This window comes from Rhinoderma darwinii, chromosome 5 (genome assembly GCF_050947455.1).
Source record: "Rhinoderma darwinii isolate aRhiDar2 chromosome 5, aRhiDar2.hap1, whole genome shotgun sequence".
In the NCBI taxonomy this organism is placed as follows: Eukaryota; Metazoa; Chordata; class Amphibia; order Anura; family Rhinodermatidae; genus Rhinoderma; species Rhinoderma darwinii.
The window spans coordinates 202,032,386-202,093,333 of NC_134691.1; the positions used below are offsets into that span (position 1 = coordinate 202,032,386).

The following is a 60,948-nucleotide window of genomic DNA, read 5'->3' on the forward strand; positions in this document are numbered from 1 at the left end:
AGAGGAGCCTTAGGCCCCATGCACACGAACGTGCTTTTGCGACCGCAATTCCCACGAAAATCCACGGGAGAATTGCGGCCCCATTCACTCCTATGGGGCCATACCGTGCATGGCCCAGGAGCCCGGACCGCAGAAAGAATGGGCATGTCTTATTACGCCCGTGTTCTGCGGTCCAGGCTCATCTCATAGGAAATAATGGAAACAGCCATGAGCACGGCCCACGATTTGCGGGCGGCTTGCGGGTGACACTCCGCCCCCGGCCGACCCGAAAATCACGGCAGTGCACATGGCTACGGTCGTGTGCATGAGGCCTTAGGTAAGTACATAGGGGGAGAATTATTATGGTCTTTCACCTCATTTCTGGCGTTTCATGCACCTATTTTCTTGGAACAAATATTGTTGACCAAATCTATTAATGTGTGTGCCAGAAAAAACCTTGATGTGCGACACGTTCACCATGTTGGGTTACATACTTAGAATACGACTGTGGATTTGTTGAGTAGTAGAAATGTGCCAGATTTATGACTGGCGTGCACCAGTTTTGTGGCTCAGAACACTGGTCTAAAGTATACCAGCCAATCTTGGTGCAGATTCCAAGATGCTTGGGAGTCATGCTGCGCCTCACCATGGCCCGTCTCACAGATTCAGAAGCACTGCTCCAGAGAAAGAAAAAAACAACCCCGATATAGCATAAGCCGGAGCGCATGGATCAACATTTAACCACATATTTTAATAACGTTACATAATAATCTTTTTCACGCTGTGGTTTAGTGGTCATTAATAATCATTACGTTTTTCATATAACGGAAGTCAGTTTCCATACATTGACTTGTTGGCTTGTGTTTCTACATAGCAGCCAATCTGAGCAAGTAGAGTCACATTTTTACAACTCATTCAGATGGCCTTAAGGTGGCCGTATTTTAGCGTTCATAAATTCCTGCGCTGGTGGCGGGCCCATTGACTGGCATTGACGGGGTCTGAATGAGGCCTAAGGTATGAGTGGCAGACAAGTGGCCTCACCAAGACAGGAGGTGAATTTCAGACTACCACAGACCCCTAAGTAAATAGCCAGTAAGAATTACCCAAATATATTCACTTGCTTATAATTTTTAAGCTCACAATTGGACATCCGCTGTGGGAATATATTGCATTACTACATAAATAATAAATAGACTCTAATAGACATATCATTTTATATACTCTTTATCTTTCCCAGTTCACATAAGGGCAGATTCAGACGAACGTTGCGTTTTTGCACGCGCAAACAACGCGGCGTTTTGCGCGCGCAAAAACCATTTGACAGCTGCGTGTGTCATCCGTGTATGATGCGCGGCTGCGTGATTTTCGCGCAGCCGCCATCATAGAGATGAGGCTAGTCGACACCCGTCACTGTCCAAGGTGCTGAAAGAGCTAACTGATCGGCAGTAACTCTTTCAGCACCCTCGACAGTGAATGCCGATCACAATATACAGCAACCTGTTAAAAAAAAAGAAAAAGTTCGTACTTACCGAGAACTTCTCTCCCGGCCGTTGCCTTGGTGACGCGTCCTTGGTGACGCGCCTCTCGACATCTGGCCCCACCTCCCTGGATGACGCGGCAGTCCATGTGACCGCTGCAGCCTGTGCTTGGCCTGTGATTGGCTGGAGCTGTCACTTGGACTGAATTGTCATCCCGGGAGGTCAGACAGGAGGAAGAAGCCGGGAGTTATCGGTAAGTCAGAACTTCGTTTTTTTTTACAGGTTCATGTTTATTGGGATCGATAGTCACTGTCCATGGTGCTGTAACAGTTTAACTCTTTCAGCACCCTGGATAGTGACTATCTCCTGACGTCGCGTACCGGAAATTTTTTTGCCGGGTTCGGCCAAAACGAGTTCGGCCGAACCCGGTGAAGTTCGGTTCGGTTGTCCGGGTTCGCTCATCTAAAAAGACACTCCGTTTGGATGTTTGGAAACAGAAAAGCACGTGGTGCTTTTCTGTTTACATTCATCCTTTTGACAGCTGGTGCGCTGTTTCAGTCGGTTCGCATGGAAGTGCTTCCGTGCGACCTGCGTGGTTTTCACGCACCCATTGACTTCAATGGGTGCGTGATGCGCGAAATACGCGGAGATATTGAACATGTAGCGTTTTTTGCGCAGCTGACAAACGCTGCGCAAAAAACACGGACTGTCTGTACTGCCCCATAGACTTGTATTGGTCTGTGCGTGGCGCGTGAAAACCACGCGACCTGCACGGACCGAATACACGTTCGTGTGAATCCCCCCTTATGCTAAACCTTGTTATAGATTATATTCTGCCCAAGCGGTGCACATTGGCGCCAAGGCTTTCATTTTTCCAGAAACTATAGCGGCTATGTGGGTCTGTTATGATCTTTTCTGAGCTATGTGACAGATTCATCATATTCTTATATCAATTGACTTCTAATGGGTCCATCTGGTATCTTTTTTTTTTTTTTTTCTTCTACTAGATGCAGCTACATTATTCTATCAGAAAATAACTGAAGGCTGATGGAAAACAACGCAAGTGTGAACAGAGCCTTATTTTATTACTTATATCATTATAAGGTGATTGTAATGATGGGGGTAGGGAAACGGACAAGTGAGCCCTAATCTACCCACCACTGTGTCCCTGCCTACTTGCAACAACCTGCCCTAGGCGACGGGGTACAACTGGGCGGCGGTCCCTAAGCTCAGTAAGTGCACGAGACAAACAGACAAGGGTACACAAAGCTAAGGGAAATGGGGCAGTTGCCCACGGCAACACCGTGAGCAACAAGAGTGGTGAATGAGCCGAGTCAAACCAGGAGTGAACGAGGTACCAAACGCAGAGCAGGAGAGTAGTCAGTAAGCCAGGGTCAGTATGGAGCAGGATCAAATAGTTAGAAGATGTAGCTGGGCCAGGAAACCACACGAGAAGAATCACAAGCAAAGGAGGAACAGGAAAGGCAGGTATAAATAGACAGAGGGCGGGAGCTAGCTCCGTCTGGCCAGGCTGCGATAGGCTCTCCCACTCCTAAGCCTGCCATCCTGAGTGGTGGAAGATGGAGTCAGTCTCAGAGACATAGACTCAGGTGCAGACTGATTACCTATGGGCGTATACACAGAAGTTGTGCCTGGCAGATCCTTTACAGTACCCCCCCTTTTATGGGGGGCCACCGGACCCTTTCTAAGTGGACCTGGTTTATTGGGGAAACAAAGGTGGAACTTCCTGACCAATACCCCAGTGTGAACATCCTGGGCGGGTTCCCAAGTCCTCTCCTCAGGCCCGTATCCTCTCCAATGGACCAGGTACTGAAGGGAGCCTTGGACCATCTTGCTGTCCACAATCTTGGCCACCTCGAATTCCACCCCCTCAGGGGTGAGAACAGGAACAGGAGGTTTCCTCGAGGGAGCCAAGGACGGGGAGCAGCGTTTAAGGAGGGAGGCATGAAACACGTCGTGTATTCGAAAAGATGGGGGCAACTCCAGTCGGAAGGAGACAGGATTGAGGACTTCAATGACCTTATACGGCCCAATAAACCGGGGAGCAAACTTCTTGGACGGGACCTTAAGGCGCAACTTCCTAGACGATAACCACACCAGATCCCCAACCATAAACAAGGGGTTAGCAGAACGTCTTCTATCAGCCTGAGTTTTTTGTACGCTCTGGGACGCCTCTAGGTTCTTCTGAACCTGGGCCCAGACTGTGCACAGTTCCCGATGAACGACCTCTACCTCGGGATTGTTGGAACTACCAGGTGAAACGGAGGAGAACCGTGGATTAAACCCAAAATTACAGAAAAAGGGGGACAATTCGGCGAGGGGAATGAATGAGACCCAATCATATTAAACAGTCAGAGACAAAACACCTTAAATATTGTTCTAGAGATTGATTAGTCCTCTCCGTTTGGCCATTAGTTTCAGGATGGAAGGCAGAGGAGAAGGACAGATCAATCTCCAACTTTTTACAGAAGGCTCTCCAAAACAATGAAACAAATTGTACCCCTCTGTCCGAAACAATATTGACAGGGGCCCCATGGAGACGCAGGATGTGTTTGACAAACAATGTAGCTAACGTCTTGGCATTGGGTAGTTTCTTGAGGGGCACAAATTGGCACATCTTACTGAAGCGGTCTACTACAACCCACACCACCGACTTGCCTTGAAATGGAGGCAAATCGGTGATAAAATCCATGGAGATATGGGTCCAAGGTCTCTGGGGAATGGGCAAAGAACGTAGTAAGCCCGCTGGTCTGGACCAGGGAGTCTTGGACCTAGCACAAACCTCACAAGCGGCGACGTAAGCCTTAACGTCTTTAGGCAACCCAGGCCACCAATAGTTTCTGGCAATGAGGTGTTTGGTACCCAGGATGCCTGGATGACCAGATAGTGTGGAGTCATGATTCTCCCTAAGTACCCTTAGCCGGAATTGCAGGGGAACAAACAGCTTGTCCTCAGGAAGGTTCCCGGGAGCTGAACCTTGATCGGCCGCAATTTCAGAGACTAAACCAGAATCAATAGAAGAAATGATTATACCAGGAGGCAAAATACAAGCAGGATCTTCCTCCGAAGGAGGGCTGGCCATGAAGCTACGCGACAGAGCATCGGCCTTAATATTTTTAGACCCAGTCCTATAGGTAACCAAAAAGTTGAATCTGGTAAAAAATAGCGCCCATCGAGCTTGTCTCGGGTTTAGCCTCCGGGCAGATTCTAGGAAAACCAGATTCTTGTGGTCGGTAAGGACCGTTACCTGGTGCCTAGCCCCCTCCAGGAAGTGGCGCCACTCTTCAAATGCCCATTTAATGGCTAAGAGTTCGCAGTTGCCAATATCATAGTTACTCTCAGTGGGCGAAAACTTCCTGGAGAAGTAGGCATAGGGACGGAGATGGGTGAGGGACCTGTTACCCTGGGACAAGACAGCCCCCACTCCCACCTCGGATGCGTCAACTTCCACGATAAATGGCTCCATTTGGTTGGGCTGAACCAGCACCGGGGCCGAGATAAAGCACTTCTTAATGACCTCAAAAGCTTGGACACCCTCAGGAGGCCAGTGGAGGAGATCAGCACCTTTGCGAGTGAGGTCCGTAAGAGGCTTAGCGATGACCGAGAAGTTAGCAATAAATCTCCTGTAATAATTAGCGAACCCCAAGAAACACTGTAACGCCTTCAGGGAGGCAGGTTGGACCCATTCCGCCACAGCCTGGACCTTGACGGGGTCCATGCGGAATTCATGAGGAGTGAGGATTTGACCCAAAAATGGTATCTCCTGTACCCCAAACACACATTTTTCGGTTTTCGCAAACAGTTTGTTTTCCCGAAGGACCTGGAGCACCTTCCTGACATGCTCAATGTGGGAGGACAAGTCCTTGGAAAACACCAGTATGTCATCAAGGTACACTACAAGAAATACCCCCAGGTAATCTCTTAAAATCTCATTTATGAAATTCTGGAAGACCGCAGGAGCATTACACAACCCAAAGGGCATGACAAGGTATTCGAAATGACCTTCGGGCGTGTTAAACGCAGTCTTCCACTCATCCCCCTCTTTGATGCGGATAAGGTTATACGCCCCCCGTAGATCAAACTTAGAGAACCATTGGGCCCCCTGAACCTGATTAAAGAGATCAGGAATCAAAGGAAGGGGATACTGGTTCCTTACAGTGACCTTATTCAAGTTATGGTAGTCAATGCATGGCCTAAGACCACCATCCTTCTTCCCTACGAAGAAGAAGCCAGCACCTACCGGAGAAGTAGAGGGGCGAATGTAACCCTTGGCCAGGCATTCCTGGATATACTCTCTCATGGCTTCACGTTCGGGACAAGAAAGATTAAATATCCTACCCTTAGGGAGCTTAGCTCCTGGTACCAATTCGATAGCGCAATCGTATTCTCTATGAGGAGGTAACACTTCGGAGGCCTACTTAGAGAAAACATCAGCGAAGTCCTGAACAAACTCAAGTAGCGTGTTCACCTCCTCAGGGGGAGAAATAGAATTAACAGAAAAACATGACGTCAAGCATTCATTACCCCATTTGGTAAGATCCCCACTATTCCAGTCAAACGTGGGATTATGCAACTGCAACCAGGGAATGCCTAAAACCAAATCGGACGATAATCCCTGCATCAACAGTACAGAGCACTGCTCCAAATGCATGGAGCCAACAAGGAGTTCAAAAACAGGGGTATGCTGTGTAAAATAACCATTAGCAAGAGGAGTGGAGTCGATACCCACTACAGGGACAGGTTTAGGCAAATCAATCAAAGGCATAGCTAGAGACATAGCAAATTCCACAGACATGATATTAGCAGAAGACCCTGAATCCACGAAGGCACTGCCGGTAGCAGAGCTACCACTAAAAGAGACCTGAAAGGGAAGCAAGACTTTATTACGTTTCATATTTACGGGAAATACCTGTGCGCCCAAGTGACCTCCCCGATGATCACTTAGGCGCGGAAGTTTTCCGGCTGCTTATTCTTACGCCTAGGACAGGTGTTCATCCCCACAATAGAAGCAGAGACCATTCTTCCTGCGGAACTCTCTACGTTGTCGGGGGGACACGGAGGCCCCGAGTTGCATAGGTACCTCCGAGTCTTCCGTGGAAGAGCGAAGCAACGGGACCTCGGGAGGCATCATGGGGGAGTCAGAGAGGAAAACACAAAAACGTTCAAGTTGTCGTTCCCTTAGACGTCGGTCAAGTCGTACCGCTAAAGCCATAACCTGGTCAAGGGAGTCAGAAGAGGGATAGCTAACTAGCAGGTCTTTCAGGGCGTTCGACAGGCCCAACCTAAACTGGCACCTTAAGGCAGGGTCATTCCACCGAGAAGCTACGCACCACTTCCTAACGTCAGCACAATACTCCTCAACAGGTCTCTTACCCTGACGTAAGGTCACCAGCTGACTCTCGGTAAAGGCAGTCCTGTCAGTCTCGTCATAAATGAGTCAGAGAGCAGAAAAGAAGCGATCAATGGAGGAAAGTTCAGGGGCGTCAGGAGCCAAGGAGAAGGCCCACTCTTGGGGCCCTTTCTGGAGCCGGGACATAATTATACCCACCCGCTGGCTCTCAGAACCTGAGGAGTGAGGCTTTAAGCGAAAGTAGAGCCTACAACTCTCCAGAAAGGAGAGAAAAGTCCTCCGGTGCCCTGAGAACCGGTTAGGCAACTTGAGGTGGGGTTCAAGAGGTGAGGTGAGGGGCACTAACATGGTAGCGTCAGGCTGGTTGACCCTCTGAGCCAGGGCCTGGACCTGTAGGGAGAGACCCTGCATTTGCTGGGCCAGGTTCTCAAGGGGGTCCATAGTAGTGTCAGGGACCAGGGTAGACTAGGTATAGGGCTTGTGATTATGTAATGATGGGGGTAGGGAAACGGACAAGTGAGCCCTAATCTACCCACCACTCTGTCCCTGCCTACTTGCAACGACCCGCCCTAGGCGACGGGGTACAACTGGGCGGCGGTCCCTACGCTCAGTAAGTGCACGAGACAAACAGACAAGGGTACACAAAGCTAAGGGAAATGGGGCAGTTGCCCACGGCAACACCGTGAGCAACAAGAGTGGTGAACGAGCCGAGTCAAACCAGGAGTGAACGAGGTACCAAACGCAGAGCAGGAGAGTAGTCAGTAAGCCAGGGTCAGTATGGAGCAGGATCAAATAGTTAGAAGCTGTAGCTGGGCCAGGAAACCACACGAGAAGAATCACAAGCAAAGGAGGAACAGGAAAGGCAGGTATAAATAGACAGAGGGCGGGAGCTAGCTCCGTCTGGCCAGGCTGCGATAGGCTCTCCCACTCCTAAGCCTGCCATCCTGAGTGGTGGAAGATGGAGTCAGTCTCAGAGACATAGACTCAGGTGCAGACTGATTACCTATGGGCGTATACACAGAAGTTGTGCCTGGCAGATTCTTTACAGTGATACTTACAATGTATTAATTACTGTAAATATAGAAGTTGATCCCATTAAATTTTCCATTTTTCATTTTTGTTTTCTCCTCCCCGCCTTTCAAAAGCCATAACTTTTTTATTTTTCCGATGACATAGCCCTAGGAGGGCTTGTTTTTTTTGCCGGATGAGATGTGGTTTTTCATGCCACCATTTAATGTACCATATAATGTACCGGTACTTGAAAACTAAAAAAAAATTATTCGTGGGTGAAATGGGCAAACAACAGCAATTTCGCCAATGTTTTTTGGGTTTTGTTTTTGCCGCATTTATCGTGTGATAAAAATTACATGTTTACTTTATTCTATGAGTTGATACGATTACGGCGATGACAAATTTATATTGTTTTTTTTTTTTTGTTTTACCACTTTTAGGGCAGATTTACACGAATGTGTAATACGTCCTTGCAACGCGCGTGATTTTCAGGTGCCTCGCACGGACCTGTGTTAGTCTATGGGGCCGTGCAAACAGTCCGTGATTTTCACGCAGCGTATGTCCGCTGCATGAAACGCACGACATGTTCTATATTTCTGCGCTGTTCGCGCATCACACACCCATTGAAGTCAATGGGTGCGTGAAAATGAAGTGCACCGCACGGGAGCTCTTCCGTGGGACGCACGTGATTCGTGCAACAGCAGTAAAAAGTATGAATGAAAACAGAAAAGCACCACGTGCTTTTCTGTTTACAAACATACAAACAGAGTGTCATGATGATGGCGGCTGCGCGAAAATCACGCAGCCGCGCATCATATGGTGCTGACACACGGAGCTGTTAAGTGCCGTTTGCGCACGCAAAACGCCACGTTTTTTGCGCGCGCAAAACGCACACGCTCGTGTAAATCCGGCCTTACAAAGAAAAAAAAACTATTTCTTAAAAAAAAAAAAAAATAATAGTTTTGTGTCACCACATACTGAGAGCCAGAACGTTCTTATTTTTCCATCTATTGATATATAAAAGGCTTATATTTTGGGGAATGCGCTGTAGTTTTTATTGGTACCATTTTGGGGTGCATGCAACTTTTTCATCACTTTTTATTCCATTTTTCTTAAGGAGCTAAGGTGACCAAAAAACAGCAATTCTAGCGTTTTTTAAATAGTTTTTTTTTTTTTTTTATAGCGTTCACCGTGCGGGTTAAATAACATTATATTGTAAAAGTTCGGACTTTTACGGACGAGGCAATACCAGTTATGTTAATTTACTTTTTTTTTTTTTTAACATTACTTTAGGGGGAAAAAAATGAAAAAAGGGGGGCTTTTTGAACTTTTAACCCCTTACCGACATCCGCTGTATATATACGGCGCACGCTGGGTGGAGGAATATGGATCAGGTTCACGGGCTGAGACCGCTCCATACAGCGAGTGGCCGACACTTCCGGATAACGAGCGGGATCCCGTTCGAGAGCGATCCCGCTTGTTTAACCCGTTAAATGCCGCTTTTAATAGCGATTGCGGCATTTAAATTACTAAAAACGGGGGCGACCCCTTGTAACGTCCCTGTAACGTCCCAACGCCCCCCCGGTGGCTAGATCGGGGGGAGCCGTTGGATGGTACGACTGCCTGGGGGCCTGACGAAGTCTCCCAGGTCCGCCATCTTTGTACTCCTATGAAGCTCAGGGCTTCATAGGAGACTGTCAGAATCACGATATACTGCAATATATTAGTATTGCAGTATATCATGCAAGCAATCTAACAATCGCTGGTTAAAGTCCCCTAGGGGGACAAGTAAAAAAAAATGTAAAAATCTGTAAAATAACGGTTTTTTTAACAAATTTAAAAAAAAGAAAAAAATTAAAAGCTCAAAAAAAAAACCTTTTCCCATTTTCCCTCAAGCACAATGTAAAAAAAATTAAAAAGCTAACATAACTTGTATCGACGCGTCCGTAAAAGTCTGAACTATTACAATATATCATTATTTCCTCCGCACGGTGAACGCCGTAAAAAAAATAAATTAAAAACATCAGAATTTCTGTTTTTTGTCCCTTCTTCTCCCACAAAAAATTAAATAAAAAGTGATCAAAGTCCCACGTACCCCAAAATGGTACCAATATAAACTGCAGCTCGCCCCGCAAAAAATAAGCCTTCACATGGCTAAATCGACAGAAAAATAAAAACTTTATGGCTCTCAGAATGTGGCGACAAAACTCTAATTTTATTTTTAGCAATCAGTTTTTTCCTTGTAAAAGTAGTAAAACAAAGAAAACTATATAAATTTAGTATCGCTGTAATCGTATTGACCCGCAGAATAAAGTTAACATGCCGTTTTTACCGTACGGTGAACGCCATAAAAACAAAACCACCCAAAAGGTTGAGGAATCACTGTTTTTTTCCTATTCCACCCCACATATTTTTTTTCTCGTTTCCCACTACATTATATGGTACAAAAAATGGTGCTGTGAAAATCACAAAAAACAAGTCCCGCGAAAAAAAAGCCCTCATACGGCAATAGTGACGGAAAAATAAAAGAGTTATGGCTTTTGGAAGGTGGGGAGGAAAAAAACTAAAGTGAAAATCCGAAAAATGGCTGCGGAGGGAAGGGGTTAATATTTTTTTATTTGTACAAAACTCTAGGGGACTTGAATATGGATCACTTTCCCTATAGACTACAATACTAAGGTATTGAAGTATATCGTGATTTTGACAGACTTTTATTAAAGTGTAGCTAAATGTTCGACAAACTTCTGACATGTCATAGTGACATGTCAGAAGTTTGGATTGTTGGGGGTCCGAGCACTGAGACCCCCACCAATCGCTAGAACGAAGCAACTGAAGCGTTCGTGTGAGCGCTCAGCTGCTTAGTTTTCGTTCGGCTTTTACCGGAAAGCCAATGTATTGGAGTACGGGCTCATAGACTTTCTATTGAGTCTGTACACCGATACATTTATTTCAGGAAAAAGCCGAACAGACACGAAGCAGCTGAGTGCTCAAACCAGTGCTTTAGCTGCTTCGTTCTAGCGATTGGTAGGGGTCCCCATGCTCGGACCCCCACCAATCCAAACTTGTGACATGTCAGGGTATGTTCACACGGCAGCCTCCGTTACGGCTGAAATTACGGAGCTGTTTTCTCCTGAATTTCAGACGTAATGGCATGTGCAGGCGCTTTTCGCTGCGTCCATTACGGACGTAATTGGAGCTGTTTTTCCATGGTGTCAATGGAAAACGGCTCCATTTACCTCTCAAGAAGAGACAGGCACTTCTTTGACGCGGGCGTCTTTTTTACGCGCCGTCATTTGACAGCGGCGCGTAAAAAAAATGACCGTCGGCACAGAACATCATAAAGCCCATTCAAATGAATGGGCAGATGTTTGCCGACGCTTTGGTGCCGTATTTTCGACGTAATTCGAGGCCCCTGAGGTACCAGTACAGTTGAAACCCCCAAGAAGTGACTCCGTTTTAAAAACTACACCCCTTAAGGCATTCATCTAGAGGTGTAGTGAGCATTTTTACCGGAGACATACACCCTATAAACTGTAATGTGGGTTCTCACGGGTACAGCAATACCCTCAATGTGGCTGTTATCAGCTGCCTGGGCACACGGCAGGGCTCAGAAGGGAAAGATGAGGGGGATAAGATGTGCGGAGTGCATCAGGGTAAGTAAAACTGGGGTAGATTAAAAATCAAGGGATGTATGATACATTTTGAAGCACTCTTTCATACGGAGCCTTAGTTTTTCGGGACACGTGTCACATTGATATATTGTGTCCTTCTTTATCCCCCTCTTATAGCAGACTTTGTACCTCTTTTGACTTTTTCCTTTCTTGCCAGTTTGGGGAACTTCTCCTGGAAAGTGTTGCCCTGGTACGATGCGTGTGGCCCCGCTTCCAGAACTACTGGGTGCTCCCCCTACTTGGTCCCTAAAAATTAGTTTCTTGATAACCACCTCTTGAAATTCCAGGAAAGTTCCCGTCTGGCCTGCAGATCGACGTAGCACGTACACATTGTACAATGCCATCTGTATGATGTGCACGGCCAGCTTCTTATACCACACCACATGGCGCTGTAGGGCTTCAGGACTTGATCTGACAAGTCCACCCCTCCCATGTACCTATTGTAGTTCAGGATGCAGTCTGGTTCGGGGGTCTCTGTACTGGTACCTCGTACTGGTACATGGGTACTGGTGTTGGCATGTATTGTTGTCAATACATGGACATCTCTCTTGTCCTTGTACTTGACACACAATATGTTGCTGCTTGATTGTGCCCTGCTCTCACCCCTTCTGAGTGTTTGCCCAAGCAGAGTCTTAGGGAGGCCTCTCAGATTTCTTCTAGCAGTGCCGCATGCCGCAGTACTTCTGGAGGCGAGGTACTTGAAGAGTGGGACGCTGGTATAAAAATTATCCAGGTAGAGGTGGTGACCCTGGTCCAGCAGTGGGTGCACTAAATCCCAAACAATTTTTGCATTAACTCCCAGTAAGGGGGGGGGGCATTCTGGGGGCTGAGCACTGGTGTACTTCCCTTCATATATCCTAAATTTGTAGGTATACCCTGATGCACTCTCACACAGCTTATACATCTTCACACCATACCTTGCCCTCTTACCCGGCAGGTACTGGCGGAATTGAAGCCTCCCTTTAAAATGTACCAAGGACTCATCAATAGAAATACAATTCTCGGGGGTGTATGCTTGGGAAAACCGGGCACTGAAACGGTCTAATAGGGGTCTCCGTTTATACAAACGGTCAAAACTGGGGTCGTCTTGTAGTAGGCAATGCTCAATAGGAGCCTCATTTTTTATTTTTTTTTAGGCTCCAGTTCAGTTCTGAAGTTGCTTTGAGGGGCCTATATATTAGACACTCCCATCAAACACCCCATTTTAGAAACTAGACCCCTCAAAGTATTCACAACAGCATTTAGAAAGTTTATGAACTCTTTAGGTGTTTCACAGGAATTTAGAGCAAAGTAGAGGTGAAATTTACATATTTATTTTTGTCAGAAAATCCTTTTTATACCATTTTTTTCTATAACACAAAAGGTTTTACCAGAGAAACGCAACTTAATACTTATTGCCCAGATTCTGCAGTTTTGAGAAATATCCCACATGTGGCGTTAGTGCGGTAATGGACTGAAGCACCGGCCTCCGAACCAAAGGAGCACCTAGTTGATTTTGAGGCCTCTTTTTTTATTAGGCACCATGTCCGGTTTGAAGAGGTCTTGTGGTGCCAAAACAGTGGAAACCCCCTAAAAGTTACCCCATTTTGGAAACTAGACCCCTTGTGGAATTCATTGTAGTTTTCTTGGGGTGCATGCGGCTTTTTGATCAGTTTTTATTCTATTTTTAGGTGGCGTGGTGACTAAAAAACAGCAATTCTACTATTGTTTCTTTATTCTATTTTTTTCACAGCGTTTACTGTGCACTATAAATGACATATCCACTTTATTCTGCGTGGCGATACGATGACGGCGATACCAGATGTTTATAGTTTTTTATGTCTTATGGCGTTTGCACAATAAAATACGTTTTGTAAAAAATCATTAACTTTTTGTGTTACCTTATTCTAAGAGCCATAAAGTTTTTATTTTTCCATCAATAAAGCCGTGCGAGGACTTATTTTTTGCGTAACGAACTGTAGTTTCAATGATTACCATTTTTAGGTACATGCGACTTTTTGATCTCTTTTTATTCCATTTTATGGGAGGTGAAGTGACCAAACAATTGTGATTGTGGTACGGTTTATTATTATTTTCTTTTACGGCGTTCACCGTGCGGGATAAATAACGAAATAATTTTGTAGTTCAGGCCGTTACGGACGCGGCAATACCAATTATGTACAGTTTATTTGTTTATTTATCTATTTTTATTAATAATAAAGGACTGATAAGGGAAAAAGGGGGATTTTTACTTTTAAAACTTTTATTTTCTTATTTTTACACATCTTTTTTTTACACTTTATTACTTTGTACCACTAGGGGACTTGAGGGCAGGAGGCCCTGATCGCTATTCTAATACACTGCACTACATACGTAGTGCAGTGTATCAGAGCTGTCAGCTACTCACTGACAGCAAGCATAGTGGGTCCTGACTTTGTTAGGACCCACTAGGCTTCCGTCTATGGCATAGCCGGACGCCATTGTTTGGTGTCCGGTTGCCATAGTTACAATCGCCGGCCGCTATCATGTAGCAGGCCGGCGATGGTAGCTTAACCCCTAAAAAGCCGTGATCTCTATTGAACGCGGCTTTTAAGCAGTTATTCAGCGGGAACACAGCGATCGGTCAACGCCGCAGGAGCTGCGGCAGCTGCTGTACGAGACAGCTGCTGTCACAGCTCCTGTATGTGTCGGGATGACGGCCGAAATGGCCGTTACTCCCGAGACGTACTATTAGGTCTTGGAGCGCGAACGATACAGCTACCATGACCTAATCGTACGTCCAGGAGCGGGAAGGGGTTAAGGCCTTATTCACACGAACATGTCCATTTTGCGTGCGTAAAAACTGCCTTGCAGTTCCGCGTGACATCCGTGTACAGTGCACGTCTGCGGGTTTTTACGCGCGTATGTCATCCGTTCGTCACACGTTTTTTACGTCAGCAAAAAAAACTAAAAGGTGTTTTTCTTTTTCCCTCAACATTTCTTTAGCAACTGTCGGTGGACAATGACGTCAGGGGCGCTCTCTAGAAGCGGAATCCCCAGCACAGAACGATCTGACACCGGGGATTCCGTTCCTAGTGGGAGTTTAGGTGGCGCTATCTACAGGGGGGTTGCACTATTTACAGCGGGGATGTTGAGATGTCGGGGGCTCCCTCTAGGAGGGGAATCAGTGGCCAGAGCGCATGCTGGGGATTCCGCTACTGGAGAATCCCCTGGCGTCACTATCCATATACAGTGAAGGAAATAAGTATTTGATCCCTTGCTGATTGTGTAAGTTTGCCCACTGTCAAAGACATGAACAGTCTAGAATTTTTAGGCTAGGTTAATTGTACCAGTGAGAGATAGATTGTAGCGCCCATGGCCGCGGGCCGTCGGGTTCACTCACCTCCCGACGCCCGCAGCCATGGATCTGTGAGCGTTGGCCTCCGTCTCCCTCCTAGGAGATGCCAGCGCTCACTTCCGCTCCGTCCGGCCGGGTCCCGTAGGGTGCGCGCGCACGCTCGCGCCCGCTCTTAAAGGGCCAGCGCGCGCACATGAAATCAATGATTATTAACCCACGTGATTCCCTGCTCTATAAGAATGCCCCAGCCCTTCTGATCCTTGCCTGAGCGTTGTTAGTCTTTCCCTGTCTGTCTCGCAAATGGTCCCTTAGTGTCTCCCGTTCCTGCTGTTACCCGTGCCCTGTTACCGTTCCTGTATTCCGCATTGTTCCTGTGCCTACCCGTGTTCAAGTGCCATCTGCCACGTCAAGTGCCGTCTGCCACGTCAAGTGCCGTCTGCCACGTCAAGTGCCATCTGCCACGTCAAGTGCCATCTGCCACGTCAAGTGTTATCTGCCACGTCAAGTGCCATCTGCTCATCAGATACTGCTCGCCACGTCTGGCGCCACCTTCCGCACCTGTCTCCATCCGTGCTGAGGCCACAGTCACCGCCCGGACTATTTCAGGTACCTAAGCATTACTGTCGAACTGGCAGCCCGCGACCTTCCTTCTACCTTGGATGCCCTCATCCTGTTAGCCACCCGGGTTGATATGAGAATCCGCAAGCGCTCTCAAGAGGTTCGTCAGGAGAGCCGGGCCCACAGACCAGAACCCCCTGCCCAGATACCACAATTGTTCACTCCTAGTGCGCTACCTGAGGAACCCATGCAGGTAGACAGAGTCCGGTTATCTGAACAGGAGAAGCAGCGCAGACGCTCCTCTGGACTTTGCATGTATTGGGGCATTACTGTCTGCTATCTACTTTCACATAGACTGTGACCTGGTCAGCTGCCTCCCCGCTACGGCGGAGCGGCCTAGTGGGTCCACAAACCCTGTGTCCGTGACATAGATTATATATAAAAAAAAACAAAACAGAAAATAACATTGTCAAAATTATATATATTTATTTGCATTGTGCTCAGAGAAATAAGTATTTGATCCCTTTGGCAAACAAGACTTAATACTTGGTGGCAAAACCCTTGTTGGCAAGCACAGCAGTCAGACGTTTTTTTTTGTAGTTGATGATGAGGTTTGCACACATATTAGATGGAATTTTGGCCCACTCCTCTTTGCAGATCATCTGTAAATCATTAAGATTTCGAGGCTGTCGCTTGGCAACTCGGATCTTCAGGTCCCTCCATAAGTTTTCGATGGGATTAAGGTCTGGAGACTGGCTAGGCCACTCCATGACCTTAATGTGCTTCTTTTTGAGCCACTCATTTGTTGCCTTGGCTGTATGTTTCGGGTCATTGTCATGCTGGAAGACCCAGCCACGAGCCATTTTTAATGTCCTGGTGGAGGGAAGGAGGTTGTCACTCAGGATTTGACGGTACATGGCTCCATCCATTCTCCCATTGATGCGGTGAAGTAGTCCTGTGCCCTTAGCAGAGAAACACCCCCAAAACATAATGTTTCCACCTCCATGCTTGACAGTGGGGACGGTGTTCTTTGGGTCATAGGCAGCATTTCTCTTCCTCCAAACACGGCGAGTTGAGTTAATGCCAAAGAGCTCAATTTTAGTCTCATCTGACCACAGCACCTTCTCCCAATCACTCTCAGAATCATCCAGATGTTCATTTGCAAACTTCAGACGGGCCTGTACATGTGCCTTCTTGAGCAGGGGGACCTTGCGGGCACTGCAGGATTTTAATCCATTACGGCGTAATGTGTTACCAATGGTTTTCTTGGTGACTGTGGTCCCAGCTGCCTTGAGATCATTAACAAGTTCCCCCCGTGTAGTTTTCGGCTGAGCTCTCACCTTCCTCAGGATCAAGGATACCCCACGAGGTGAGATTTTGCATGGAGCCCCAGATCGATGTCGATTGACAGTCATTTTGTATGTCTTCCATTTTCTTACTATTGCACCAACAGTTGTCTCCTTCTCACCCAGCATCTTACTTATGGTTTTGTAGCCCATTCCAGCCTTGTGCAGGTCTATGATCTTGTCCCTGACATCCATAGAAAGCTCTTTGGTCTTGCCCATGTTGTAGAGGTTAGAGTCAGACTGATTAATTGAGTCTGTGGACAGGAGTCTTTTATACAGGTGACCATTTAAGACAGCTGTCTTTAATGCAGGCACCAAGTTGATTTTGAGCGTGTAACTGGTCTGGAGGAGGCTGAACTCTTAATGGTTGGTAGGGGATCAAATACTTATTTCTCTGTGCACAATGCAAATAAATATATATAATTTTGACATTGTGATTTTCTTTTTTTTTTTAAATATAATCTATCTCTCACTGGTAAAATTAACCTAGCCTAAAAATTCTAGACTGTTCATGTCTTTGACAGTGGTCAAACTTACAAAATCAGCAAGGGATCAAATACTTATTTCCTTCACTGTATGGACAGTGATGTCAGGGGCTACTCCTGGAGCGGAATCCCCGGCCACAGCGCTGCCGAAGCTTAGGCAGGGGATTCCACTTTTAGAGTCAGCCCCTGACGTCACTGTCCATTTATGGATAGAGACATCAGAGGCTCTGGGATTCCATTTAGGGGGGGGGGGGTTCTGCTATCTACAGGGGGAGTGGCACTATCTACAGGGGAATTGGCGCTATTTGCAGGGGGGTGACGCTATCTGCAGGGGGGGGGGTGTTGCGATCTGCAGGGTGTGGCACTATCTACAGGGGGTGTGGTGCTATCTACAGTGAGGTGCTACATACAGGGGGTCTGGCAGTATCTACATGGTCACTGTGGCATTATATGGGTACTACCTACAGGGGGCACTTTAGTGCTATCTACATGGGCACTGTGTGTGGCATTATCTACAGTGGGAACTGTGGCACTATGTAGGCACTGGCACTATCTACAGTGGTATTGCATCACTATCTACATGGGCACTGTGGTGTTTTTAGGTGGTTGGGACAAAAAAAAAAACTAAAAAATAAAAACTTATCTTTTTAACATCCATGAAAAACGGATGGCAAATACCAGTTGAAAATGGTCAAACAACCGGGAAATGGATTCACATATTGAGACACTGATGCAAAACAGTCACGAAAAACTGACAGTTGATCCGTTGTTAACTGCCCCTTTTTTCACGTCGTGCGAATATAGCCTTATAGCCCTCTTCACTTTCCGCTCACAGCGATCCAGGCTGACGGAGAGGGAAGACGACTAATTGTTACAGAGCTGTACAGTGCATACATATACATATATATATATATATACACATACATACACACACACACACACACATTTGTTTATTACACACATACATATAATATAGATAAATATATATATAAAAAAAAAATTAAAAAAAAGTGTTTTTTCAAATTTTTAATGATTTGTCTGCTCATAAGGCTGGATTCGCACGAGCATTTTCGGTCCGTAAAGGACGGAACGTATTTCGGCCGCAAGTCCCAGACCAAACACAATGCAGGGAGCCGGGCTCCTAGCATCATGGTTATGTACGACGCTAGGAGTCCCTGTCTCTCCGTGGAACTACTGTCCCGTACTGAAAACATGATTACAGTACGGGACAGTTGTCCCGCAGCGAGGCAGGGACTCCTAGCGTCGTACATAACTATAATGCTAGGAGCCTGGCTCCCAGCAGTGTGTTCGGTCCAGTACTTGCGGCCGAAATACACAACCGTTCAAAAGTTTAGGGTCACTTAGAAATTTCCTTATTTTTGCAAGAAAAGCACCGTTTTTTTTCAATGAAGATAACATTAAATTAATCAGAAATACACTTTATACATTGTTAATGTGCTAAATGACTATTCTAGCTGCAAACGTCTGGTTTTTAATGCAATATCTACATAGGTGTATAGAGGCCCATTTCCAGCAACCATCACTCCAGTGTTCTAATGGTACATTGTGTTTGCTAACTGTGTTAGAAGACTAATGGATGATTAGAAAACACTTGAAAACCCTTGTGCAATTATGTTAGCACCACTGTAAACAGTTTTGCTTTTTAGAGGAGCTATAAAACTGACCTTCCTTTGAGCTAGTTGAGAATCTGGAGCATTACATTTGTGGGTTCGATTAAACTCTCAAGATGGCTAGAAAAAGGGAGCTTTCATGTGAAACTCGACAGTCTATTCTTGTTCTTAGAAATGAAGGCTATTCCATGCGAGAAATTGCCAAGACACTGAAGATTTCCTACAACGGTGTGTACTACTCCCTTCAGAGGACAGCACAAACAGGCTCTAACCAGAGTACAAAGAGAAGTGGGAGGCCCCGCTGCACAACTGAGCAACAAGACAAGTACATTAGAGTCTCTAGTTTGAGAAATAGACGCCTCACAGGTCCTCAACTGGCAGCTTCATTAAATAGTACCCGCAAAACGCCAGTGTCAACGTCTACAGTGAAGAGGCGACTCCGGGATGCTGGCCTTCAGGGCAGAGTGGCAAAGAAAAAGCCATATCTGGACTGGCTAATAAAAGGAAAAGATTAATATGAGCAAAAGCACACAGACATTGGACAGAGGAAGATTGGAAAAAAGTGTTATGGACAGACGAATTGAAGTTTGAGGTGTTTGGATCACACAGAAGAACATTTGTGAGACGCAGAACAACTGAAAAGATGCTGGAAGAGTGCCTGACGCCATCTGTCAAGCATGGTGGAGGTAATGTGATGGTCTAGGGTTGCTTTGGTGCTGGTAAAGTGGGAGATTTGTACAAGGTAAAAGGGATTTTGAATAAGGTAGGCTATCACTCCATTTTTCAACGCCATGCCATACCCTGTGGAAAGCGCTTGATTGGAGCCAATTTCATCCTACAACAGGACAATGACCCAAAGCACACCTCCAAATTATGCAAGAACTATTTAGGGAAGAAGCAGGCAGCTGGTATTCTATCTGTAATGGAGTGGCCAGCGCAGTCACCATATCTCAACCCAATAGAGCTGTTGTGGGAGCAGCTTAACCGTATGGTACGCAAGAAGTGCCCATCAAGCCAATCCAACTTGTGGGAGGGGCTTCTGGAAGCATGGGGTGAAATTTCTCCCAATTACCTCAGCAAATTAACAGCTAGAATGCCAAAGGTCTGCAATGCTGTAATTGCTGCAAATGGAGCATTCTTTGACGAAAGCAAAGTTTGAAGGAGAAAATTATTATTTCAAATAAAAATCATTATTTCTAACCTTGTCAATGTCTTGACTATATTTTCTAGTCATTTTGCAACTCATTTGATAAATATAAGGGCGGATTCAGACGAACGTGTTTTGCGTCCGTGCCGGCCACGTGGTTTTCACAGACTGCAGCGGTCACGGCAACTATGGCAACGCCTGGGGAAAGTATTGGCTTTATTTATTTATTTTTTTCAATTATTTTCCGCAGTGGAGATTCTGCCCGAAAATCTGCACCGCAATGTCTTGCATTTTTTTCACGATGCATATCAGTCCTGTGTGAACATACAATAAGGAATGGTTCACATCCGGCAGATTTTGTTGAAGAAATTTATGCACCTGAACATCAATTCCATTCATCTGAATTTGGTTGTTTCTACAGCAAGCACATTGAAAATCAGTTCCATTCATTTGAATGGAATTTGAAGAAATTCATGTGCTTGCTGCAGAAACAACCCCATTCAGATGAATGGAATCGATGTTCAGGTGCACAAATTTCTGCAACAAAATCTGCTGTGTGTGACTGCACCCTTAGGGCCTGTTCACATCAGCGTTGGGCTTCCGTTCATGGGTTCCGTTCGACCTTTCTATCGGAGGAACTGATGAACGGAAAGCCAAACGGAAACCATAGCTTCTGTTTGCATTACCATTGATTTCAATGGTAATGGTTCCGTTGCAGTTGCAATGAATGGAAACCAACTGCAACGGAAGCATTACCATTGAAATCAATGATAATGCAGATGGAAGCTATGGTTGCCATTCATCGGTTCCTCCGACGGAAAGGTTGAATGAAACCCATGAACGGAAGCCCGACGCGGATGTGAACCCAGCCTTAGATTATGTTAACGCATCGCGAAGCCAGAAGTAGTTTAAAAAAAATAAATAAATGTGAAATAAAAAAAGGAAAAGTTTTTACTTCTTCATCCTGGATCCACTTATGGCTTTGGTTCAAAAACCAGCACCATGTGTGAACATAGCCCTAAAGGCTATGTAAACCTTTGAAAGATTTTTTTTTTTTTTAAGTGTGTTTGGTGCAACATTATAATTCGTTTTCATTAAAAATTATTTTAAATTTTTGAGATACAGCGGATCTTTATTCTGCATACAGAGCAACTGTATCTAAGGGCTTGTCCATATATAACGGAATTGTTGCAGAAAATTTCTGCAGCAATTCCGTTGAAATTAGCAGGCACTCCGCTGTGGATAAAACAAGTTTTTTTTACTGCACAAAATAGTGCGGATTTTGCTGCGTTTTTCACAATATTTGGAGATGGTGAGATCTCCTCTGAAAAACGCAGCAATTAAGACCACTTTCCGCAGCAGGAATGGACTTGTTGCGGTACGAAAAATATGCACCGCAGGTCAATTTCTGGTCAGAACTTTTATGCAGTGTGTGGATGAGATATGTTAAAATCTCACCCACTTTGTTTCTACTTTATTCTGCTGCGTATTTGCCGTCCGCAAATCCAGACGGAAAATATGCAGCAATTCCTCTACGTGTGGACAAGCCCTTATCCTGAATCCTGTACCGATCAGGTATGCGAGTTCATAACTTAGGCCTCATGCACACAACCGTAAGGGTTTTTACTTCCGCAAATACAGATCCGATGGCTACGGATAGACATCCGTAGCCGTCCGCAATTGCGGAAGCGCCCATAGACTTCTATGGGCAAGTCTGTGCCGCAATTGTGGACAAGATTGGGACATGTTCTATATTTTGCGGATTATTTCTACGGCTCGGACACACATCGGTAAATATACGGAAAGGTGTCCGTGGCCAATAGAAATGAATGGGTCCGCAATTTCATCTGTAATTATGGATGAAGACATTGGTTGTTTGCATGGGACCTTAGATGTGATAGATTGCAGGGGACTCGCTGACACTGAACCAGTCAGGTCCACGGGACTATACAGCTGCTCTGTATGCAAAATACAGAGCAGCTGTATCTCAAAAAGTATAAAGAACTTTTAATAAAAACTAATTATAAAGTTGCACAAAACACACACACACACACACACACATATATATATATATATATATATATATATATATATATATAATGTCATACGCACACACACATACAGTCGAGTCACATTATTATGGCCACCTCCTACTTTTAACGTCGGCAGCGAGTAGCCCATGAAGGAAGTGATGTGTTGTGGTCTGGCTTGGTGGGTATATAAGGTGTGCGATAGGCTGTCTAAACACATATCACTCATTGTTGCCATGGGTAAAAGGGGAGATTTATCAGAGTTGCAAAAAGAAATCATTACTGGCTTTCGGGCCAAGGGCGGCAGTGTTGGTCAAACAGCGCAGTTTGTGAAATGTTCACGTGCTGCTGTGGTGAAAGTGCATCATGAGTGGTCAAATGGCACCATTGGGAATAACAGACATAGAAACTGCGGAGCAACACGTGCCATTGATGCAATAGGTGAACGCCGGCTGCGAAGGTGCATGAGGGCCGAACGACGCGCTACAGTGGAGCAGCTGACCAAAAAATCAACCAGGAGGCTACCAGATGTTTGTCTAAAACACCAGATCATGGAACTGTTATGGTATAAATATACATATATATAATGTATTTGGGACCATAAGGAGTGAAATGTTATAAAGGAGAAACATGTGTTACAATAGAATGGGTATTTTAGAAAGGTTAAGAGAAGAAATAGTTTGCAGATGCTCTGCCGTCCCTTGAAAATTGCAAACAGATGCTGGTCAATCACTTGACCAACCCCCCTAAGCATAAAGGAAACACAAGGGAATACCTGGTGCTCCACCAATGAGCTTTATGGGAAAGGAAGATGTAAGGCTTGAACATACAGATGACTCATATGTTATGGAATGTTCTTTGTTCGTCTGATGCTATAAGTATGAGCACTGTAGTTCAATAAATTAGAAGGATTTTTACCTTGAGAAACGTCTCAGTGTATCTGTTGCTTCTCCGAGCTCGCACCCCCCCACCTGATTTTAACCTGCATGGAGATCAAGGCGTAAAGTGACCTCATTGCGATCACAGAAATTGGCGCCCAAACAAAGACTTGACCAGAAGGACGGCACCCCACCCAGGGGATCTCCCGGGACTAGAGTGGCGACCTCCCGGACGAAGGAACGTGCAGACCACAGCTGCAGCAAGGTAAGAAGACTTAATTCTTACAATCTCTGCTCTGCACCTTCATGTCTGGTAGGTCACCTTCCCGGTAGTACTCCTAAGGAATAGAGGGGCCACATGAGGGTATTTTTAGTGTAAAAATCTGGTCAAGTCTAAAATAAATCCTACCCTCAGGATAAAGTGCCTGATCTCCATGACAGTATTTGTATGAATGTTATAGAAACCCAGTTTTGTGTCACAAATGCATTTTAGAATAAGGAAATTGTTTTTGGAAAAAAATTCAGATAATCCAGCAAATTACCAGAAACATGTGTACATGCTTCAGGTGACTACGGGGATTATGATAGGCTAAATTTTAGCCCGGAAATCGAAAATTTTGTGCAATCCGATAATACGGCAAAATACCGAGAACGTGTGTACACGATTGGAGTACTTGCGGGGATTATCATGCGCTGATTTTCAGCTCAAAATTCCAGAATTTTCTGCAGTCCGATAAACCGGCATGTCAAATGAACAGCTTGATTTTACGTTTGCCTTGTTATTTGGATTAGGAATATTTGTCATATTACTCTTATGGTGCGGAGGGCACGTACTCGAGTGGTGTCTCAGACGAAGAAAGTAAGCTAGTTATAAAAGGACTGTAAAAGGAAGATTCTCTGGCCAGAGTAGAAAGTAAGAACGGAAACTAGAAACTGTCTAAAATAGATGAGAATAGAATTCATCTGTCAGTAGCTAAAATCTGTAACAAAATACGGGTGTGCCTAAGGCCACCACTTACAGTCACAAGATGGGAAACTTGGTTACCCTCTTTAAGAAGAAGTTTCGAGGGGATAAGTAACTGTCTCAAATAGGTGAGAAAGGAATTCACCTATCAGGAAAATTACCCCCTACATAACTTAGGGTCTGCCCATAGGCAACCACTTATAACTAGGCAACAATGGGGAACTTGGTGTTCCTATTACGAGATGAGCACCCACAAGGACTGACAACCAAACAGGTAGTGGCGGAAAGAGAGGGAAAGGATGTGACAAAAGGAACAAATCAGTTAATGAAGGCATGTGGAATGGGAAAAGCGGGAAGATTAGATCCGGAAAAATTGAATGAATGTTGTGACACAAAACGTGGATGGTTGAAAGATAAAAAGTTACAGGGGAAAGCAGAAGCATGGAGAAAAGTGTCAGAAGAAGTAGTACGAGGAGGTTTCAGGGAAACAGAATGTAAAGATAAGTTTTACTACACTTGTTATAATGAAGGTGGTAAACAAAGAAAGGAAAAAGCAAGTAGCCCACCGGGGTATGGGGTAGTCACGATGCAGGGACCAGGGGGATGGACGTGTAGAGTGTGTGGTCAGCAGAATCAAGCATGGAGGGATACTTGTTTTGCATGTGGGGCAGCAAGACCAGGAGGGCAAAATCCCCTAGGGATATATCCAGTGGTACCAAGAATGAGTAGCACAAACCCCTTTGCCCCCTCACCTCAACAAGTACCAGAACCATATAAACAAACAATAGGGTTGGCCCCTGTAGTGTTGGCAGGAATAACCCCAGTAACAGGAGGAGCCGAGGGCTCAACGGATGAAAGAGTAGAAACTAGAGCGTATAGAGAGAAAAGGGAAAAAGAGGAGGCAGAAGAGAAAGAGGAAAGGGAAAGACATCAGCGTAATATGGATCAGGCAGAAGCAGCAAGGAAGCTTCCCGAGTCAAAAGATACGACGCAAGCATTAGAAAACGTGGGAAAAAGGTTACAAGTGTTGACAGACCTGTTTGCGACTGAAGCTGACAAGAATTTTAATAAAGATAAGGAACATAAATATAAGCCATGGAACCCTAGGGATGCGTTGACTTTAGTTCAGAAAGCCCCCGACCCGGAGACAGAGCCTGTCCCTTTTTGGAGATATATAGAACAAATTCAGAAAATGTATTCAGCAACATGGGAAGACTTAGTGCAGCTCATACATACCAAAATGGGAATCTATAGCTCTACAGTCATGGACCACAGCAGCGCCCGGTAGCATATTATTCAGCTAGACTAGACCCTGTGGCCCGAGGTTCCCCATCATGTGTGAGAGCTATCATTGCTGTAAATTCAATGTTAAACAAGGCCTCAGATTTGGTCCGGGCATTTCCAGTCCAAGTTTTTGTACCACATGATATTACTGCTATTCTTACTCAAGTACAGCCGAAGCACTTGTCAACAGCAAGACATTTGAGATTAACCTGTGCACTTCTTCTTCCTGAGCAGGTTACTTTACACCGCTGTACTACATTGAACCCAGCTACCTTACTGCCTTTGGAGCAAGGGGGAGAAGACGTAGGTAAAGCATGGTCACAATTTTTGCCTGAAACTGATGAACATGATTGTATGGCCCTTATGGCCCAGGAAACAGTGGGGTTTGCACATGTAAAAGATACCCCACTCCAAAACCCAGACCTAATACTCTTTGTGGATGGTTCAAGGTATTTTGTAGAAGGATCTTTTCTTACAGGATATGCAGTAACCACCGAAGATGTAGTCCTAGAAGCAGCCTCCTTACCAGCGTCCCGCTCAGCACAAGAAGTGGAGCTTAAGGCCCTGGCAGCAGCATGCCAACATGCAGAAGGAAAGACAGCAAATATATACACTGACTCTCGATATGCTTTTGGCATTGCACATGACTATGGCCCTATATGGAAGGCTAGACAGTTTTTGACCTCTGCAGGTACACCTGTAAAGAATGCAGACTTTGTAAAATACTTGATGGAGACCCTGATGTTACCCACAGAAGTAGCAGTAGTAAAAATTAAAGCTCACACTAAGGTGAGTTCACCAGAGACAAAAGGAAATGCTTTGGCAGACCAAGCCGCAAAAGCAGCATCCTTAAAGCCAGTAGGTCCAGTAACAGTTATGATGTACCAACATCCTGAAGACTCCGTGGTCAACATCAGCCCCACAATACTACAAAATCTGCAAAACCAAATATCCAAAGAAGAAATAACTAGATGGCAGAATCAGGGAGCTACCCTGAGAGCGGATGGACTATGGCAACAACAAAATAAGCTGTGTCTGCCACAGACAATGTTCCCTATGATGGCACAGGTAACGCATGGACAGACACACCAGTCAAAAACAGCAATGATGGACTTGGTTAACAAAACCTGGTATGCTCCAGGGTTTAGCACTTTAGCGAGTAAGTTTGTGCAAGGGTGTATGGTATGTGCCACCAATAACGTGGGGAGAACAGTGAAAGTGTCACAAAAACACACCCCAAAGCCAATTTACCCATTCCAGAGACTACAGATAGACTATATTCAATTACCAAAAGTCGGTACCTATGAGTATGTGCTTGTTTGTATTGATCTCTTTTCAGGATGGCCAGAAGCATTTCCAGTAACCAAAGCTACAGCCGTAGCCACAGCAAAGAAACTGATCAACGAGGTGGTGTGCAGATATGGAGTTCCAGAGGTGATCGAGAGCGACAGAGGAACTCATTTTACGGGTGAAATCATGAACCATGTGTTGTCAGCTCTAGGCATAAGTCAAGCCCTACATACACCATACCATCCACAGAGCAGTGGGAAGGTTGAGAGACTAAATGGGACTCTCAAATTGAAAATCCAAAAAGCAATGGTAGAAACCGGGAAACCATGGACCGAGTGTCTACCATTAGCCTTGTTCTCAGTAAGATACACTCCAACAAAAAGAACAGGTCTCAGCCCATATGAGATCTTATTTGGATCGGCTCCCAGATTAGGATGTTATTTTCCACAGGTGCTCCAAATGCAGTATGGTAGACTAACAGATTATGTATCAACGCTGAACAAACAATTGACCAAGGTGCATGCACAAGTCTTTGCTTCCATTCCAGATCCTGATTCAGTTGAAGGGACGCATAAGTTAGAACCGGGAGATTGGGTGGTCGTTAAGAGACACGTGAGGAAAAGTCTAGACCCAAGATTTGACGGACCGTTTCAAGTCCTACTCACAACAAGCACCTCAGTGAAGCTCGAAGGAAAGGCAAGCTGGATTCATGCCAGTCATTGTAAAAAGGTTCTTCAGCCAGAAGAATGAAGATCTTTGCGGTTGTTGCGGCGGTTGTTGCGTGTGCTCTTATACAAAAAGGCAGAACTGCTACTCCTGTACAGGTAATCAGTACAGAATCACTGGAACGGTTCAGGACAGGGTGGGCGAATGCCACAGTGGATAGAAAGCAGGGTAACTACACCTGTAAGGCCAATGCCCCGTGTTATACTACAAATGTGACTACAACCGAAGGGACTTGGAAAAAAGGACCACATGGAGGGACTGTGTACCTTTACATAGACAAAACAGCCAACATTAGCATACAAGAAGAGACGCCGAGGCTGTTGCTTTGTTGTTATGAACCAGATTTACAGTATCTACAGAAATATACAACCAGTAAAAATAGAAACGAAATGATAAATAAGACGCAACAAGGAGAGGCTCAACTCTACGATTGTAATAAAAGAAACTGATGGGATGATATTATGTATGAATAATAGCGAAATAAGAAATAGAATATATTTTGTATTCTTGATAACAATTTTAAGAGATAGTTTTAAGCCACATATAACAGTACAAAGTCTGGAAAGAATCCCACACACTTGTAAGAGCGCTGTAACCCAACAGCAGAAAAAGAATGTACACTTCAATATTTCCTTCCCTGAATCCCCCAGCTGTCATAGACAAAAAAGAGAATGGTATGACACGCTATTAGGAGGGGTAGGAACGGGCTTAGGAGTATTGAATGGTATACAGTTAGAAACAGTTATGAACAAATTAAACTCAGTGGGAGATGACACATCTACTGCATTAAGGATAGGTGCGTCATGGTTACCTACTACCTTTGACTTACAGCAAAAAGGGTTAGCTATAGATGAACTGTTTCTAAATGTTTTTAATGAAAGTATGCTAACCGAATATAGAACATTACAGAATGTATCAACTTTTGTAAATTGGACAGTATGTACGCTTAAAACGATGTGGCAACAAGAACAGATGAATAATTTTAAGAATAAATTGTTTAGTAGTCATGTTAGGCAATGGACAGACATTCTGCCCATAGGAAAGAGAAATGATACGTGGTTATTGTTACAGCCTGAGTATACTGAGTGTACACCTAAATGGTGTGCAGGAAGACTAATAGCATTTAATGTGAAAAATCCTACTCTATTATGCAAATTTATTGTTATGCCAATGGTAATGATTGATCCGGTGACATTATTAGGACAATATTGGATGCCGGAAATGAAAGGAACACACATAGATTCTCAAAATAAGACAAGGAATATAGATTTGTGCCAGTTAACAGAGCAAGGATATGTATGTAATCAACAGTCAGGGATATATGAACCCTGTCTAATGCAGCACCAGGATAATGTATGCGCACTCACTATAATCCCAGAAGGTTTATATTGAAGTAGGTCCACAGCATGTATGTTTAATAACTAACAACAAGCAGACCCTTAGCCAGTTTAAACTCACAGGACCATTTTCAGGATGTCTATACAATGTGACGCATTTGACTTGGGGGAACCAAACTATAGTGTTCCTGCCTACTTTAGAAGAAATAATGTCCACTATATGGGTACCTGAACCTTTGCCCTATGGAAATTTTAGTTTATCTTTAGACGAATTGAAAAAGGTGTTACAACGATCAGGAGAAGTTGAAAAACTAATCCAAGCCCATAATGTAACTCTAAGTAGGGTGAAAATATTGGCTACAATAGCAGCTAGGGAAGTGATACATTTGTCATCAGCAATTAAAGATGCTAGTGCCCATCACTGGTATGACGTTTTTACAGGATTCTCACCTACAGCTACTAAAATATTACATGTGCTTTTCCAACCATTGATTTGTTTAATGATATTATTTGTATTGCTTACATGTTTTAATTGTTATGCATTTTGTAAAATAAGGGAAGCATTCAATCAGAGGCCTATACATTATGATGAAAGAATGTTGTGAGATTACCCCACCTACATACCTGTGTGAATCAAGTGAAGAAATGGATCGAAGCCTTGCTATCCGGAGATAGAAGAAGCATTGGAATTTAGGTGTTGGTAAAATCACAAAAGGAGGGATTGTTATGGTATAAATATACATATATATAATGTATTTGGGACCATAAGGAGTGAAATGTTATAAAGGAGAAACGTGTTACAATAGAATGGGTATTTTAGAAAGGTTAAGAGAAGAAATAGTTTGCAGATGCTCTGCCGTCCCTTGAAAATTGCAAACAGATGGTGGTCAATCACTTGACCACCCCCCTAAGCATAAAGGAAACATAAGGGAATACCTGGTGCTCCACCAATGAGCTTTATGGGAAAGGAAGATGTAAGGCTTGAACATACAGATGACTCATATGTTATGGAATGTTCTTTGTTCGTCTGATGCTATAAGTATGAGCACTGTAGTTCAATAAATTAGAAGGATTTTTACCTTGAGAAACGTCTCAGTGTATCTGTTGCTTCTCCGAGCTCGCACCCCCCCACCTGATTTGAACCTGCATGGTGATCAAGCGTAAAGTGACCTCATTGCGATCACAGAACCCTACTGCGTATAGGACTCCAGAGCTGATGAATGGTTACTGCTCCTATGCTAACAAAAGGTGCATCAGAAAAAAAAAAATGATCAAATTTGCACGGCGGTATCGGAATTGGACCACTGATGATTGGCAAAGGGTTGCCTTTTCAGAGGAGTCACGTTTTTGGATTCATCTAACGTATGGACGTTGGGGTGTCAGGCAAGACACAGAGAACAAACACCCTGCAACCATTGCTGGAAGAACAGAAGCTGGCGGCGGCAGCGTTATGATCTGGGGAATTTTTTCATGGCATTCTCTGTGCCCACTCATCCGTGTGGAAGGCACTCTGAACCGATTTTGGTATGAATCCATCGTTGCAGATCATGTCCACCCATACATGCTGTGTCTTCCCTGGGGCAGATGGAATCTTCCAGCAAGATGATGGGACATGTCACACGGCTAGATATGTCTGACTGGTTGGAGAAACACGACAAAGACTTCCAAGTACTTCCCTGCCCCCTCATTCACCAAATTTGAACCCAATTGAGCATCTGTGGGACCACCTTGATCGCTCTATGGATCCTTCCCCCGCACCCTCCAGCAAATGTGGGACAGTCGAGTCCAATTATTATGACCAGTAGCTAATATCCAGAGTAACTGCCGTGTTCAGCATGGACAGAAGCTAGACCGGCTCGGAGGGAGTCAACTGGTAGGTTATCTCCAGTATCTGTAGCCATGCAGACTGCCGTAATATATATATATATATATATATATATATATATATATATATATATATATTTATTTCAAAAGGTGTACATAGCCTTCAAGCCTTGATCACACAGTGCAGATGTTGCAGGCATTTTTTTTTTTTAAAGCCAAAACCAGAATGGGATCGAGGAGAGCAGACCAATAAGGCCGCCGTTTATATATTTCTTCAGTTTAGGTTCTGTTCCTGGTTTTGGCTTAAAAAATAAATAAAAAATGCAAAATCTGTACTGTGTGAATAAGGCCTAAAATAGATTTTTGGACTCGAGTGTTTTTTTTTTCCTTAGTTACTTTGGTTGAAAAAAAATATCCATTAAGTTCAACCTTTCTCAGACAAAATGTTAGAAGGGGTAATAGGAGAAAAAACACCTCATATTCGGTTACGCAACTTCTCCCGAGTGGGATAATACTCCTTATGTGGTTGTAAACTGCTGTTTGGGCACACGGGAGCAGTGTGTCCAAGATAAGGAGTGTCACTTGGCTTTTGGAGCACAGATTTTTTTTTTTGCTGGATTGTTTTTTGCAAAACCTCCGATGAACAAGTACAGTGGAAACCCCTGAAAAGTGACTTTATTTTGACTCCACAGGTGTTTCAAAGATTTTATTAGAATTATTTTTACATTTCACAAGGGGATTAGGAGAAAACAAAAAAAAAAACAAAAAAAAAAAACCACCACACAATTTGTTACTCAATTTCTTCCGAGTATGGCAATACCCCAATCATAAACTGCTGTTTGGGCGCACAAAAAGGGCTCAAAAGGGAAGGAAAGCTATTTGACTTTCGGAGTGTAGATTTTGGTGGATTTTTGTTTGAGCGCCTTCTCGCATTGCCCTGAAGTACCAGTACAGTGAAAACCCATGAGAAGTGAACCCATTTTAGAAGATACACCCCTCAATGCATTTGTGAAAGTTTAGTGAGCACAGGTGTTTTCCAGTAATAAATGCGCAGCGGATGGTGTCAAGTAAAAATTGCAATTTTCCCACCGATACCATTTTAGTACCCAATATGTTGTCACTTTAGGACACACCCCATAAATTGTTATGTGTATATGTAGACGTAAATGGCTGTTTGAACACGCTATAGGGCTCAGAAGGGAAGGAGCGCCATTTGGAGCTTAGAATTTGTTTGATAGCAGTTTTGATGAGGTTTTACTGATATTTCAACTTACAATGTGGGGGAATATGTCACTGGGTGAAATACATCAAGGCATAAAAAGGTGGTATAATACTGGGATGAATAAATTTGAGGTAAAGTGACCAAAAAACAGCAATTTTGGCACATTTTCTATTTACTCACTTTTATAGTGTTTACCGCGCGGTATAAATGACAGGTTAATTTTATTCAGCAGGTCAGCCGGACTACAGAGATACCAAATTTAAATAGTGTTTTTTTTAGGTTTGACAGCTTTTTCACAATACAATTACTTTAAAAAGAAAATAATTAATTGTTTTTGCAGGATAGGCTATACTTTTTTTTTTTGGCACCATTTTGAGGTCCGTGCAACTTTTTGATCACTTTTTATTCAAAAAAAACAGCCATTCTGGTATTTTTTTTACAGCCATCACCGTACAGGATAAATATTGTAATCGTTCTACAGTTTGGCCATCACGGACACTGCAATACAAAATTATGTCTAGTTTTTTTTCCCCCAACAACAAAAGACAAACTGGGGGAAAAATTAGATTTTTGAACTTAACTAATTTTTTTATTTTTGTACAACTTTTTGTTTTGTCCCACTAGTGGACTTATGTAGTGTAAAGTATTAAAACTCAGTTTTAGACTAACAGACTCCAGTACATGGCAGACCTCAACTCGATTTTTAAGCATATGGTTGCCATAGCAACCATCAGCCCCATCACATTGCAAGGGGGGGGGGGTCATCTCGATGGGCTACCAGCCACATTGACTGAGGCAGCTAAGGGGTTAAGCAGTCAGGATCGGAGCTAGCTTTGATCCCGAAGACGCCCATTAGTGTAAAGTGCTGGGTGGCATTTTCACGTGTTAGGTATTTACTTTCAGAAAAGTAATTATGGGGTATTACATAAACTTTTGATTTTATTATTCAGGTTTTACTTGTATACATCTCTCAGTGTGAAAAATGTTCAGAAACTCCTGCCAATAAAAGGATTAAATGAGCTGGACCGGTTTAAAAAAAAAAAAAAAAAAAGAAGACCTGCCACTTCTCCTGACAGGTTTTTTTTATTATATAATTGAAGTCCCCATGAAACAACAATTCTGCAGCATCTTTACTTAGAACTCTATGTTGTACCATTCCTCTTATCGCGGCTAGAAATTTTAGTAAACTAACAGTGTTACCAGTTGGGGGGGGGGGTGTCCTTAACCCCTTCCCGCCATTTCACGTACAGTTACGTCATGGGAGATGGTCTTTTCCCGCATCTCCACGTAACTGTACGTGATGGAGATGAAGCTGGCTCAGCAGCTGACCCAGCGACATCACCGCCGGGTGACAGCTGTATGTTACAGCTGGCACCCTGAGGTATCGGCCAGGACCGGAGCTAGCCTCCGATCCGACCGATTAACCCCTCACATGTTGCGTTCAATAGAGATCGCAGCATGTGAGGAGTTTATAGCCACCGGCGCCCCAGCAACGTGATCGCTGGGTTGCCGGTGGCTGCAAAGGCGATCGGAGGGCTAATACTTACCTCCCGGTCCGCCAGTAACGGAATCCGCCTATGCCCCGTCGTCGGCGGGGCCCAGGAGGCTTCCGGTACCATCGGCAAGATGGCGCCGGCTCAGCTTCCGGCTCAGAAGCTGAGTCGGCGTCATCAGCAGTGGGTGTCCGCTGTATGTTACAGCGGACAACCCGATCTATCGGCAAGAACCGGAGCTAGCTCTGATTCCTGCCACTAACCCCTTCAATGCAGCGATTCAATGCAATCGCTGCATCAAAGTGGTTTGTATGCAATCGGCAGCCTTGCCATGCGATGGCAAGGCTGGAGACTGCTACTATGGCAACAGGATGCCTAACAATGGCTTCCTATCTGCCAGTACGTTAGCCGATTAGGCCCCGCCTGGAGGCGGAGCCTGATCGGCTTGCTGTCAGTGAACAACTGACAGTTCTAATACATTGCACTACATAAGTAGTGCAATGTATTAGAACATCAAAAAAACAGTTGGACCTTCAAGTCCCCTAGTGGGAGTAAAGAAAAGTGTAAAGAAAAGTGTAAAAAAAGTAAAAATAAGAGTTGTAAAAAATACAATAAAAGTTTCAAATAATAACACAAAACACAATTGCCCTTTTTCCCTTATCAAGTCATTTATTGAAAAAATAATAGAGCCATACATATTTGGTATCGCTGCGACCGTAACGACCTTAACTATAAAAATATTATGTTATTTATTCCGCACAGTGAACGCCGTAAAAAAAATAACTAAAAAATACTGACATAATTGCTATTTTTTGGTCACTTTGTCTTCCAAAAATTGAAATAAAAAGTGATCAAAAAGTCGCATGTACCTAAAAATGGTACCTATAAAAACTATAACTCGTCTCGCTAAAAACAAGCCCTCATACAGCTCAGTCAACGAAAAATTTAAAACCGTTATAGCTCTCACAACTTGGTGACAGAAAAAAATCCATTCTCTTTACAAAAGTTATTTTATTGTGCAAAAAGTTGTAAAAACATAAAAAGTGCTATAAATTAGGTATCACCGGAATCGGACTGACCTGCAGAATAAAGGTAACATGTAATTTATAACGCATGGTGAACGCTGTATAAAAAGGAACTAAAAAAATATGCCAGAATTGCTGTTTTTTGGTCACCTTGCCTCCCAAAAAAAAGGATAACAAGTGATCAAAAAGTCGCATGTACCCCAAAATGGTACCAATAAAAACTACAGCTCGTCACACAAAAAAAAAACAGCCCTCATACCACTACGTCTATGAAAAAATAAAATTAGTCAAGGCACCAATAAGCCAGGAAATAAAAAGATGCAGTTGTGCCGGCCCGAGGGGAACGTTTCTTCTGTTTCAAGTGGCGAATTATCAAGGCCCCTAAAATTAGGGAACCAGGAAGGGGATGGCCCAAACATATCTGCTGGAAGTGAGGGCGCCCGTATTATACCAGGACTTCACTTTCCCAGCAAAATTCCCCAAACTTCAAAAGGTGCGGAGTGTGGACCAAAAGGGGAATAAGTAAAGACCATTTATTAGTGCGACACCGGCCTGTGCAAAAAGGATTGCTTCACAGCGTAACACACATATATGGATTTTATTGGGTTTTTTACCCCACTATACCACCTTACTATGCCCCTTATATACTCCGCCCGCCTTACATGTACCCCCACATTATAAACAGAAACACCAGTAATACTCAAACAAAACTACTACAAGCAAAATCCACGCTCCAAAAGCCAAATAGCGCTACCTCCCTTCTGAACCCTACAGTGTGCCCAAACAGCAGTTTACTTCCACATATATGGCATCGCCATACCCAGGAGAACCCTTTTAACAATTTTTGGGGTGTGTCTCTCCAGTGGCACAAGCTGGGCGCCACATATTGGCATATCTATTGAAAACCCATTTTCACTCGGCAACATCGCGTGCACACCAATTTCTGCCAATCACCTGTGGGGTTAATATGCTCACTACACCCCTAGGTGAATACCTTGAGGGGTGTAGTTTCCAAAATGGGGTCACTTCTGGGGGGGATCCACTGTTTTGGTCCCACGGGGACTTTACAAATGCGACATAGCGACCAGAAACCAATCCAGCAAAATCTGTACTCCAAAAGCCAAATGGCGCTCCTTCCCTTCTGAGCCCTACTCTGTGCCTAAACAGCAGTTTATGACCACATATGTGGTATCGCCGTACACAGGAGAAGTTGCTTTACAAGTGTTGGGGTGCTTTTTTTCATTTATTTATTTGTTGAGAATATGAAACATTTTCAGCTAAAACTACGTCTTAGTGAAGAAAAAGGATTTTTTTTATTTTCACTGCCCAATTCTAATAAAATCTATAAAACACCTGTGGGGTCAAAATGCTCACTACACCCCTAGATGAATTCCTCAAGGGGTGTAGTTTCATGAATCGAGTCACTTTTGGGGAGTTTCCACTGTACTGGTACCTTAGGAGCTTTGCAAAAGTGACATGGTGTCAAGAAATCAATCCAGCAAAATTTGTGCTCCAAAAGCCAAACGGCACTCCTTCTCTTCTGATCCTTGCCGTGTGCCCAAACAGCAGTTTATGACCACAAATGGGGTATTGCCGTACTCCAGAGAAGTTGCTTTACAAATGTTGGGGTTCTTTTATTCCTTTATTTGTTGAGAAAATGAAAAATGTTGAGCTAAAGCTACGTCTTATTGGAAAAAAAGGATTTTTTTTTATCTTCACTGCCCAATTCTAATAAAATCTATGAAACCCCTGTGGGTTCAAAATGCTCACTACACCCCTAGATGGATTCTTCAAGGGGTGTAGTTTCCTAAATGGAGTCACTTTTTTGGTGAATTCACTGTTTTGGTCTCTTAGTGGCTTTGCAAATGCGACGTGGTCTCCGCAAACCATTCCTGCTAAATTTGAGCTCCAAAAGACAAATGGCGCTCTTTCCCTTCTAAGCTCCGCCGTGTGTCCAAACAGCCGTTTATGACCACATGCAGGGTATTTTTTTACTCGGGAGAAATTGCTTTACAAAAGTAGTGGTGCATTTTATCCTTTTAGTCCTTGTGGAAATTAGAAAAAATTAGCTAAACTTACATTTTCTTTGAAAGAATGTAGATTTTCATTTTCACGGCTACTTCCAATAATTTCTGCAAAAAACCTGCGGTGTCAAAATGCTCACTATACCCCTAGTTTCCTCAAGGGGTATAGTTTCCAAAATGGGGTCACTTTTGGGGGATTTCCACTGTTTTGGTGCCGCAAGAGCCTTTCAGACCCGACATGGAGCCTAAAATATTTTCTAATAAAAAGTAGGCCCCAAAATCCTCTAGGTGTTGCTTTGTTTCTGAGGCCTGTGCTTCAGTCAATAAGTGCACTAGGGCCACATGTGGGGTATTTCTAAAAACGGCAGAATCTGGGCAATAGATATTGAGTTGCGTTTCTCTGGTAAAACTTTCTGTGTTACAAAAAAAATAGATGAAAAATTAATTTCTGCAAAAAAAAAGAAGAAATTTGAACATTTCACATCTACTTTGCCTTAATTCCTGTGAAACATCTAAAGGGTTAAGAAACTTTCTAAATGCTGTTTTGAATACTTTGAGGGGTGAAGTTTTTAAAATGGGGTGACTTATCGGGGGTTTCTAATATATAAGGCCCTAAAATCCACTTCACAACTGAACTGGCCTCTGTAAAAATAGCCTTTTGAAATTTTCTTGAAAATGTGAGAAATTGCTGCTAAAGTTCTAAGCCTTGTGAGGTCATAGAAAAATAAAAGGATGTTCAAAAAACGATGCCAATCTAAAGTAGACATATGGGTGATGTTAATTAGCAACAATTTTGTGTGGTATTACTATCTGTCTTACAAGCAGATACATATACATTTAGAAAAATGCTAATTTTTGCAATTTTTCGCTAAATTTTGGTGTTTTTCACAATTAAATACTTAATGTATCGAGCAAATTTTGCCAGTAACATAAAGTCCAATGTGTCACGAGAAAACAATCTCAGAATCGCTTGGATAGGTAAAAGCATTCCGAAGTTATTAACAAATAAAGTGAAACATGTCAGATTTAAAAAAATTCGCTGTGTCCTGAAGGCCAAAACAGGCTGTGTCTTGAAGGGGTTAAACAGTCTGACAGACTCAGAAGACTTACATAGAGAAGATGTTGTGTGAATCGGAAAGTCAGTTTACAGGTCACGTGACTGAACGGGGCAGCCCATGGATTGAAAGAGACGCTCAGTGAGAAAGTAAAATATAAATTTACATGCACAAGATGCCCATTACAAACAAGCACAATAACATTTTTCATGGGAGTTCTTCTTTAAATGTAAAATTAAGAAACTTCGAAATACAGTAGTCTTCATTAGAAATGTCCTACTATTTGGCTGCTGAAGAGAGTGTAACTTCTGTAGACGGCTAGTCTCCTGCAAATTCTAACTCAAATCCGTCAGTCCAATGCTCCTGAAAGCAGGCTGAAAACTGCTCTCTCCCCTCCCTTTTAGGACATAGCAGCAGGGGGGAGGAAATCACTCAAGCTGTTAGTATTAAAATGTAGATAGGAAAGAGAGCACCCAGGCCATCAAGATGCTTTCTTCAATACTCTGAATCGCTGTGTACAAACCCCGCCCCCTCCCTGCTGCTCTCTCTAACACTGAGAGAAAGGGAGGGGAGAGATCAGTTGAGTCAGCTGTCAGGAGCAGTGGACTGACGGATTGGAGTTATAATTTACAGGAGACCAGCTGTCTACAGGAGTTACACAGATTCTACATCAGCCAAATCGTATGAAATTTTTAATGAAGACTATTTTGAAAGTTGCTTAATTTTGCATTTAGGAAGCAAATGAATAAAAAAAAAAATAAATTGGGTTTAAAAGGTTTACATAGCTTTGTTGCATCTTACTCTTGCGTGTTTCTCCCCCAATGTGCTAAGTGGATAAAGGTTTTTTACAATAAAATATTGGTGGCTCTGTAGCCGTGTAGAGCTGAAGTGAGTCTTGTCCAACACCACAACTTTCCAGCTAGACTGATGACACTTTTTATTTTATTTTTATTGTTATTTACAATAAAAAGTAGATAGAAATATATACAGAGATAAACATTAAGAGGATTCCACTGTTTGATATATAGATCTTTCCCATTGTTGCTCAAAGCATTTTCTACTTTCCCATCATGGATTCTTCCAATCTTTTAAATTTTTTTAAGTCTACAGTCAATTCCCAATATTTTAGGTAGATCCACATTAACTTGCCATTTTCACGCTTATTGGTATTGGTCAGTACAGCACAATGGTGGTCATGCTTAAAAATGTCCAACAAGCCGTCTGTCATTCCCACCTCTGCGGCTATTGGATTGCTGGCAGCTTTGACAAGTAAATTTTTTTCTATTTCTAATCTATTTTTTTTAGAAGCTGTTAAGCTGCAATAAATGTTCTGTCTCTCTTTCAGCGCATCTTCAAATTCTTTTAACAAGCTTTTAGCTTTCGTCTGCCAATCTTCTTCCTTTTCGAGGTGACTTGCATACCAGGCATGTGCTTTGCTACTCCTATGTGCTTCCTTTATTTCCTGCTGTAATTGGTCTCGCTCTTCTTCCATCTGCCTTCTCTCTTCGACCAGCTTCTTACTTTGAGCGATGAGAGCACGCCTATAACTAAGAGTTCGGTTTTGTTCTTTCTCAAGTTCAATTTCCAAGTGAGCCACTGCACGCCTGTTTTCCACAATAACGTCTCGATATCTTGTTTCAAGGTCATTCTTCGCAATGGTCACTTTCTCAATGTATTCTGATTTGGCTTGTTTAATTTCTTTCTCACATTCCTTTGACCAAATCCACCCTAGAAATCATAGAAAACCGGTTATTGCATATATTACATTTAATTCTAATTCTAAGACAACATAAAAAGCAGTTAAATGGATGAATGAATGGACTCATCACTAGAACATATTTTTGGCCTGTTAGTGAAGAGATAGAAAAAATTCTCATGAATCTCATACTACAAAATTGCTGCTCCCACTTCATGTAGGTGACATACGTTTCAGGTTGCCAACTGTGACCAGGGAGTTAGCCTCCATGTTTTGATAATGATCTTTGTAGGACATTATGAGCTACAGAACGTCAGTACTGCTGCAGATAAGCAAACAATTTACAGAAGTTTGATGAAAAAGTAAAAAGCGTATACAGGTTCTTCTTGATGAATTAGAATATCATCAAAAGGTTAATTTATTTCAGTAATTCAATTCAAAAAGTGAAACTCATTATATAGATTCATTACACAGATTGATCTATTTCAGCCATTTTTTTCTTTTAATGTTGATGATTATGGCTAACAGTTAATGAAAACCCAAATTTTAGACTCTCAGAAAATTAGAATATTGAGTAAAAGTTGAAGTTTGTAGACTCGTGGTGTGACTCTAATCAGCGAATCAACACAAAACACCTGCAAAGGTTTCCTGATCGCCTCCATGCCACGCCGCATTGATGCAGAAGGAGCCCCGACCAAGTATTGAGTGCATATACTGTACATACTTTTCAGTAGGCCAACATTTCGGTATTAAAAAAATCATTTTTGAAATTGGGCTTATATAATATTTAATTTTCTGAGACTAAATTTTGGGTTTTCATTAACTGTTAGCCATAATCCTCAACATTAGAAGAAAAAAATGCCTGAAATAGATCACTCTGCGTGTAATGAATCTATATAATATATGAGTTTCACTATTTGAATTGAATTACTGAAATAAAAGTAACTTTTTGATGATATTCTAATTAATTGAGAAGGACCTGTATGTATATACTCAACATGACCAAAAGCATGTGGACACTACTAATTAGTGGGCTTCACTCATTACTAAAAGTATACTGCCATATAGATCTGCACTGACAAATATTACCACTAGCATGGGGGGGGGGGGGGGGGTGTTGAAGAGCTAAGCGACGTTGCAGTAGAGCGACCATGAGACCTTATCTATATTGCGTAATGAGTGGCCATGTGATGAGGTCACATGACTGCTGTACAGAGCTTTGTTCACTCGAATATATCTCCCTAATCTTTTTGCCTGGACATACAACAGGGCTTAGTAGTGAGAGGGCACCATGTGCATTTGAGGTCTAATTTGGTTATTTAAACAGTATTAGCGACAATTGCAGAAGCTCTGAGGTGAAATAATAAAAGAAACCCCCGAGAAGCGACCCCACTTAGAAAACTACAACCCTTAAGGCATTTTTCTTGGGGTGTAGTAAGAATTTTGGTAGCACAAGTGGATGGTGACAAATTCTGGAAATAGACAAAGCGGGTGGTAGGCTAGATAGAAGAGGATGTGAGGCCTCAGGGGGACCTGTGCTCACCAGATGTGGAGGAAAGGAGGACAAAGAGCAACCTAGCTGGATGATGATCAATGTCTACAGCAGTGACGGAAACAGTGGAGTACAATGCTTGGCTGTTTCCGTCATTTTTATAGACCGTGAAGAGAGTGGCGGGTGCATGCTCGACCGCCACTCCATTCAAGCCTGATGAGCGCAGTGAGGAGAACCTGGGGATTAGGGACCCCCGGTTCTCATGATTGGTGGAGCTCCCAGATGACCCTCAGCGTTCAAAAAAAAAACATCTATCCTGTGGATAGGTGATAGTTTGTGATTTTGGAAATACCCCTTTAATGCAACAAAAAAAAATGCATTACTCACCAGGCAAATCCCCAAAGCTTCAAGCACACTGATTGTTGACATGGTTGTAGTGATGACATGCCCGTATACCCACGTGATTGGCTGCAGTGGTCACATGGGTATACAGGAATGTCATCGATGCAACCATGTCAACAAATAGCGGCAGGAGGACCAGACGGCTATGCTGGAGCGCTGGCAGATCTGTCGGTGAGAGTAATGTCTCTTGTTTTATTGAACAAGGTCAGAACTTGGACTTGGCCATTCAAAATCATCCACCTTTTCAACCATTCTTTATTTGATTAACTTCTGTGCTTTGGGTCATTGTTTTCAGTGTTCTTTTTTTCTACAAAATTACGTTTTGCATTTGTACTAAAAAGTTCCACTTTTGTCTCATCTGTCCACAGAGTATTACAGGCTCTGAAGTGGCAGAATAGTAAAATAGTCTAGAGGTGTACGGACCTTTTTGACAACACAAGCGAGTACTTGGCATCAAGTAATGCATAGCGGGATGGTAAAGAACATAAATTAAACTTCTCCACCGATAAGCCATTGGAAAGCAAAAATGTTCATCATCAGTAGGTGCCACTGGAGAAACGCACCACTATGGTTGCTAGTGCTACACTGTTTCTCTGGCATCACCCATAAGTGCCCCTCATCTGCTGTCTGGACACATGGCAGGGCTGAGAAGGGAAGGAGCGGCAGGCGAATTTTATGGCACCAACTCATGTTTGCAGGGGCTCCAAGGTGGCAGGAACAAAAAACCCAGAAGCGATCCCATTTTGGAAACTAAACCCCTTAAGGTATTCATCTAGGGGTATATATTGCAGTATGTTGTGTTGAACTTATAGTTTTGCTGGCATCTAAATTTATAAGGGATTTTTAAGGAATCTGAAGCAGTAATCAAAGGATGACACTCTGATTTCTGCCGTAGTTGTGCCAGCAGATTAGTCCCATTGTCATTCAATGGAGCTAAATCGGCTGCTTTTTTTCCCCATGCAGAATTTAAGGAAATAACGAGCATGCTGCAAATTTCAAAATCCGCAACCCGGTCATTATACCGTGCAAATTATTTCCATTTTATCAGCGGATATGATAAAGATTTAGGCACGGAATCTGCACGTGCATCCTCATCCATCCTGAACGTGTGAACATGGCCTTCATGCATGATCCGAAAGTGGCAGTTGCGCAACATAATAGATGTCCTGCGTATTTCCAAAAACCTGCAGCATGCCCGGAGTTCTGCATGGATTTTTTTTACTGCTACACGTAGATGGGGTTTTCAGTAAAGAGCATAAATAGTAAACACAAATGAAATTCAATAAAATTGGACCTCCCTCAACACTTATTATTCTTTATTCGTTACATTTTAACGTAAATGTACCACATATATTGCAGATTAACACGCAGTTCAAACTTACGAAAAGCAGCAAGCCCCAACATTGGTACCAGCAGAGCATAGTTCCATTTATTCCTTTCTCCATCATCTCCATTTGGACGAATGTTCCACTGGGGGGGATTGTTTAAGTTATTCATTGGTGTTCACCTTAACTGCAAAGCAATAAAAAAGAACCTATATTTCTAAAATAAATAAAATGTACTATGCAATTCTTTATATATGAAAATACAACCTACTAACATATACTAAAGTAGACCTGTAGAAGCCTCTCTGTGGGCTAAGTAAATATGAAAACCAAGGAAGCTCCGAAGAGCTATTATACCGTAATATAATAGTTCAGAAGAATAAATCGGACTCAAGTCCGCTGTATTCATAAGCCTGTCGCTCCACCCACCTCCCCAATGACTTGGCTGCCACAAATGTGTATAGGCATATATACGTCAGCAGCCATCAGCGTCTTATAAATGCGAGTCTGATGTATTCTTTCTTTTGAGAATTTATACAAAATGAGACAATATCTTTTTTGTGCCGTTTGGTTTAATAGCTCATCGGACAACTTATAAAAAGAGATCCACTTAAAAGATTACATCATGGAATTGCAAAAATAGAAAAGCTACAGTATATTATTAGGCCCTGTTCACATGCGTGCTAGGAATTCAGGTTTTCTGTTCGGTCAAAGGAGCAGAAAAACGGAATTCACATGATTGATACCAGTGGCGCCTGCCAGACCGAGTTCTGTTGGGTGTCCGTAATTTTACCAGAGAACATAGCGCAGCATCCTCCTGAAGAAGTCTCAAATGCAGATGTGAACAGGACTTATCTGAATTGATTCCTTTACGAGTGGAAGTGTTCCAATAATAGGCCAGAAGCCTGCAGAGATTTGGGGAGTTTCTAGTTCACACACGGCAGATTAGTTGCAGAAATGACTCCAACAGAACAAAATCTGAATCTTTATATCTAAATAGGGTTTATAAAAATGACACGGAAATGCTGCAAAACCAATAAAAACTTTTAGATGTACAGCACAGATTTTTCTGAAATTTCTCCAACGCATCTGCAGCGTTTGAATACAGACTTGTAAAAAGGGTTTTTATAAAAAGTTGTGATCTGCTGAAAAAGACTACAACAGCCTGTGTCTGTAGTACATTGAGAGCGTACAGACTGCCAGGCTGGAAGTGTTGCCGCCATTCAGGTTATTGGCAAGTTGTGCCCCTTGTATTGGGCGTTACCAAAGTTGTGCAACTTCAAGAAGAATTGTTTACTTACATCATATCTATATAGATCTCATTTAAATTTAGGCCTCATGCACACGACCGTAGCCATGTGCACGGCCGTGATTTTCGGGTCGGCCGGCCGGCAGCGGACTGTCATTATTTTCAATGAGCCCGGACCGTAGAAGACGGCCGTAATAAGACATGTCTGTTCTTTCTGCGGTGCGGGCTCCCGGGCCATGCACAGACCGTAACACTACGGTCGTGTGCATGGCCCCATAGAAATTAATGGGGCCGCAATTCTCCCGTGGATTTTCGGGGCAATTGAAGCCAACAAAAGCACGTTCGTGTGCATGGGGCCTTAGACTATTTGCCAGACAACAAGTCTGGCACAAATAATAAACCAACCGTCCCAGATTCAGTGGGGCAGTCCTGGATTCCGGGTGGCCGATGGGATGACACGGTTTCAACATCCTCAGGACACAAATACAGGTGAACCCAATGCAGGAGCGGGGAACCGTTAGTTCCCTGCTTTAGCATTTACTGTGTGAAGTAGCTGTGAGCAGATCGGCACAGACAGGCATGATGAAGTGACGTCATCGCGCCTTTCTGCGCCAGCCACTCATAGCACAGAGCGGAGGAGCAGAGGGAACAGGGCTAGCGAAGTTTTTGTTTTTTAGGCACTTACACCGTGGGGGGGGCACTTATGGGACTATTGTATGTACATTTAGCAGTAATGCATATTTATTAATATTTAGCGGTTTAGGTGACATTAGTGTTCGCAGTGTGCTGTCGCCATTTTTTTGTGTGCTGTATATTTGCAGTCACAGGCGTTCTTGCACCTTTTTGTTTTATTTTGTCGGAATGTGCTGTTCAAACTTTTGTGTTTTTTATGTTATTCGTATATGTGGGGTTAGGGACTGCCTCCATTTTTTTGATCTTGCACTCCTCCTATTCTGGCCTCGGTGATTTTAATTGGGTTAATGCTGGTTTCTACCATCCCCAGATATATATAGGTGTAGTCCCACTTCTGGGTGTATGTGCAGAGTAGGTCCCCACCTATGGAGGACGCCTTGTTGTGGCAGGTAGGCCCACACATTTTGACCGAAATGTGCGCTAAGAACCTACCTATTGTAAGTGGATTTAGCATGTAATGCATATTTATTTATACTTAGCGGTTTAGGTTACATTGGTGTTCACAGTGTGCTGTCGCCATTTTCTTGTGTGACTTATGGGAGCGAGACACCGTGGGGGGGAGGCACTCATGGGATCATTATACCGTGGGGAGGGGGAGGCACTCATGGGACAATGATACTGTGTGGGCTGAACTGGATGTGGGTGGGCGGGGTTAGACACGGCTTAACAGGGAAAAACATTGCCGCAACGGTTGTCCCTCTTGGCTATACTTTAATATTGGGAGGTATGAGCATATGGTTATTAATTTTAACAGAAAAACATCCAGGATGTATCTTAGCAAGAACATAGACTGCTCTGTAGGGCCTGGGAACGCTTGAAGTACATAAAGTCTGATGAGACAACTTCATCTGGCATAAGAGAAAGGCTAATGTAAACATAAAGGACCATAGCAAATACAATCCCCATATTATAGGGTATATACCCAAAGTGGCCACAATGCCAAGACTCTTTCATGCACTTCTTACTAACAAACCCCAAGCCAAACAAGTTTTTAGTGCTCAAGAAATCCTGGTACTAAGAACGCAGCAAATCTATGATCATTTCTGACTGACTTGTCTTCTCCAATGTTAGTCCCTGACTTCAGACACTGAAACATGAGGAGATGCTGCACAACAGACTTTTCTGCTACGCGAGAAATGGTCACAGGAATTGTTAAAGGGGTGGTCCACTACGGGACAACTGATGACCTACCCACTGGTTAGGTAATCAGTACATGATCTGTGGGGGTCCGACACCTGGACCCCACACCGTTAAGCCGCTCCAGCTGCCTCCGAGCACCGCTCCAGCTGCCTCCGAGCACCGGACGAACATGCCGGAAGCAGTGGGTTCCGACCACTGAATAGAAGCGAGCTCCTGTACTGCAGCTTTTCTCCTATTCAAGTGAACAGGAGTAGAGCTGCAGTTGAGCCGCTATGCTATGTATGGAGCCAACTGCTTCTGGTTCCGTACATCGCATAATGGGCCATAACATCCGGTGTCTGGAGGCAGCCAGAGCGGCTTAACGGTGCGGCGTCCGGGTGTTGGACCCGTGCCGATGACATACTGATGACCTATCCGGTGGATAGATCATCAGTTCAGTAGGGGACAACACCTTTAACAGTGGATATAGTTGAGAATGTGTACCTTTTATTCTACTTTCTTGAGGGAGGGATCCAGAGGAGGCACACGTGACGGCACCATTGAAGCCATTTACTACAAGCCCCATAATGCCTTGCACGTGCCTCTTTCTCATTGGCAATCCCCAAGCTGCCTCATTGCTGTGTGCCTAGTCTCCTTTCCCCATACTGTGTGGTCAAAAAGAACATGCCTAATAGTTCACACATATCATGATTAATTTTACAATCCACAGTCCGTCAGAATACTGTGCTGCCCAGCTCTCCAGGCACCCTTGTACTACCGCACATGCTCGGCTTTCTCGCTGAGAAGAAATGAGAAAGCCGAGTACAAGTCTGCCCTTCTGCACATGCATGTCTTCCAGTGAAAGAATTGCTAGATGGACATGCACAAAACTGGTGGAAGAAACAGCACGGGGCGCCAATCAAACCTAGTAAGTTCAAAAGCTCGAGATGGATATATATACATATATATTTTTTAAGAAGTTCCAATTGTGAAAACTATTAGGTTTCATATAAGGAATTATTTAATGGCCACTTTCATTTGTGGGACAACCCTTTTAACTGGTTGCTTGTTGGCTGTTCACATGCAAGTAACCGTTTGGCCTTGTTTACACAGTGCAGACTTGCAGCAGATTTTGAATGTGTTTTTAGCCAAAACCAGGAACGAAACCTAAATCGAATATGTAAAGGAAGCCTAATAAGTCTGCGCTCCTGGATCCAATTTTGGTTTTGGTTTTTTTGCCAGCAAAATCTGCACTGTGTGAACAAGGCCCTTTAAAGGTATAGTCTCATGGCTTATCTTTGAGGGAGAAAAATAAGAGGATGATTTCAAGAGTAAACATCCACTGAATCCAGGAATTTTTGTAGCAGATTTTCAAAAAGTTTTTGATTTTCATAAGCATTTTTCAAGCATATTTTGGAAGTGTTTTTTGTAGTGTCAGTAGACAATCAGCTTGTAAAATGCTTCAACAAGTCACGTCACTTCTTTTTTATGAGTCATTTTTTCATTCGGCAGTGTAAAAATACGCCTCATATAAACAACACAGTGTTTTTCCCATTGAATGCAACAGGAAACGGTTTTATTAATTCAAGTGTATTTTAGAGTGTAATACAAGTGTTTTATGCTCCAAAATACACCTGAAAAGAAGCCGTCTGAACATATCCTAGGAGGTGGCGAGCAGGGAAAGACATTGGAGGACTAAGCATATGAATAAATGTAGCATATGCCATGTTGAGTAAAATGGGAAAATTTATTAAGACTGGTGTTATGAAGTTTATTGGAGTAAAATGTGCCAAGTTTCTTCAAAAGCGCACAGCTCTTAAAGAGGCTCTGTCACCAGATTTTGCAACCCCTATCTCCTATTGCAGCAGATCGGCGCTGCAATGTAGATTACAGTAACGTTTTTATTTTTAAAAAACGAGCATTTTTGGCCAAGTTATGACCATTTTTGTATTTATGCAAATGAGGCTTGCAAAAGTCCAACTGGGCGTGTTTAAAGTAAAAGTACAACTGGGCGTGTTTAAAAGTAAAAGTCCAAGTGGGCGTGTATTATGTGCGTACAGCGGGGCGTTTTTACTACTTTTACTAGCTGGGCGTTCTGACGAGAAGTATCATCCACTTCTCTTCAGAACGCCCAGCTTCTGGCAGAGCAGACACAGCCGTGTTCTCGAGAGATCACGCTGTGACGTCACTCACAGGTTCTGCATCGTGTCGGACGAGCGAGGACACATCGGCACCAGAGGCTACAGTTGATTCTGCAGCAGCATCGGCGTTTGCAGGTAAGTAGCTACATCGACTTACCTGCAAACGCTGATGCAGAATCAACTGTAGCCTCTGGTGCCGATGTGTCCTCGCTCGTCTGACACGATGCAGGACCTGGGGCAGGAAGTGACGTCACAGCGTGATCTGGCAGAAGCTGGGCGTTCTGAAGAGAAGTGGATGATACTTCTCGTCAGAACGCCCAGCTAGTAAAAGTAGTAAAAACGCCCCGATGTACGCACATAATACACGCCCAGTTGTACTTTTGCAAGCCTCATTTGCATAAATACAAAAATGGTCATAACTTGGCCAAAAATGCTCGTTTTTTAAAAATAAAAACGTTACTGTAATCTACATTGCAGCGCCTATCTGCTGCAATAGCAGATAGGGGTTGCAAAATCTGGTGACAGAGCCTCTTTAATAAATGTGGCGCATCTTAGACTGTTATAAAGACAGAAAATGACATTTTTGCACCATCTTCTGACTTTAGTAATAATAAATCTATTGGAAAGTTATTGAACATGCCCCCTGATGGTTCATCCCGCCAACTTTTCTCACCACATGGCGACTGGCGAGAAAAATCGCAAATTTTAGCACATAGATGTCGTGCACCAAAATTTGCGACTTTTATTGCAGAAAACTGGCCCAACTTACTGGCATAGTTTAGTAGCTTCACTGTGGGGAAAATTGATCACAGAACACCTGCCATAGGGAAAAAAAGTATTTTTTGTAAATAAAATAAAAAATAATAAAAGTTGCCGTGTGTGCGACTAATACGTATCAGAAAAAAACCCCATATGCAATTAATGCCCGATAGGTGCAAGGACCACTAGGACCCTCACCAATCAGAACAAGGGTCTCACGATCCAGGTTCGCCAAATACGGCCATCAAGGGCAGCTTTATCAATGGAGCAACGTCTACATTTCCATAACTCCCATATACTTCAATGGAGAGAGATACATACGGTACCAGTGCAGTCTTCTCTCTATCGATTTCAATAAGGAAAGTGGAAAAACACAAACCCCAGCATCATTCACGATCATATTATTTTAGCGCACTTTAACCCTAGTAACACAAAAAATTATTATTAAAATGCTACACAAAAACAGCCAAAACAAAAATCCACAAAATGATCCACGTGCTCAGTGTACATCATGTATGGGATTCTCTCTTTGGTGTTCATTAAATCTCTGTGTCAAGCGCAGCCCCACGTGAAGGATCCTTGTTCTACTTATGAACTACTATTACTACTTCTACTAACGATGCTGATTTTCACGCGCAGAAAGGGCATCCGACTAAGGTCTTATTTACACAATGGTGTTCAGTCCGCAAGATCGTATTTCCCGGACCGAACATAGTTCAGGGAGCCGCACTCCTAGAATCATAGTCACCCATGACGCTGTGACTTACTGCCTCCCCACGCGAAAAGTGTCCCATATTGAAAACATGATTACAGTACAGGACCGTATTCCCGCGGGAAGGCAGGGACTCCCAGTATCATACATAACTATGATGTTAGGAGTACGGATTCCTGAACGGTGTTCGGTCCGGGGAATGCGGCAGACATACGTCATGGACCGAACACTGCTGTGTGAATAAGGCCTAAGGAATACTGTACTAGCCACTGAGCAGTTAAGGAAGAGTTCAAGCACTTTATTTCATGTTCCATAATTGTGCCTTACACCTCCCGTACACGACCGAGATCGGGCCGTGAAAAAAAGGTCAGAGTGTTGGCTGGATTTCCCAGCCCAACCACGGTACAGATGAACGGGACTCCTGGCATCATAGACAGTTCCCCGCAGAACTGCTGTTCCGTACAATGTCATTTTGTTCAGTTCGGAACAGCAGTTCCATGGGGAGGCAGAGACTCCTAGCACCATAAATGTCTATGATGCCAGGAGTCCCGTTCACCTGTACCACGGTCGGGCCGGCTGACACTAGGACCGTTTTTCACAGCTCAAACTCTGTTGTGTGCAAGAGGTGTTATTGGGGTCAGTTATAAAAATTTACCTAGTCTGTTTTTTTCATGCCATTTGTAAGGCCTAAACTACTTTCACAGAACGTGTGACTTTAAAAAAAAAAGGTAATGAACTCAGCGAAAAACGCCTGCACATGCCATTACGTTTTCTCCTGAAAACAGCACCGTAATTTCAGCCATAACGGACGCTGCCGTGTGAACATACCCTCAGGGCTTAAAATGTCAGGGGAAATAGCCCCAATACATATGTGTCCGCCCCCAAAAAAATGTGTGTATAGGAGACAGCATAGCATATCTATAGCACTACGACCCTACAAACTATGGATAGGATTAGATACATTGGCTCAGCAGACAGTATCACACATGATAGGATTAGATGCAGTGGCCCAGCAGACAGTATCATACATGATAGGATTAGATACAGTGGCTCAGCAGACAGTATCACACATGATAGGATTAGATACAGTGGCTGAGCAGACAGTATCACACGATCGGATTAGATACAGTGGCTCGGAAGACAGTATCACACATGATAGGATTAGATACAGTGCCTCAGAAGGCAGTATCACACATGATTGGATTAGATACAGTGGCTCAGCAAACAGTATCACACATGATTGGATTAGATATAGGGCCCAGACGACAGTATCACACATGATAGGATTAGATACAGTGGCTCAGCAGACCGTACCACACATGATAGGATTAGATACAGTGGCTCAGCAGACAGTATCACACATGATAGGATTAGATATAGGGCCCAGCAGACAGTATCACACATGATAGGATTAGATACAGTGACTCAGAAGGCAGTATCACACATGATTGGATTAGATATAGGGCCCAGCAGACAGTATCACACATGATAGGATTAGATACAGTGGCTCAGCAGACAGTATTACACATGATAGGATTAGATACAGCGGCTCAGCAAACAGTATCACACATGATTGGATTAGATATAGGGCCCAGCAGACAGTATCACACATGATAGGATTAGATACAGTGGCTCAGCAGACAGTATTACACATGATAGGATTAGATACAGCGGCTCAGCAAACAGTACCACACATGATAGGATTAGACACAGTGGCTCAGCAGACAGTATCACACATGATAGGATTAGATACAGTGGCTCAGCAGACAGTATCACACATGATGGGATTAGATACAGGGCTGAGCAGACAGTATCACACATGATACGATTAGATACAGGGCCCAGCAGACAGTATCACACATGATTGGATTAGATACAGGGCTCAGCTCGCTGACATTGCGGCTCCAGCGCTGGACCCAGGAAAGGTAAGAATAATAATTTTGCTTCTTTATGTGTTACTGATTATTTTTGTGTTTGTGTTTTTTTTACAGGTTCGGTTGTTGGACTTTGGATTCGAGGACTTCAATGACGGCATTTTTTTTATTCTCAATAAAATGGTTAATGAGGGTTGTTTTTTTATTTCAATAAAATATTTTTTCTATGTGCTTGTATCTTTTTAAACTTTATTATCACCGCCTTAGTAATAGCCGCTGGCTGATTGACAACCTCCATTACTAAGGCGGGGCTTAATGTTAGCCAGTGCAGAGGCCAACACTAACCCCCATTATTATCCCGGTACCCACCGCCACCAGGGGTGCTGGGAAGAGCCGGGTACAAACCAGTACCCGTCCATCTGTAGTGACGGGCAGGCACCGGGGCGGCCGCAGGCTGGTAGTATTAGGCTGGGGAAGGCCAAAAACAGTGGCACCTACCACCCTGGTAATGCTGCCTGCTGCTGCTGTGTTGTATCTGGCTGGTTATGAAAATTGGGGGGGGACCCCACATCGTTCTTTCCAATTATTATTATTTTTTTTTAAATGACGTGGAGTCCCCCCCATTTTTCATAACCAGCCAGATACAATAAAGGAGCAGCAGCCTAGCATTACCAGGGTGGGAAGGGCAACTGTATCTGGCCTTTCCCCTCCTGATAATACCAGCCTGCGGCCACCCCAGTAGCCGACCATCACTACAGATAGTCAGGTACTGGATCGTACCCGGCTCTTCCCAGCCCCCCTGGTGGCGGTGGGTACCGGGGTAATAATGGGGGTTAGTGTTAGCCTCTGCACCGGCTAACACTAAGCCCCGCCTTAGCAATGGATGCTGTCAATCAGCCGGCGGCCATTACTAAGGCGGTAGTAATATAGTTTAAAAAAAAACACAAAGACATAGAAAAAATATTTTATTGAAATAAAAAAAAAGCCCCACACAACCCTCATTAACCATTTTATTGATAATAAAAAAAAAAGCCGTCATCGAAGTAGTCCTGGAATCCGCCGTAGTCCAACGACCGAACCTGTAAGAAAAGACACAAGAAAAACGATTAGTAACACGTGTTAGGCTTAGATACAGGGCCCATGTGTGATACTGTCTGTGGGACCCTGTATCTAAGCCTACCACAACGTAGGCTTAGATACAGGGTCCAGCAGACAGTAATCTTATACAGTATAAGATTACTGTGTGCTGGGGCTGTATCTAAACCTACAGTGTGGTAGGCTTATATACAGGGCCCATCAGACAGGATCACGCATGGGCCATGTATCTAAGCCTACCATGTGATTGGCTTAGATACCGGGCCCAGCAGACAGGATCACACAATCCGTGATCCTGTCTCATGGGCCCCCTAAGCCTGCTACACCGTAGGCTTAGGGGTTGTGCAGTCCCTAAACATTGATGGCCTATCCACAGGATAGGCCATCAATAGCTGATGTCTCCCGGGACCCACAAATCAGCTGTTTTGAAGGGGCCGCAGCACTCGTACGAGAGCTGCTTCCCCTTCATTTCACTACTCGCTCACACTGTGAATCGCCGACACCGATTCACAGTGTGACTGTAATGAAGGGGAGCAGCTCTCGTACGAGTGCTGCGGCCCCTTCAAAACAGCCGATTGGCGGGTCCCGGGAGTCGGACCCCGCCAGTCTGGGCTAATCTTACCTTCCTCTTCAGCCGCGGTGGGAATTCTGTCGTCTCGATGCTGTGCGCGGCGCATAGCGCTGTGACGTCATGCGCTGCGCACAGCGCTTGACGTCAGGACCTCCGCTGCGATCCGGAACCAGGAAGGTAAGTAAAGTCTCTTACTATAGTAACAGGGCCCCGCGGCCCGAGTTACTATAGTAACTTTTTATTGATGTGGTGCGGGGGGCTGTGGGCCCCCCTGGCTTTGGGGCCCGGTCGCAATTGCGACCGCTGCGACCCCTATAGCTACGCCAGTGGACACATACCACATAGAACCTTTATACTGGAAATACCGCTCATACATTAGATACGAGCCTCACACACACCACTCACATATTAGACACATACCACATAGAACCTTTATACTGGAAATACCGCTCATACATTAGATACGAGCCTCACACACGCCACTCACATATTAGACACATACCACATAGAACCTTTATACTGGAAATACCGCTCATACATTAGATACGAGCCTCACACACGCCACTCACATATTAGACACATACCACATAGAACCTTTATACTGGAAATGCCGCTCATACATTAGATACGAGCCTCACACACACCACTCACATATTAGACACATACCACATAGAACCTTTATACTGGAAATACCGCTCATACATTAGATACGAGCCTCACACACACCACTCACATATTAGACACATACCACATAGAACCTTTATACTGGAAATGACGCTCATACATTAGATACGAGCCCCATACACGCCACTCACATATTAGACACATACCACATAGAACCTTTATACTGGAAATACCGCTCATACATTAGATACGAGCCTCACACACACCACTCACATATTAGACACATACCACATAGAACCTTTATACTGGAAATACCGCTCATACATTAGATACGAGCCTCACACACGCCACTCACATATTAGACACATACCACATAGAACCTTTATACTGGAAATACCGCTCATACATTAGATACGAGCCCCACACACGCCACTCACATATTAGACACATACCACATAGAACCTTTATACTGGAAATACCGCTCATACATTAGATACGAGCCTCACACACGCCACTCACATATTAGACACATACCACATAGAACCTTTATACTGGAAATACCGCTCATACATTAGATACGAGCCTCACACACACCACTCACATATTAGACACATACCACATAGAACCTTTATACTGGAAATACCGCTCATACATTAGATACGAGCCTCACACACGCCACTCACATATTAGACACATACCACATAGAACCTTTATACTGGAAATGCCGCTCATACATTAGATACGAGCCTCACACACGCCACTCACATATTAGACACATACCACACATCGCTACACCATGTTCACGCAGGGCAAATATGCTGCGTAATAGTACACAGCGTTTACGTCCTGGAACACAGGAAATTCTGGTTGGAAAAAAAAAAAAAAAGCAACAAATTGTGGAGCAGTTTTTGGGCGGAATCTCCGCTTCGGAAAACAGTGGTTGTTTAAAAAAAATAAAAAGCTTTATACTTTTGATTTGGGTTTTCTCCACTAAATTCAATGAAGAGGTAAAACAGAAGATCAGCAAATCCGAAGCATAAATTGACACGCTACAGATTTAAAAAAAACAAGACCGCGGGTCAATTTATGAACGTTTTTTCGTCGGATTGTTTACGCAGCGTGTGAATAAGGTGTGTTCAAATCTCATCCACTCTGCTACTACTGTAATACGCTGCAGGTTTTCCGCAATGGATTTCGGAAAGTTGTTTACTCTACGTGTGGACATATCCTGAAGGGGAAAATTATTAAGATTGGCGTTTCATACGCCAGTCTTTATAGAAAGAAAAATTGAAGTAAATTCCGACACATTTATGAAGAGGCAAAAGCCCATGATATAAAAACTCACATGCCTCAGCGCGCCTCTTCAGCCCTCCGGCTCCTACATTACTCCAGCGCCGCTCATACAAGGTCCTGACGCTGTTCAGTCTGGGCCTTAAATGTGACGCAGCGCTTCAACGTCATCAGTGCAGCATCGCGCTCAAAGTCCTGACGCTGCCCGCCGTTATTACGTGCCATTTAAATTATATTTCTGGCATAAATAATAAAGGTGTCGGAGCTTGGAAGCCACACCTCCTTGTCTTGAGGCCATGCCCCTTCCCACAAAAGCGGTGAGGGTGGTGCAAAAAGGCCAAAAGTTGCAATTTTAACCACAAATTCAGACTTTTTGGCCCTTTAATGACTTCTCTATGTCAGAAAACTGGCGTAGAAATGTTAATAAGTCACCACCTTAACACTTACCTGCTTTCTTTTCTAGGTTCTGTCTCCCTCAACCCCCAAGTTTTTTGTGTTTTAAAAAAAAAAAAAAAAACATTTATTTTTTACCGAGTTATGACGATTTTTAGCTTTATGCTAATTTGTTCTAAATGTGGGCATTATAAAGAGAAGTATATGACGCTGACCAATCAGTGACCAATCAGCGTCATACAGTTCTCTTCATTCATGTCCAGCTGTACTCACAGCGCAGCGCGACCTCGCGAGATCACGCTGTGCCGTCACAGACTCCCACAGTAACTTCACCGGAGTGTCATCAACATGTTGCCTAGCAGTGCTTCAGTAAATACGGACGGTATACAGATGCACATCAGCAGCCGTCCGTATTTACGGAAGCTCCCATAGACTTCTATGAGAGCGCCTGCCGTAATTACGGACAATAGGACAGGGTCTATCATTTTTTCAGCACGGACACCCATCAGTAAAATGGTGTCCGTGGCCAATAGAAATGAATGGGTCCGTAATTACTGATGTAAAATACGGTCGTGTGCATGCGGCCTTAGTAATCTGCCCCATTATGTGTATCGAAGCTGTGTGGTGCTCCTGTGTCCATTACATGACCAGGACAGAGTTTTATCCCCTGGGAGTAAACAATGAAGGTCCATATGAAATGCAAGCAAGCAGAGATCTTGAGAAATGAGTACAGAAAATAGTATGACATTTCATTACACACAAAAAACAACATTTATTTACGGAGACTGGAATACAACTTTAACCCCTTCCCGACATACGCCGTATATATACGGCGCTGTCGGGAGGTGGTTCCCGCAAAGCGCCGTATATATACGGCGCAGTGATGGTGCGGGCTCAGAAGCAGAGCCGGCACTATCACTGCGGGGGGACAGCTGTATTATACAGCTGGCACCCTCCTGTAACTGCCAGGACCGGAGCTACTCTCCGATCCGGCAGATTAACCCCTCAGATGCTGCGCTCAATAGAGCGCAGCATCTGATATGTTTTCACCCGATCGGCAACCCAGTGATGCAATCGCTGGGTTGCTGTGGCAATCGGACGCCAGAAAATGGCGTCCGAGTCTGCCTTGTACGGGAGCCGATGAGGACCCGCCTGCGGCGAGTCCTCATAGGCTTGCTGTCAGTGAATAACTGACAGCGCTAATACACTGCACTACGTATGTAGTGCAGTGTATTAGAGTAGCGATCGGGGCATCAGGCCCTCATGTCCCCTAGTGGGACAAGTAAAAAAAGGAAAAAAAAGTAAATAAAAATGTGGTAAAACAATAAAAACACACACATTTCAAATAAAAATAAAGCTAAACTGACTTTTTTCCCATAGTAAGTCTTATTATGGGAAAAACCGTAAAAATTAAAAAAAACTATACATAATTGGTATCGCCGCGTCCGTAACGACCCAAACTACAAAACTATTATGTAATTTATCCCGCACGGTGAACGCGGTAAAAAAAAAACATGAAAAACAGCGCCAGAATCTTTGTTCTTAGGTCACATCTCCTTCCAAAAAATGCTATAAAAAGTGATCAAAAAGTCACATTTACTCCAAAATAGTACTAATAAAAAACGCCAATCCGTGCCGCAAAAAATAATCCCTGACACCGCTTTGTGCACGCAAAAATAATAAAGTTATGGGTCTTAGAATATGTCGACAGAGAAAACAAATGATTTTATAAAAAAAGTGATTTTATTGTGCAAAAGCCGCAATACATAAAAAAAACTATATAAATTTAGTATCGCCGTAATCGTATCGACCCGCAGAATAAAGCTAACATGTAATCTAGGGCGCACTGTGGATGCAGAGAAAAAAAAACAATAAAAAACTATTCCAGAATTGCTTGTTTTTGGTAATTTCCTTTACCAAAAAATGAAATAAAAAGTGATCAAAAAGTCGTATGTGTTCTAAAATGGTACCAATAAAATCTACAGCCCGTCTCGCAAAAAACAAGCCCGCACACCGCTCAATCAACTGAAAAATAAAAAAGTTACGGCACTAGTAATGCGGTGATGAAAAAACATCTCAATGCGCAGGCCGGAGGGGCACATTCCTTCAGTTTCAGGGCCCTAGTATTTAGGAACTAGGAAAGGGAAGGGACATCGCACATCCGCTGGAAGCGAGGGCGCCCGTATTATACCAGCGCAAAACTTTCCCAGTAATATTTCCCAAACTACGAAGGAGAAAAAGTCCCCAAAAGGTGCAGAGCGTTACAAAGGAGGGATAAGAAAGAAAACCGTTTATCAGTGTGACGCCGGCCTGCGCATAACGGATCGCTTCACAGCGTAACACACATCTATGGATAATTGTATTATTTACCCCATGATTATACCCTCCTATTATGCCCTGATGTACTCCGCACAGATTACATATACCCCTGATATACTCCGCACAGATTACATATGCCACCACATTATAAGCTGAAATACCAGCAAAACCCCAAACAGAACTATTACCAAGCAAAATCCATGCTCAAAATGGCGGTCTTTCCCTTCTTAGCCCTACAGTGTGCCCAAACAGCAATTTATGGCCACAAGTAAGGCATTACCATGCCCGGGAGAACCCGCTTAACAATTTATGGGGTAAGATTCTCTAGGGGCACAACATCTTGTGCGGTGAATGGGCAGATCAGTGGAGAAATTGCAATTTTCACTTTGCACCATCCACTGCGTATTCATTTCTGAAAAACACCTGTGGAGTCTAAATTGTCACTACATCCCTTGATAAATGCCTTTAGGGGTGTAGTTTCTAAAACGGGGTCACTTTTGTTTGGTACATCAGGGGTTTTGCAAATGCAACATGGCGTCCGCAAACCATTCCAGCAAAATCTACGCTCCAAAAGATAAATACCGCTCCTTTTCTTCTGAATGCTCCCATATACGTAAACAGCCGATTATAACCACATAAGGGGTGTTACCGTACTCGGGAGAAATTACTTTACAAATGTTGGGGTGCTTTTTCTTCTCTATTCCTTGTAAAAATGAAAAATGTGTATCTAAAACTACATCTTGTTGGAAAAAAAAAATATTTTTCATTTTCATGGCTTAATTCTAATTAATTCAGCAAAAAACCTTTGGGATCAAAATTTTCACTATACCCCTAGATGATTCCTCAGGGGGTGCAGTTTCCCAAATGGAGTCACTTTTGGGGTGTTTCCACTGTACTAGTACTACAGGGGCTCAGCAAATATGACATGACACCCAGAAACCATTCCAAAATCCAAATGGTGCTCCTTCCATTCTGAGCCCTACCGTGTGTCCAAACAGATGTTTGTGACCACATGTGGGGTATTATTTTACTCGGGAGAAGTTGCTTTACAAATGTTGTGGTGCTTTTTCTCCTTCAGTCCTTGTGGAAATGAAAAAAAAATACCTAAACCTACATTTTCTTTGAAAAAATGTAGATTTTCATTTTTACGGCCTAGTTACAATAAGTTCTGTAAAAAACCTGTGGGGTAAAACTGCTCACTCTACCCCTAGATAATTCCCTCATGGGGTGTAGTTTCCAAAATGGGGTCACTTGTTGGGGGTTTCCACTGTTTTGTCCCCTCAGGAGCTTTGCAAATGCGACATGGCCTCCGCAAACCATTCCTGCTAAATTTGAGTTCCAAAAGCCAAATGGCACACTTTCCCTTCTCAGCCTCGCCGTGTGTCCAAACAGCCGTTTATTACCCCATGTGGGGTATTGTTTTACTCGGGAGAAATTTCTTTACAAATTTTATGGTGCTTTTTCTCCTTTAGTCCTTGTGGAAATGAAAAAAAATTAGCTAAACCTACATTTTATTTGAAAAAATGTAGATTTTCATTTTCACAGCCTACTTGCAAAAATTTCTGCAAAAAACCTGTGGGGTCAAAATGCTCACTATACCCCTAGATAATTTCCTCAAAGGGTATAGTTTCCAAAATGGGGTCACTTGTTGGGGGTTTCCACTGTTTTGTCACCTCTGGGGCTTTGCAAATGCGACATGGCCTCCGCAAACCATTCCTGCTAAATTTGAGCTCCAAGAGCCAAATGGCGCACTTTCCATTCTAAGCCTCGCCGTGTGTCCAAACAACTGTTTATTACCACATGTGGGGTACTGTTTTACTCGGGAGAAATTGCTCTACAAATATTGTGGTGCTTTTTCTACTTTAGTTCTATTGGAAATGAAAAAAAATTAGCTAAACCTACATTTTATTTGAAAAAATGTAGATTTTCATTTTCATGGCCTAGTTGCAAAAATTTTTGCAAAAAAACTGGCCGGTCAAAATGCTTGCTACACCCCTAGATAAATTCTTCGAGGGGTGTAGTTTCCCAAATGGGGTCACTTTTGGGGGGTTTCCACTGTTTTAGTTCCACTAGACCTGTTCAAAGCTGACATGGTGCCTAAAATATATTCTAATAAAAAGGAGGCCCAAAATCCACTAGGTGCTCCTTTGCTTCTGAGGCCGGTGCTTCAGTCCAGTAGCACACTACGGCCACATGTGGGATATTTCCTAAAACTGCAGAACCTGGGCAATAAATATTGAGTTGCATTTCTTGGGTAAAACCTTCTGTGGTACAAAAAAAATGGATTCAAAATGAATTTCTGGAAAAAAAATAATGAACTTTGTAAATTTCACCTCTACTTTGCCTTAATTCCTGCGCAATGTCTAAAGGGTTAAGAAACTTTCTAAATGCTGTTTTGAATACTTTGAGGGGTGCAGTTTTTAAAATGGGGTGACTTATTGGCGGTTTCTAATATCTAAGGACCTCAAAGCCACTTCACAACTGAACTGGCCCCTGTAAAAATAGCATTTTGAAATTTTCTTGAAAATGTGAGAAATTGCTGCTAAAGTTCTAAGCCTTGTAACGTCCTAGAAAAATAAAATGATGATCAAAAAACAATGCCAATCTAAAGTAGACATATGGGGGATGTTAGTTAGCAACATTTTTGTGTGGTATAACTGCCTGTCTTACAAGCAGATGCATTTAAATTGGGAAAAATGTAAATTTTTGCAATTTTTCGCTAAATTTTGGTGTTTTTCACAATAAATACTGAATGTATCGGGCAAATTTTGCCAGTAACATAAAGTCCAATGTGTCACGAGAAAACAATCTCAGAATCGCTTGGATAGGTAAAAGCATTCCGGAGTTATTACCACATAAATTGAAACATGTCAGATTTGAAAAATGAGGCTCTGTCAGGAAGGTCAGAAGTGGCCAAAGAGGGAAGGGGTTAAACATAGGGCCCAGCAGTCAGACCTCCTTACATTAGAACTAGGAAAAACTGTTTTGGTGTTAGTGGTCGGGCAAGTTCAATATCGATAACTGGAGGGTTAAACATACGTTTCATGTATTATTATGAGGGAGGGTAATACAAATGAACGCAAAAAATTATTAATAAAATAAAACTGTCTGGTCTACATTAATGGGGGATTCACTACAAATCTTGCCTGAAACGTCCAGTTCTCTCATGTCAACAAACGCAGGGTCGGCCGATAGACGGCAGGGTTGCTGACGTCATCACTTGCTGACCGTCCAGAAACTCACCGATTACTTGCCCCCACCAGAAACCTGTCAGCGGAAACCACGCCCAAATGTTCTAACTACGCCACACCTACACAACGTGGGAGTAGGACGCAACCATTTACATGCGCACGTAGAGGTGGAAACTGAGACCGAACGCAACAAATACCTAATACATGGAGAAGCCCGTTGTTTTACGCTCACGCTATATTTATTACATACACTATGGCGCCTGTAATTCTCACTTCCAGTCACAGCAGTGTTGCATTTTGAAGTGTGCAGTTCCGTCCTTCGAACATATTTTTTTCTTCTAATAAAGTTGATTTAAAAAAAAAAAAAAAAAGACTGGATGGCTGTGACGTTAATGCAGCAGTGACGCAATACCTGACTGTTGATTGCTGTAACTTGAGCTGTTTTAATGTTTATGTAATATATGGGCAATAAAATATTCATTTGAAATAATTACTTTTTTTTTGGACTTTGTTTTTATTACTTTTTTTTTTACTTTTTAACAACTTTTTTTCTTATAATGTATTAGCATTATCCTGTATACTAATACATTACATTGGCTCACTACACACAGGCTGTTAGGGCAGCACATAGTGTTCTAAGCAGGCTTACAGAACAGACAGTTCCTGGGGTCAGTGGAGTAACAACCGCGGCCAACACGCCCCCTCCATATGCCCGGTGGCGCAACTAGCAGCCGTTATGGCTGCTACAGCAGTAGCGCCGCTACTACGGGGCCCGCGCCGCAGAGCCTCTAACGTATGGGCCGGGCGACACAGGCCCTCTCATGCCCGTAGGCGTCGCTAGCACCGGAGGGGGCCCCG

The 60,948-nt window shown here is 43.4% G+C and overlaps 1 protein-coding gene across 5 annotated transcripts; it reads right to left on the reverse strand.

The window, feature by feature from the left end:
* Positions 1-38,089: 38,089 nt before the first annotated feature.
* CCDC127 (coiled-coil domain containing 127) lies at positions 38,090-60,369 on the reverse strand. Of its 5 annotated transcripts, XM_075828509.1 has the most exons (4): positions 60,046-60,136; positions 44,781-44,850; positions 42,118-42,247; positions 38,090-38,873 (listed from the first exon to the last, which is right to left on the reverse strand). In XM_075828509.1, the coding sequence occupies exons 3-4, from the start codon at positions 42,230-42,232 to the stop codon at positions 38,203-38,205; spliced, it is 786 nt and encodes a 261-aa protein (XP_075684624.1). In that variant the 5' UTR covers positions 42,233-42,247; positions 44,781-44,850; positions 60,046-60,136; the 3' UTR covers positions 38,090-38,202. The 5 variants fall into 5 exon arrangements, with proteins under 5 accessions (XP_075684624.1, XP_075684626.1, XP_075684625.1 ...); XM_075828511.1 differs by lacking the exons at positions 44,781-44,850; positions 60,046-60,136 and adding an exon at positions 60,288-60,369; XM_075828510.1 differs by lacking the exons at positions 44,781-44,850; positions 60,046-60,136 and adding an exon at positions 60,143-60,222.
* Between the last annotated feature and the right edge of the window lie 579 nt (positions 60,370-60,948).

Coding starts and splice junctions, on each gene's coding strand:
- CCDC127 (XM_075828511.1), bottom strand. CDS start 42,232: ATGAATAACTTAAACAATCCCCCCCAGTGGAACATTCGTCCAAATGGA. Junction 38,874..42,117: donor GTTGGGGCTTGCTGCTTTTC/GTAAGTTTGAAC, acceptor TATGATTTCTAG/GGTGGATTTGGTCAAAGGAA.